Here is a 66,187-nt window from a genome sequence, read left to right on the forward strand (position 1 = left end):
GTGTTACATGCCCACTTTGTGCACAAAATTTGGGTTCTGTACTTTTGGACCAGTGTGCCATGCCCTCATGTTGGCATGTGGCACGCCAAGTCCTCTGCTTTAGGGTGTATGGCGTGTGGTACACCCTCCTGTTTGGTGTAAGAACAGAACTTTTTTACATAAAACTGTTTTAATAAAATAATAATCTAATTGCCCGAAATAGGTTCAAAAATATAAAAATATTCTTTTTAAAATATAAAGATGAAATTTGAATTCAATTAATTTTTTGAGTTGTAAAATGTATTTTTTGCGAAATATTTTTGTAAAAATGTGTATCAGTGCTTAAGATGGCATACCGACTTTAGTCTGTCCGGTATCGTGTTTTGAGAAAATAAGATTTTGAGAATTGAATTTATTATTTTGAAAGGACAAAAATAAATTTAGAATTGAAAACCGGGCGCTAATCTTAAAGGTTTTGGCACAAAGTGGGCCAAACGGACCTAAAACACTAATGGGTTGGACTGGGCCCAAACCAGGCCCAAGGCTCAACATATATATATGCTCATTAAATGAGATTTCAGCTCATTTTCACTGCCAAAGAGAGAGAGAGAAACGCGGATTGAGAGAGAAGGAGAAGAAAAGGGGTGTCACTATTCATTGTCACCTTCCGAGAGCCATAACTTGAGCTACGGTGCTCCGATGACGAGCTGTTTGTGGTCACATAAAGCTCTCGTCGAGCCCGTCATTTCTAACAAACTTTTGTAGGTAAGAACTTGAAACTCACGCTCCAGTTTTCTGCCCTAACATTTCCGCAATTTTGGGTTTGGTTTTTGAGTAGATTTGTGATTTTGTGTTGTTTAGGGGTGATCTAGCATTGGAATATTGCTGGGTCTTGTCCCTAATATCGTTGGGTAAGGTAAGTCTCTTCAAACTCTTATGGATTGATGTTTTGGTTAGCCATAGTATTGATTCTTGGTATGTTATATGTGTATAGCTTGATACTTAGTGAGTTTTGGAAATGGTGTTGGTGCTTGAGGATTATTGATCTTGTTGAAATCAAGCTTTTGGTGTTTGATGCATTTTGGGAATCGACCAAGGTATGGTTTCGATTTCCTTTATATAATATGTAATGTTTATGGAAACTTAGGCTAGTGAACCATATGATAGAATTAAATTGGATATATGGTTATTTGAACTATGTTTGTGGTATATGCATGATGATGGAGATTAAGAAAAATGTATATGTTTAGGTATGATTGTGGTGGATTCTAATATGATGATGGATTGATGTTAATTGTTGGTTGTTATTATTTTTGTAAGTGATGGTGATTGTTGAGGATTATTGGTGTTGATGATATTTGATGATTATTGATGTTTATGATGATTTTGATGGACTGAGACGGTGATTGTTTATGTTTTATTATGAATGTTAATGATGATAATGAGTATGGAATATTGTGGTTGGTGTTGTTAACAATTGGTGGTGATGGTGAGCTTTGATTTTGATTGAGTTGAGGAAGTGAGGAGGTTGATAAAAATCTAAGTTAGTGAGGGTTGCATGGTTTTTAATAGTGAATGATGGGAGATGGTTGAGAAATGTTGGTATGAGGCTTTGTGTTGGTTTTGGGTGTATTTGTTTTGGTTTGGATTTGAAGTTTTGGAAAATAGAGATATTTGTTGAATTTGGTAAAAACTAGTTTTTGGTGAACTTTGATGGATCATAACTTGAGCCTCTGTTTTCGAAATTGATTGAAAATTGTTTTAAATTAAAGTTCATTTAAAGATCTTTAAATTGGTATAAAGTTTGATAAAAATGGATTTTTGGAGAGGATGTTATGAATGTTTAAAGTTTAGTGTTTAAAACTGATTTCTGCAACTTTATAAAATTTTGCAATTCTGAGATGGTATGCGTACGCGAGCACCTTATACGCGAGCGTCCCATTTTGTTTGGCACCTATGCGTATGCGAACTTATGGTATGAGTACGCATGATGGGCAAAATTTTAAGTATGCGTACGCATACTTGTGCATGCGTATGCATACACCCTATTTTGCTGAAAGATGATTTTTCTTCACTTTTCAAAGGTTCTCTAACTTTTCAAACTTCTTTATCCATGGTTTAAGATTGCTAACTAGCAAATAGGCCTTAAGACTAATAGAGATGGGTTAGTAAATTATATTTGTGATTTTCTATATGAGTTTAGAAGACGGAGACTTAGGTTTTGGAATGTTGTAAACAAAATTAGTGTATGATATGTTGTGAAGTATGTCTATTGTATGAGCGGATATTTTATACGTTTTTTGGCATTATTTTCATATAGTTTTTAGTATGTTTTGTTTAAGTTTTATTATATTTTCATAAGTTTTAGTGAAAATTCATAATTTTAGATTTTACTTTGAGTTGTTGTATTTTATGATAATTTCAGGTATTTTTTGGCTGAAATTGAGGAGTTTTGGCAAAGTCTGATTCAGAGACAGAGAAAGGACTGCATATGCTATTAGGATCTGACCTCCATGCACTCAAAGGAGCATTTTTGGAGCTGCATAAGTCCAAATAGCATTCTCTCAACGGCTATGGAAAGCTAACATCCAAGGCTTTTCATAAATATATAATAGCCCATACTTTGCTTTGAAAATGAAGGCCCAAAACTGGCATTCAACGCCAGCCACCAGCCTCATTCCTGGCCTCCAATGCCCAAAGGGGAGTAGCTGGCGTCCCAATGCCCAAAAGGAGGACCTTACTGGGCGTTCAACGCCCACAGCGGCACCATTCCTGGCGTTGAATGCTAGTAAAGGGATACAAGCTGGGTGTTCAACACCCCAGGAGACACAAGTCCTGACGTTGAACGCCACAATAGGAGTAGTTGGCGACCCTAAGCCCACTGAGAACTTTCCTATTGAAGAACTTATAGAACCCAAGGTTCATGAGGAGCCCATTGAAGTTCCCTTGAATGCTTGGTTGAAGATCATGGAATCTGAAGAATACTCTTCCTCTGATGAGGAAGAGGAAACTAGGGAAGAGCAAGTTGCTCGGTACCTAGGACTTCTCATAAAGCTGAATGCCAAGTTGTTTGGCACAGAGACATTGGAGGAAGAACCTCCAGTGCTCACCAAGGAACTCAATGCCTTGGTTCAGCAGAAGTTATCTCAGAAGAAGCCGGATCCCGGACGCTTCTTAATTCCTTGCACCATAGATACCATGACCTTTGATAAGGCTCTGTGTGACATAGGGTCAAGCATAAACCTCATGTCCCTCTCTGTAATGGAGAGGCTGGGAATCTTTGAGGTACAAGCTGGAAAAATTTTACTAGAGATGGCTGACAAGTCCATGAAAAAGGCTTATGGACTGGTAGAGGATGTCTTGGTAAAGGTTGAAGACCTTTACATCCCTGCTGATTTCATAATCCTAGATACTAGGGAGGAAGAGGATGAATTCATCATCCTTGGAAGACCCTTCCTAGCTACAGCCAAGGCTGTGATTGATGTAGACAGAGGAGAACTAGTCCTGCAATTAGACAAGTTTCATAAATCTCATTCTACCTCAGTTGAAGGAAGCACCATTAACAAACATGAAGTGCTTCAACCACTCTTCTCAGTACAGAGCCTAACAGAGCCCTCAGACACCAATTATAAGTTTGGTGTGGGGCAACCATCATTAAGCTCTGAGAGGAATGGCAGTAAGAAGAAAGTGCCCAAGGGCTGGAGGGATAAGAAAATCCCCACTGAAGGCCTCTCACCTAGCATGAGAGTTATCTTCACTGACAACCCAGTCACTTCACATACAGTAAACAGGAACCTGTCTCTAGAACATGTAGAACTTATCCATGAGAGCACAGGCAAGAAGTTCACTGCAAGGGGCAAAATTCTGAGCCTCTATCTATCTCCGAAAGGAGCTAACCGTCAAGCTAGTGACATTAAAGAAGCGCTTGTTGGGAGGCAACTCAATCATAATTAAAGTTATTCCTATTTTTTCATTAATTTTATTTTAGTTATATCAGTTTAATTTCATATTTGTTTAAGTTTGTGATCACGTGCATCAGTTAGAACAGAAACAGAAACAGTCAGAAATAGAAACAGAACACCCTGGAGTAACTACCTTGCTGGCATTGAACGCCAGCCAGGGAGCATGAGGCTGGCATTCAGGGGCAGAGACTGGGCATTCAACGCCCTAAAAGAAGCAGAGACATGGTGTTGAACGCTAGGAAGGAGCACCCTAATGGGCGTTCAACGCCCTATAGGAGCACATAGCTGGCGTTGAACGCCAGCCAGGAGCAGGAGCTGGGCGTTCAACGCCCACAAGGGGGCAGGGAATTCGAATTCCCTAGCCTCCGAAGACCAGTGGGTCCCACAGAATCTCCACCTATCCCCACTTTCTTCTCTCTTCTACTTTCACTCTTCCCCACACACTCTTTCCCATAAATCCTCAACCAATCACATCCATCTCTCTTCCCAAAATCATTATAACCCCCACCAACCCCCACCCACTTCAAATTCAAAATTTTCCACCCAATTCCCACTCATTCATTCGAATCCTACGCTATCCCACCCCTATAAATACCCCTTCTTCTAACCCTCCCCAACTCTCTCACTCTCACTTTCTCACTTTCTAAAACGACACCCGAACCCCACCGCTCTCTATCTCTCACCTCGGTTTACCGTCGCTACGCCGGATCCACCGCATTTGTGCTCACGAGTCGGGTCTCGCCTCCTTTCTCCATCTCGCCTCTCTCATCCGACAACTTTTTCTTCTCTTTCAATCCCAATACTGAAGACTGACGATAAATGAAAGAGAACAATTCCAATCCCAAGCATGCTCAAAGCGAACAATTTAATGTCTAAGAAAAAATAACAACAAATCAACACAAAAATAGTAACTCAATTTATTAGTGAATTAGGCGTGGTGACGGAGGCGAGAGGCACGACGATGGTGAGCCGAGGTGAGAGACAGAGAGCGTTGGGGTTGGGGTGCCATTTTGGAAAGTGAAAAAGTGAGAGTGAGAGAGCTGGTGAGGGGTAGGGTGGATTCAGATAGTCTAGGGAGTTTTTGGTCATTTTCAAATGGTTAAATTACACGGTTGGTCCTCATACTTTCACTAAAATTGTAAATTGGTCCCTATTGCAAACATGTGCAGGTCACATGTTCAAAATAGAAAATATTATGAGAATATTCTATTAAATCAAACACTTTTTGAACTGCGGGGACTAAATTACAAATTTTAATTATCTTTAGGGACCCAATTACAAACTTTTAAAGTGTAAGGACCAATTTGTAATTTCACCAAAAAGTATAGGGACCAACTGTGTAATTTAACCTTTATCTTATTGTCTGTTTCTAGTGCATGATCATCTTTACTTTATGTCTTAAAGCTATGAAATATTCCATGCATATCTCACCTTACTTAAAAGACAAATTTTTACTTGAAAAAGAAAAGTAAGATGCATGAATTTTGAGTTATATAATAAGAATAGTTCAATTATTTGATGTAGTGGCATTGTTTTTACTTTCTGAATGCATGAATGAACAGTGCATGTTTGATGTTGAAGTTAAGAATGTTGGCTCTTGAAAGAATGATGATAAAAGTGAAATATTATTGGTAATCTGAAAAATCCAAAAATTGATTTTTGAAGCAAGAAAAAGCAGCAAAAAGCAATAAAAGAAAAAAAAAAGGGGGTATATACGAAAAAAAAAAGCAAGCAGAAAAAGAAAAAGCCAATAGCTCTTTAAACCAAAAGGCAAGAGCAAAAAGCCAATAGCTCTTTAAACTAAAAGGCAAGAGCAAGGATCCAAGGCTTTGAGCATCAATGGTTAGGAGGGCCTAAAAGAAGAAAAATCTTGGCCTAAACAGTTCAATTGAACTGCTTCCCTAACTATATACTTGTGGTGTGAAGGTGTCAAGTGAAAAAACTTGAGACTGAGCATTTAAAGTCGTGATCCAAAGCAAATAGTGGGCTTAAGAACTCTGGACACCACTGGCTGGGGATTCTATCAAAATTGAATCACAATCCGAAAGGGTTCACCCAGTTAAGTGTCTGTGGCGTTTATGTATTCGGTGGTAATACTGGAAAACAAAGCGGTTAGGGTCATAGCCAAAACTCAAAAGAAGCTGTGTTCAAGAATAAAAAAGAACTGAATTAGGAGAATCAATAGTATCATCTAGAATCTGAGCTCCTAAAGATGCCAATCATTCTAAGCTTCAATGGAAAGAGAGATGCCAAAACTATTTAGAAGCAAAAAGCTACTAAGTCCCGCTCATCTAATTCAAACCGAGTTTCATTGAGAAATCTGAGATTTATTGTATCCTTCTCTTATTTTTTATCCTACTTTGTTTTTGGTTGCTTGGGGACAAGCAACAATTTAAGTTTGGTGTTCTGATGAGCGGATATTTTATACGCTTTTTGGCATCATTTTCATATAGTTTTCAGTATGTTTTGTTTAAGTTTTATTATATTTTCATAGGTTTTAGTGCAAAATTCATATTTTTGGATTCTACTTTCAGTTGTTGTGTTTTATGATGATTTCAGGTATTTTCTGGCTGAAATTGAGGAGTTTTGGCAAAGTCTGATTCAGAGACAGAGAAAGGACTGCAGATGCTGTCAGGATCTGACCTCTATGCACTCGAAAGACCATTTCTGGAGTTACAAAAGTCCAAATAGCGTGCTCTTAACGACTATGGAAAGCTAACATCCAGAACTTTTCTGAAATATATAATAGTTTATACTTTGTTTTGGAAATGAAGGCCCAAAACTGGCGTTTAACGCTAGCCACCAGCCCCATTCCTGGCGTCCAACACCCAAAGGGGAGTAGCTGGCGTCCCAACGCCCACATAGGAGTCCCAAGCTGGCGTTCAACCCAAACACTCTAAGCTCAGCCCAAACACTCACTAAGTGGGCCCAAAAAGTGAATTTTTGCCCAAAAAGTGAATCTTCTTCCTTTCTAACTTTTTTATCTTCACCCATTCGAACATCATTATGTACAGTATGAGTCACTAACCTCCTAAGGTTAAGGTTAGGAGCTGTGCTGATTCTTATGAATTAATCATGTCACTATTCTACTTCAATCTATGCTTGATTCTATTCTAAGATGTATCTTCGTTCTTCATCCTAATGGATTTGGAGTGTAACTTGACCGTCATCCCAATTCTACATGGGTTCTTGCGAGTCCTTGACGGGATAGTATTGAACCACCAGCTTGATTATACATCTCTTAGGCGGCTAATCCACGGCTTCGTTGGGTACTTCTCGAGACATCAGTGCAGCCTAGGTGTGGGGCGATTAGGGCCTTTGTGGTATAGGCTAGAATCAAGGGAGCAACGTTCTCTGATCCGGAAGATCCGACCTTGTCTGTGGCGTTTTGAGTAGGATCACCAAGGGAATAGATTGCTAGAGCTTCACCCCCGTTCAGATTGGATGACCGCTGACCTGACGTTTAATCTGAAGCAGAGGAGATTAATGACCGCTGACTCGGCGTTAATTATATACAGCCTACCATGGAATGAATCAATCAGAAGTTAGAGTAAATGGTGAGAAAAGTTAATCCAGAAGGAAGAAGCATATTCGAAGCCTCAACCATTCTCATATCATTGATCTCACACCTATCTAGTAACGTTTTATTTAGTTATCTGTTTTATTCATTTTCTCGTGACAACTATCTTTTCTATATGCCTAACTAAGATATGCAAGGTATCTATTGCTTGCTCAAACTAACAATCTCCATGGGATCGACCCTCACTCACCTAAGGTATTACTTGGACGACCTGGTATACTTGCCGGTTTATCTGTGCAAAACGTGCAGAGTCAGTTTTGTGCACCATTAGGTTGGCGAAGGCTGTGAGATACAGCGTTGTGATTAGTATTAGCTAGAAATCCCCTAAGTTTAGATAACCCTATTTACGGTTTATGATTTAAGTTATTTATTTTGTTAAGCTTGAATATCTATTTTCGATGTGAAGTTCTAGGATTGCCTTTGGCGTTCCGGAACCTATCTTATATATTGGGCACTGTTACCATTCTGAGAACTTCCGGTTCTCATACCATACATTGTTGTTGCTTTTTAGATGCAGGTCGTAACCCACCTCGGTGAGTTTGCGGATGCTGACAGAGTGGAGGATCTTTCGTTGTCTCTATATTTTGATTATTTGTTGTAGTATCTTCTCTCACATTTTTATTTTAGACTTTATGGCCCTAGAAGCTTGAATTGAGAGATAAGTTGTATAAGCTGTTTTAAATTTCCAAAACTCTTTTGTATTTCAGTTTGATTAGCCGGCTTAAACTCCGCAAGCTGTGACTAGTCCTCTTTTTGGTACATCTTACTTATATATAAACATCTTGTTTAATTTAATTATTATCTTATGTATCCTGGAGCTAGCTACAAGGTTATATATATATATGTGTGTGTGTGTGTGTGTGTGTGTGTGTGTGTGTGTGTGTGTGTGTGTGTGTGTGTGTGTGTGTGTGTGCGTGCGTGCGTGCGTGCGTGCGTGCGTGCGTGCGTGCGTGCGTGCGTGCGTGCGTGCGTGCGTGCGTGCGTGCGTGCGTGCGTGCGTGCGTGCGTGCGTGCGTGCGTGCGTGCGTGTGTGTGTGTGTGTGTGTGTGTATATATATATTATGTCTTGTTCTGTTCGTGCCTAAGCGTTTTAGTTTTTGTGTGTGAACGATTCGCGTATTGGAATTCCACTTTATGCGATTTTGAGTTTTATTTCTTCATCGGGCTTCTAGTATTACTATTTCTTTATATATATATATATATATATATATATTATATGAGCCTTAGAACTGTCGTGACACCTTGTTATCCTTCGCTTTACGGCGCGAGGTAAGGCTTAGGCTAACGGGGTGTTACATTTAGTGGTATCAGAGTGGTTTGTCCTCGTGAGCTTGAGGGATGGACCGATTGTGCTTCATTGCACACTCTGGGTCATTTTTCTTTCGTGCTATATAGAATATCTGTTTGATATGCAAAACATGCTTGTTTGTAAGTGCCTTTAGGGATAATTGAAGCACTGAGTTTGAGATATTGAGACTAATCACCTTGATATCGATTGTTTGGTGTGGAAAGAAAACCTAAATGGCAACTTATGAATGAGGTCGATCATGTTAACGGAGAGGTGGTGAGGATGACTAACCTAGCCTATGTGTTACGAGCTCAGCATGTTCTCGAAAATCTGTTCGTGGAGTTTGCGGCATATCGGTTGACGGGTGCGGTTCAGCACTAGTGGCAAGGGAAGTACTGACTGATGCTTTTGTGATTTTTAATTATGATTTTCAACTTCTATCTAGTATTATCTTGAATCATGTTGAAAAAGTTTTAAAGTTTAGAATGATTTTCAAATTTGGTTTGGAACTTTGGTTTTAAAACTAGGTCGGAACTCTTTGATTAAATGATATTATTTAAAAGAAAAGTGAGTTTTATGATTTTGTTAATTTGTGAATTTGGTTTAAAGCTTAACTTAACAAAAGGGATTTAAATTGAAAGGTTATGATTTAAGAATTTTAATGAATTTAGGAAAATCATGCTTTAAAGTGATTGATTTACGAATAAATAATTTTTGACTCTTTTGAAAAGTTTTAACAACGAACTCGTTTAAATTGAACTTGTTTTAAAGGTTTTGGAAAATTTTATAAAAGCGATATTTGGTTTAAAGGAAAGATTCTGTTTGATGTAGTGGAGTAATTCGAGTTATTAATGACGAATAATCAGAGTGACGCAGCGGAAGGCGAGAGGGAATATCGACACGGTAGTGCTATGGTGGACGAGAGGCTTTGACGACTTGTTTGAGTTGACAAGATTGGTAGTAGAACGCTTCGTAGAGGATGTATCACGCGATTCAAATTTTGGGGACAAAATTCCTAATTAGGAGGGGAGGATGTAAGAATCGGAGTTTTTCACGTAAAACTGTTTTAATAAAATAATAATCTAATTACCCAAAATAGGTTCAAAAATAAAAAAATGTTATTTTCAAAATATAAAGGTGAAATTTGAATTCAATAAATTTTTCTGAGTTGGAAAATGTATCTTTTGCGAAAGATTTTTGTAAAAATGTGTACCAGTGCTTAAGCTGGCAGTACCGGCCCTAGTCTGTTCGGTACCGTGTTTTGAGAAAATAAGATTTTAAAAATTGAATTTATTATTTTGAAAGGACAAAATAAATTTAGAATTGAAAATCGGGCGTTAATCTTAAAAGTTTTGGCCAAAAGTGGGCCAAACAGACCTAAAACGCTAATGGGTTGGACCGGGCCCAAGGCTCAACATATATATGCTCATTAAATGAGCTTTCAAATCATTTTCACCCCAAAGAGGGAGAGAAATGTGGATTGAGAGAGAAGGAGAAAAAATGGGTGTCACTATTCATTGTCACCTTCCGGGAGCCATAATTAGAGCTACGGTGCTCCGATGGCGAGCCGTTTGCGGCCACGCGAAACTCTTGTCGAGCTCGTCATTTCTAACTAAGTTTTGTAGGTAAGAACTTGAAACTAGCGCTCCAGTTTTCTGCCCTAACATTTCTACGATTTTGGATTTGTTTTTTGAGTAGATTTGTGATTTTGTTTGTTTAGGGGTGGTCTAGCATTGGAATATTGCTGGGTCTTGCCCCTAATATCGTTGGGTAAGGTAAGTCTCTTCAAACTCTTATGATTTGATGTTTTGGCTAGCCATAGTGTTGATTCTTGGTATGTTATATATGTATAGCTTGATACTTGGTGAGTTTTGGAAATGGTGTTGGTGCTTGAGGATTGTTGATCTTGTTGAAATCAAACTTTTGGTGTTTGGTGCATTTTGGGAATCGACCAATGTATGGTTTCGGTTTTCTTTATGTAATATGTAATGTTTATGTAAACTTAGGCTAGTGAACCATAGGATAGGATTGAATTGGATATGTGGTTATTTGAACTATGTTTGTGGTATATGCATGATGATGGAGATTGAGAAAAATGTATATGTTTAGGTATGATTGTGGTAGCTTCTAATATGATGATGGATTGATGTTAATTGTTGGTGGTTATTAATTTTTGTGGGTGATGGTGATTGTTGAGGATTGTTGGTGTTGATGATATTTGATGATTATTGATGTTTATGATGATTTTGATGGACTAAGACGGTGATTGTTTATGTTTGATTATGAATGTTAATGACGATAATGAGTATGGAATATTGTGGTTGGTGTTGTTAACAATTGGTGGTGATGGTGAGCTTTGATTTTGATTGAGTTGAGGAAGTGAGGAGGTTGATAAAAATCTAAGTTAGTGAGGGTTGAATGGTTTTTAATAGTGAATGATGGGAGATGGTTGAGAAATGTTGGTATGAGGCTTTGTGTTGGTTTTGGGTGTATTTGTTTTGGTTTGGATTTGAAGTTTTGGAAACTAGAGATATTTGTTGAATTTGGTAAAAACTAGTTTTTGGTGAACTTTGATGGATCATAACTTGAGCCTCTGTTTTCGAAATTGATTAAAAATTGTCTTAAATTAAAGTTCATTTAAAGATCTTTAAATTGGTATAAAGTTTGATAAAAATAGATTTTTAGAGAGGAAGTTATGAACGTTTAAAGTTTGGTGTTTAAAATTGATTTCTGCAACTTTACAGAATTTTGCAATTCTGAGATGGTATGCGTACGCGAGCACCCTATACGCGAGCGTACTATTCTATTTAGTAGCTATGCGTACGCAAACTTATGGTATGCGTACGCATGATGGGCAAAATTTTAAGTATGCGTACGCATACATGTGGATGCATACGCATACACCCTGTTTTGCTGAAAGATGATTTTTCTTTACTTTTCAAGGGTTCTCTAACTTTCCAAACTTCTTTATCCATGGTTTAAGATTGTTAACTAGCAATTAGGCCTTAATACTAATAGAGATGGGTTAATGAATTATATTGGTGATTTTCTGTATGAGTTTAGAAGACGGAGACTTAGGGTATGGAATGTTGTGAACAAAATTAGTGTATGTTGAGTTGTGAAGTATCTCTTGGGAAAAATTTGAGAAAGGAGAATGATTATGATGAAAATGAAAAGTTGATGATGGTTATGATGAGACTGGAACTTGAGAACCTGGAAAAGAATGATGAATCTGTTGGATTATATAAGAGTGTGTAGGGCTTATATTCCTGGCGTGGCTGTTTTTCTATGTTGCAAGAGTGTGTCAGGCACTATAACCTTTGAATGATTTATGGTGAGACAGTGGTTGTTGTTTCCTTCTCTGCTACATGAGTGTGTAGGAGCTATATCCATGGCGTAGTAGACTCCCTGCTGCATGAGTGTGCGGGGCCTATATCCCCGACATGGCAGATTTCTCTGCTGCATGAGTGTGCAGAGCCTATATCTCTGAGCGTGGCAGGAAGGCTACCTTCGGAAGGATGTGTCGGATTGGCATTTATGGATCGACAAGTGATATCACGAGCCAAATAGGATAGACATTTATCATATGCATCTTCTATATGCTTGCTTGCTTTGATTACTTGAGCTATGCCTATTTGAATAACATGCCTTAATGCTAGTTGAATTACTTGCTGTATATGTATATTACTTGTGTTTTATTTATTTGCATTACTTGTGTTTTCTGCTGGGATTGAGGAGGCTTGGTAGGCGGTGGCGATGCTATCGCACGAAGGTTAGGTTGGCAAAGGCTGTGGGATACAGCGGTGTGATTAGTATTAGTTAGAAATTCCCTAAGTTTAGATAACCCTGTTGACGGTTTATATTTAAGTTATTTATTTTGTTTAAGCTTGAACATCTGTTTTCGATGTAAAGTTCTAAGATTGCCTTTGGCGTCCCAAAACTTTAAATCTTATATATTGGGCACTGTTACCATACTGAGAACCTCCAGTTCTCATACAATATATTGTTGTTGCTTTTCAGATGCAGGTCGCAATCCACCTCGGTGAGTTTGCAGATGGTGACAGAGCGGAGGATCTTTTGTTGTCTCTGTATTTTGATTATTTGTTGTAGTATTTTCTCTCACATTTTTATTTTAGACTTTATGGCCTTAGAGGCTTGAATTGAGAGATAAGTTGTATAAACTGTTTTAAATTTCCAAAACTCCTTTGTATTTCAGTTTGATTAGCCGGCCTAAACTCCGCAGGCTGTGACTAGTCCTCTTTTCGGTACATCTTACTTATATATATACATCTTGTTTAATTTAATTATTGCCTTGTGTATCTTGGAGCTAGCTACAAAGTTATATATATATATATATATATATATATATATATATATATATATATATATATATATATATATATTATGTCTTGTTCTGTCCGTGCCTAAGCGTTTTAGTTTTCGTGTGTGAACGCTTCGCGTATTGTAATTTCGCTTTATGCAACTTTGAACTTTATTTCTTTATCGGATTTCTAGTATTACTATTTCTTTCTCTCTCTCTCTCTCTCTCTATATATATATATATATATAATATTATATGAGCCTTAGAACTGTCGTGACACATTGTTATCCTTCGCTTTACGGCGCGAGATAAGGCTTAGGCTATTAGTGTGTTACATTTGGCGTGTTGCACGTCAGTTCTTTGCTTCTTAAAAAATACTTTCCTAGTTGAATTTCCTTACTTTTCTTTTGTTGTCATTCTCCTACAATTAACAAAACACAAAAATACTCAAAGTACTAATAAAATAATCTTAAAAATTATATAATTAACAAATAAAAAATTATCATCTTTCTCTAAAAAATACTAAAAAAAAGTACTTAAAATATTTATGCATCAAATTTCTACTATATTCAATTGATCTTTGAGAGAGACATTCTCAATTTTAAGATCTTCATTTTTTCTCTTACATTTAATATATTTTTAAAATTTTGGAACAAATAATTAAAATAATACAAATTCTCAATTGATAATTTAAAAAAATATACCTCATTGATGTCATCTGATTTACTATAAGACAAACTTGTGCCTCATGATTTGATTCTTCTCTTTCGATAGAAGCATTTATCATAAAGATTTACATTATGGTCGAACTAAATTCACATTTATAATAAAAATTTAAACAATTATATATTAAATATGCATATTTAAAAGCCAACAATTACCAAACTGGAAATAAATCTAATCTAATATAATCTTCTACTCTTCTCCTGCAGAAGATTAAAATTTATTTAAATTAATTTAGATTGGTTGAGTGGTCAATTTATTCGTCTACTTAAATAAATATCGAAAATTTGAATCTCATCTTATATATATAGTAATTTATTTGTCAATAACATACTTTAAATGAAACTCAGATTTACGACAAATTAATTTTTGTCCGTCATACCGAAGAATAACGTGGATAACAAAAAAAAAAAAGTTATTAAAAGCAAAAGAGAAGGGATAAATATGTAAAATCAGACGCGGCTAAACCCTATTGGGGCAACGGTATAAAAGGCGAAGGATAAGCAACTTGAGAAAGAGAGTGCCGGGCGCCCAACCTCCCCGCCATTTAGCATAAAATCCCTAATTACAAAATCCAAACACAAACCCTTCTTCTCTCTCTCTCACACACACACGCACACACATTTACATTCACATTCACATATTCTCTTCTTTCAAGTCTTCCCTCCTCTCCTGCTGCCAACCCAACACTCCAAAACACAAACAGAAGAACTACCTCCCCCACTTTCTGCAACCGCATCCAATAATAATATAATAAATACAAAAACCGAACACAACATAATCCTGTTTCTGTGAGCGGTTCTCTTTGTCTCTGATTTTATTGAATTGAATTTCGATCCAAAATTCAAGCGATGGCGACGGAGCAGCAAGTGGCCTTGATCCTTGGCTCCGACCCGACTCACCTCGAATCCCTAATCCAGACGCTGACGTCAGCCACCACCAACGACCAGCGGGCCCAGGCCGAGTCCCTCTTCAACGCCTGCAGGCAAGCCCAGCCCGACTCCCTCTGCCTGGGCCTTGCCAGCCTCCTGCACTCCTCCCCTAATCCCGAGACCCGCACCGTCTCCGCTGTCCTCCTCCGTCGCCACCTCACCCCCCGAGGCGGTGACGATTCCTCGTCCTTCCTCTGGCCCCGCCTCTCCCCCTCCACCCACTCCACCCTCAAGTCCCTCCTCCTCACCTCCCTCCACCGCGAGCCCGTCACCTCCATCGCCAAGAAACTCTCACATACAGTCGCCGAGCTCGCCTCCGCCCTCCTCCCCGACAACGCCTGGCCTGACCTACTCCCCCTCCTCTTCCAGTGGGTGACATCCGACCAACCCAAGCTCCAGGAGATTTCCCTCCTCATATTCGCCGAGCTTGCAGACTACGTTGGCGAGGCCCTAATTCCTCAATTGACGACCCTCCACGCCGTTTTCCTCCGCTGCCTCGGCCCCTCGTCCACCTCCGATGTCAGAATTGCCGCCCTGGCAGCCAGCATTAATTTCGTGCAGAGGTTGACGAGTTCCTCCGATAGGGACAGGTTCCAGGATTTGCTTCCGCTGATGATGCAGACGCTGACGGAGGCGCTGAATTCCGGTCAGGAGGCTACTGCACAGGAGGCGCTGGAGCTTTTGATTGAGCTTGCTGGTACCGAGCCAAGGTTCCTCCGGCGGCAAATTGTGGAAGTGGTAGGGTCCATGCTGCAGGTTGCTGAGGCTGAGTCCTTGGAGGAGGGGACAAGGCATTTGGCTATTGAATTTGTGGTGACTTTGGCTGAGGCGAGGGAAAGGGCACCGGGGATGATGAGGAAGTTGCCACAGTTTATTAGGAGGCTGTTTGGGGTTCTGATGAATTTGTTGCTTGATGTGGAGGATGATCCTACTTGGCACAGTGCCGAGCTGGAGAATGAGGATGCTGGGGAGACCAGCAATTATGGTTTTGGACAGGAGTGTTTGGATAGGCTGGCTATTTCTTTGGGTGGGAACACGATTGTGCCGGTTGCCTCCGAGCTTCTGCCAGGTTACTTGGCTGCTCCTGAGTGGCAGAAGCACCATGCTGCCCTCATTGCACTTGCGCAAATTGCGGAGGGTTGTTCAAAGGTATGATGCTGGTTCATAGGTGGTTTGCTTAATTTGTTGCATCGATTACCATTAGGATGTTGTTTCTTGGAAACTCTTGAGATGGCTTTTATATTTATAATTGAAATTGTTGATTGACTTGACTTGGAAATTTGGGTAATATTGAGAAGAATTATAGTGTATGTAATGAATATATGTTCAGCTGGAGGCTCAGTAATTGTAGTTTAAGGGTGGGAATCGGTGATGCTATCATATTGCAAAGCATAAGGTTAAAGAATCTTGGGCACATGATATTAAATGTTACACTGATGGATAGGGATGGGGAAAATGAGTAGCACTCAAATGTTCTTTGTGATAAAAAAGGTAGTACTCAAGATTAAAAGGAAGTCCTCATTGTACAATTATAAATGTGCTGATGTTATATTGGGTTGAATGTTCAGCAGTGAGAGACCAACCAGAAAATGGGGTCAGTGCTATGATGATGTTGTGTTAGAGGAGTGAACACGGTAGGCAAAACAGGATTAATAATGAAAAATTTGAAAAAATGTTGGTTCAGACGTTCAGTATCTAGTTTGAAAATTACAAGAACATGGCCTTTGTAATATGTGGAGAATGCCCACATAAAATGAGGATTAGAATTAGACCAATGCTGGAGAAGCAAAATTATGTATTAACTATTGGTTAGATTTTAATTGTTTGGCTATAGACATGGTTTATGATAAGACACAATGTGTTGTCTAATATTTGTAGATGGCTTCACTTAATGGAATGAGCTTGGATTATTGTAATTTTGATTGAATTTTAATGCATTAGTGTCAGTATGGTATCAGTGTGTTTTTCCTGTGCATTGTGTAAATGGCAGCCGTTAAGATGAAAAGAAGAAAGTAATGACTAATTGACTATACTTCTCTATGTGTTCAGGTGATGATAAAGAATTTGGAGCATGTGTTATCAATGGTTTTAAGTTCATTTAGTGATGCTCACCCGCGTGCACGATGGGCAGCTATAAATGCAATTGGTCAATTGTCCACAGATTTGGGGCCAGACTTGCAGACTAAATATCATCACTTAGTGCTGCCAGCGTTAGCTGGTGCCATGGATGATTTTCAAAATCCCCGTGTGCAGGTTTGCCCCTTTTCATAGACCAGATACATTCTCTTGTGGAGTAATGCAAGTTAGGCACTTAGGCTTCTCCATTTTTCACCAAAAGAAATGTGTGAATTTGTTGTATATGACTTTATGTGTTCCATGTTAGGCTAATATGGGATCTATCTATCTTTTGTGTATTTGTATTCCAATTGCACAGTTGTCTTTTGATAATTCATTTGCATGAAAAAAGACATCAATGCTGTCTCCATTTGGTACTTGCATATTGCAGGCTCATGCTGCCTCTGCAGTTCTAAATTTCACTGAGAATTGTACCCCGGAGATCCTAACACCTTACTTAGATGGGATTGTGAGCAAGCTTCTTGTACTCCTGCAGGTATTTTACTGTACATGTTTAGCTGGCAGAAATAGCTTGGAATATTTTAATTTAAAGTCTTAACTTGGAGATTATATGGTGTTTTACCTTGCTAGGCATCTCAATGTGGTCTGAAATAAATTTCACTTTATTGATTGTTTCTGGTTCTCTTTTTAAGCTACAACAGGATCTGCACTTTGCTTTATCTAGTTTTATTTTGTCTCAACTGAATTTCGAATATATTGTATCAGATTGAATGTTGGGTAGCTATCTAGAGAATAACCTTAATACTGTAGAGATAAGTACGTGAATTAGAAAGTGAACACACCAGACGAAAGAGAATTAGGAACGTGTACTTAGAGACAAGTTGGGGTAGTACCTACTATGAAAGATGGTAGTCTTTTTCTTAAGGTGATTACATCATTTATTGAAAATACATGCATAAGGCATGGGAAGGGAAGTTGATCAGATTCGGTAAACAATTAGATTTAGACATGTTTTATGATAGGACATTATGATGTTCTTTGATTCCGGTACTAGAGTCCTACCTAGTGAGGAAGACTTGTTACTTTATGATGACACTGGTTAGTGTAAGCCTTAGGTTTGTCAGTTTATTAATTTTTCCTTTCATAATTACGTGTTTTTAATAAAAATCCTTTTGTAAATTATATGTGCCCCTTGTATATATTATCAGTATATTTGATCCATTGTTGTTAAGGTTTCATAATTCTGAAATGTTTTATGGTACCTGTTTATATGTTTTACATTTAAGATGGTATCTATGGAGCTTTATGGTATATTTTTTTCATCTGTGACTTTTGTTCTAGAATGGGAAGCAAATGGTTCAAGAAGCGGCTTTGACAGCTTTAGCTTCAGTTGCTGATTCGTCACAGGTGATTTATGCTGTCAATCCTGCCCAACATAATTACAACATTTTCAACTTCTGTGCTTAAATAAATTAAAAATACTTGTGTCAACAGGAGCAATTTCAGAAGTATTATGATGCTGTGATTCCTTACTTAAAGGCTATTTTGATGAATGCAAATGATAAATCTAATCGAATGCTTCGTGCCAAAGCAATGGAGTGCATTAGTTTAGTAGGAATGGCTGTTGGAAAGGAGAAGTTCAGGGATGATGCCAAACAGGTGATTTTTAATTTTGTTCATTGCATTCTTGTGTTCCTTGTTCTTTTCTCTGTACTGCTACTGGTTGTAAAGTCAAGATTCTATTTTATACGATTATAGATCACCTTTTCTCTGATGATATATGGTTTTTATGCTTTTTCTTTTACTAGGTCATGGATGTATTGATGTCGCTGCAACAATCCCAGTTGGAGGCTGATGATCCGACTTCAAGTTACATGTTACAAGTATGGGCCTTATACAGTTTTGGCATCTACTCTACAATATGCTTATATCAATTAGAACCTAAAATTTTCATTTGCCTTTTGTGCTTTCAGGCATGGGCACGGCTTTGCAAATGCCTTGGGCAGGATTTTCTACCATATATGGGTTTTGTCATGCCTCCTTTGCTACAGTCTGCACAACTTAAGCCAGATGTGACCATTACATCAGCAGATTCTGATACTGAATTCGATAATGATGATGACAGGTTTTCCTTCAGATTTAGTTTTAACTTAAATGTTATAAATGATTGATATTGGCTCCATGGTTTTACATGATATTATATGTTTCTGGAATTAATTCATCCTTCATTTTGCTTTTTTGCAAAGTCCTTTCCACAACCCACGTTTGATAATATTGTTTGAGAGGGAAAGTGAAAGCGGGAGAGTGAAACAAAGAGAGTAGTTTGAAGGGTTCATTTTGAATCGCTAATTGCTGAAGCACTGAATCTGTGCTTATATACCGTCACAATGCCAGAATTCGAAAAAATAATGATTATCCAAAAGCAAATTTACTCACACTGATCAAGTTTTAGTTGTTTGTGGCACTTACAAAAGATTGTTCAATTTTAGTGGATATTAGGTGTGTGAATGTTGGAATTTCCAATGAGATATAGACAGACCTTGTTCCATTGCTGACATGGAGGAGATGAGGTCCGTGATACGATGATGCATGCATTAGTTTTGAATATTCCGGAGTGACACGAGACGTAGCTTCAGAATTCAGATACCAGGCAGAATCTGTAACAACTGATTCAGAGGTGGCTATGGTAGTAGAATAGTGAGGAGCAACAATTGAAGGTATAGGAGTCCTAGAAGGAGCATGTGTGGTGTAGGAGGGAGATTGATTCGGGGGAAATGAAGATGATGTAGTTGCATGATTGAGATATATGCAGAGCTATGATTTGGTAGAAAATTAGTAGTGTAATTAGGAGAGTGAGAAACAATAGACATAAAATGGCATATGTTGGAGGTGGAGGGTAGGAGGGTTGGAAATCCTGATCGAACCTGTGCTAGCAATTAAAGTTGGAATGACCTGGCTTATTGTGGAGCAGACAGGTTGAAGCATCCATTGCGTCCCTGCCACCACCAAAACAACCACCATGACAGCCACCATATTCTCCTCTGGAATTCGTGACAGCTTGAGACGCACTATGTGCCTGAAGCGCTGGTACAAAGGACCTCTGCCCATGGCTTCAGCTTCAGCTTCGTGAGTCATGAAGTGTGCCTCTACCTAAGTCACATAGTAAGGTTCAGATCTAGTGTCTATGGAGGTGATGAAGTTGAGAGCTGTTGTTGAGAGCATCCTTAGGCAACAAAGTTCAGATTCAGATCTAGTGTCTATGGAGGTGTGCCTCTTCCCAAAGTACATACTCCTTGAGATGCGGTTGTTCAGAGCACCCTTTGGTGACACAAATTTTAGAGGATGAAGAGCGCACTAATCGATGAGGCTGAAGTCCTAATTGCTTTTGATTGCCGATAGAACTTGTCGACGGTAGGGAAGATAGTTCCATTCGTTGAGTCGGAGATATTTAGAAGAGGACGTGGTAGAGGAGGTGGAGGAGGAATTATTGGTGACGATATATTTACCAATGGAGGAGCATCCATGCTTTGAAATGTGAAGCTCTTGATACCATAATAATAGTGTTTCAGAAAGAGAGAGAAGAGAGAAAGTGAGATGGAAAGAGACTGAATCAGAGAGAGTAGTGTGAAGTGTTATTTCGAATCACTAACTGCTAAAGCACCAAGTCTGTGCTTATATACATAGAGGGCAATCTTGTTCAGCAAGCTTGTGCAAAGGGTAGAAGAGTCTTTACATGCCTAAGTTAATTAGGGGAATTATGCCTAGCTAACACTTGCTCACTGCCTAACAAATCAACTTAACTGTTTCTAACTCTTCTACTCAGCTCACTGTATTTTATTTGAGTTTCCATATTGCGTGGTTCTTTTAAAATGGTTTAGACTTTAGATCTTTTGAGATAATTTGAGTGTGGCCCATTGCTTCTACTATTAGTTTGTATCTGCATGGCATTATCATTGACAAGAGTTTCACATTTTAGATTCTGCTTATATTTTCATATTTTTCGTTTTGGACTGTTTACTTTGATACTTTCGATGGTTGAATTGTTTTCAACCTTAGTTTGTGGAACACATGGAGGGAAACAGAGCAGCTTAAATTCAGATTGAGTGAAAAGTAAATTTTGATAGGACACTGTCAAGTGTCAAGTATGTGTGATTCATGGGGAGATTTGTTCATTTTAAATAGGACCTAGTAGACTCAAGAGAATCGCTGGCATGCAACCCCCCCACCACGAAAAAATTTAACCATGTATTTTCAGGTCCATTTATCATTGTGGTCAATATCATGAAATATTGGGGAATAAGCACTTGTTCTTAGATAATTTGAGCCAGTTCTAAGAAGAAAGATAAATTGATTATACTGATTGATTTGTTCACCTTCTTGAATATTTGTAGCATCGAAACAATCACTCTTGGGGATAAAAGGATAGGAATTAAGACAAGTGTCCTGGAGGAGAAGGCTACAGCCTGTAACATGCTTTGTTGCTATGCAGATGAGTTGAAGGAAGGATTCTTTCCTTGGATTGAACAGGTTTACTTTCTCTTACATTTTATTGGAACTTTCCATACCCATAATTGCTATTATCATAATTATTGTTTTGGTCAGGGGCTAACTTTGCTTAATTATCTACTAGGTTGCTTTTACATTGGTTCCTCTTCTTAAATTTTACTTCCATGAAGAAGTTAGGAAGGCGGCAGTTTCAGGTAATTTTTTTAGTATCTAAGATCCGAGTGTTACTGCTAGCTTGTTGTCCTTTTTTTTCTTCCTTTTTTATTTTATCATGCCAGTTTCAGCTTCCTGTCTAACCTGAGGGAGAATCTGTAACAGAGTGGTTTTTGTCTTTTTTGGTAGCCCTTATTGAATTCATGTTTTTAATCCCACTTATCCGTTATCATTTTTCCCCGATAGCTATGCCGGAACTGTTATCATCAGCAAAATCAGCTGTAGAAAAAGGGCAAGCACAAGGTCGTGATGAGACCTACATAAAACAGCTGTCTGATTATATAATACCAAATTTGGTGGAGGCTCTACACAAGGTTAATGTCCTCCCGTTGTTCAGGTTATTGATGTGGAATCAGTGGTTTCTTGTGCTTGTATTGATGCATTTTTTCATCTATCTTTCAGGAGCCAGAGGTAGAAATTTGTGCAAGCATGTTGGATGCATTGAATGAATGCATACAGGTCTGTGACATTCATCTATGGTGTCAAATAACTTATATTATTTATGCAGGTTTTCAATTTTCTGTAAGCTGTTTGATCCTCAAGATAGCTTGGACTTTTGTCTGACAGGTCTCTGGACCACATCTAGATGAAAAGCAAGTACGAAGCATTGTTGATGAGATAAAACAAGTCATTACAGCCAGTTCATCAAGAAAACACGAAAGAGCAGAGAGGGCCAAGGAAGAGGACTTTGATGCTGAGGAAAGAGAACTACTCAAAGAAGAAAATGAGCAAGAAGAAGAACTTTTTGATCAAGTATATATTCAAATTATTATTATTATTATTATTATTATTATTATTATTATTATTATTGGCTCATCAGAATAAATATATTTTTCATGTTTGCTTACCTTCCTCTTAAATTGAGTATCATTTTGTTCTAGGTTGGCGATTGCTTGGGCACTTTGATAAAGACATTTAGAGGGTCTTTCTTGCCTTTCTTCGATGAGCTTTCATCGTACCTGACGCCCATGTTTGTAAGTTACTCTCCACTTGCCTCACTTTGTATTTTATGTTGCTGCTGGAATGAGTCCTCGAGTTTAGTTGTTGCCTGAAAGTTCTATGTTGTCATCATTGGTCTTCCATAGTTTCATTGAAGTCTTTCCTTATGGCAGACTACATTCTGAAGCAAAATTTATCATATTGGAAAAATCTTTTTCTGCTTATACTATTAGTACTCTTATTAGCTGTCTCACCTAAATAATGTGGTGCTTAGAAGCATCTTAACAAGTCGTTGGTTCAAATATTTAAAATTATAAGAGTGTAAAGAAATCTGTAAGATTTTGAATTTCTTGTATGCTTAGGTGGAAAATTTATCCCCTTTTTGGTTGGGCTGGGGAGTCATTTTTTTATTTTGGGTTTTTGTTATGAATTACCAGTGAATTTTCTGTAAAATTGTTACCAGCTGCAAGGATAAGTTGCTATATACAACTACTCTAATATTCCTCATGTTTGTGAATACAATATTTACTTTGACTTTCGAACTTAAATTCTATTTTTTATTGCTAATAATAATCAGGGTAAAGATAAAACTTCAGAGGAAAGGAGGATTGCCATTTGTATATTTGACGATGTTGCTGAGCATTGTCGTGAGGCAGCTCTCAAGTAAGAACCCCTTTATTTTTATTATTTTTATGTTTATTGTCTTAATTTTCATGCACAACGCTTATTCTATTCCATTTGTTTTGATTTCTTTCTTTTAACTTTTAATAGCTTGTCTATAGATATGGTTCATGATATATGAATTAATCATATTGTGTGATTTAAGTAGCTAACCCTACCTAGCAGAAAAATACAAAACTGTATTTGAATAATGGTTGTGTTCTATTCTATGTTTTTGAAAGCTCTTTATGTTATGGATACAGGTACTATGATTCCTACCTTCCATTCTTACTTGAGGCTTGCAATGATGAATATCCAGATGTTCGGCAGGTTCTTTTTTTTAACTAGAATTTGTATCTAGGTTTTATTTATTTGAGATAATTGGCTTTCTGATTCCACAAAATCAATTATTTTTCCAGGCAGCTGTTTATGGGGTTGGTGTTTGTGCGGAGTATGGCGGATCTGTTTTCAAACCCCTTGTTGGAGGTTAATTGCTGACCGCCCCCCTCCCTCCCTCTCCAAAATGTAAATATGCGTTTTAGTATATTGTTTTGATCAATTTTTGTGCTCCATTGCAGAGGCGCTCTCAAGGTTAGATGCTGTTATAAGGCATCCGGATGCACTGCATTCTGATAACATAATGGCATATGACAATGCTGTTTCAGCTGTTGGAAAAATATGTCAGTTCCACCGCGATAGCATAAATGCAGCCCAGGTGATTTAAATTTGGTGCTTCAGGCTCCTATTCTTTTGAAGTTCTTGTTATTTGTTGTGCACACATGTTGATTTATAGTATAACGAGGGGTGTCATGTTTCAGCTTTTGCTGAAACTTTGTGACTTTGTTGGGTAAATGATCGCACAATCCCATTGGGTAAATGATCAGCATAATTTTACCAACAATTGATTTTTTTTGGTAGACAATCCCTTTGTTTAGTTATGTTGGACACTAAAAATTTTGCAATTTATAATTCACTGTTTTCAATCTCTTACCATTTGCTCTGGATACTTGGTCCTGAAAGTGTTAGTATAAAATCGTTTCTAAGTTTACTCATTCGTAAATTGCTAGCAGAAAAGTTTAGAGCAGCAATCAGTTGTGCCGTTGGTTTCTAACATCCATTTGATTATTGCTTGGTAGCAGGTTGTTCCTGCCTGGCTAAGTTGCTTGCCTATTAAAGGTGATTTAATCGAGGCCAAGGTTGTGCATGACCAACTTTGTTCAATGGTTGAAAGGTAGAGTTCTAATGCAGAATGCGTTGACTTAGACTGTTTACCTAATATGCTGCCAACTATGTTCTTGGTGGATAAACTATTGCATTCAATTTCAGGTCTGATAGAGAACTCATAGGGCCAAACAATCAATATCTTCCCAAAATAGTTGCGGTTTTTGCCGAGGTACAACCATTCTGCCGACGATACTTGAATGTTACTAGTACTGCTTAGTTCTAGTTCAACTTCCTTTTCATTTCTAATGCATGCATTTTCGTAATGTAGATTCTATGCGCTGGTAACGATCTGGCTACTGAACAAACTTCCAGTAGGATAATCAATTTGTTGAGGCAACTTCAACAAACTTTGCCGCCTCATACCCTCGCTTCGACCTGGTCATCCTTGCAGCCTCAGCAGCAGCTTGCTCTGCAGTCGATCCTATCGATATCAACCTAGTAATATTTGTTTTGTTACCTTTAAAGATGCGCGTGTCTATAGTCATTGGGTATTGCAGTTGTGCCATTTGCGGGTAGCTGCTATGTCAGGTGAGGTCTAATCTGTTCCTTTTAAGCATTAAAGTGTCTTTCTTAGACCAGCAGCTGTGTCTGGTTGGTATGTCTTAGTTGCTGCATCCATATTTGACAATGCAACTCGCCGAGTTGGTTGGATGAGAAGCAAAGTTTTGGGGTTTATTTGTGTACATTTAAGTGTCAGAACTTGGAAGGGATTTTGTGTTTAAGGGATGAACAGCTTGGAACTCGGTCGACTTTGGATGATGGGACGAGGTTCTGTTGCTGAGCCATGCTTGACTCAGGAAAATTTCATAGCATTCTTTCTTTTTTTCGTTTTTCAGTTGTACCAGTTTTGATGAGTCATAAAACATTGTCACAGTTTTGATTAATTTGTATATCTGCTGGTTTCTTTCCTTGCTCTTCTCTTTGCGTTTTCACTTTCTGCTAGTAAAATTTTCACAGTAAGGACTTAAGAAGTGCATCTAATTATATAACCACTTGAAATGAAATATTGATTTTAGATGGTTTCTGTTTGAAATTCAGTTTATGTTCTTGATTGTAATCTTACATGGAAAGATAACAATCGAATTCGAGCATTCTCCCTATGTAATAATGATTTGAGAATTTTAATTGTATAGATTTGTTAGAGAAAAGAATGAAGAATATATGTGCCGTGGAGATTTTTCCTTACTTAATACTAATGAATTTGATTAAAAGATTTTGCATTGTATTTATGTAATAAGAATGTTTGCTTATTAGTTGATACACGATTTATTATTATTATTTTTATCATCTAAATTAAACCCTCAGGGTGTATTGGGTTTGTGACTGTGTCCTGTGATAAGACCAAGGATATGATAACCAATCCGATTAATTAATTGGTTAAAAGACTGGTTCAAATATTTAATGGTTAAATTGGGGTTCAATCTTCAATGTAGTTGAATTGATTTAAATAAATATGTCATAATTAATTAATTTATCAATATGATTTTCTAGAAACAAAAAATTACTAATTCAATATCAGTAAAATCTAAAACTCGACATTTCTATGTATCAAATTAAGAATGTCATAAACCATAATATAGCAGCAACAATGGCAAAATACTAATTCTTATTGCATAAGCAAAAAAAAGTTTGTAGAAATATTTGGAGGGAGGGATGGTGATAGCAAAAATTCAGTGTGAAGGAACGAAAATTAACCAAAACAATAGAAGAAAAAATTACAAAATCAATTTAAAAAAAAAAACAAAATTTGATACGGGATAATATGTACAATGGCTAAATTTGTAATATGTTAGAATAGCTACTGTGGGCTTCAATTGTATAATCGGCATGCCTTGTAACCTTTATTCACGGTAAGTTTTGATTGAATGGCTAAATATGTTGGCTACTTGTCTCTGAATATGTTGCATCCGCGTTCGAATATTGGCGATGTAATGTCTAAAATTGAGGGCCGATAATCTGTTAACGCCTTCTTCTTCATTCTATTATATGATAACGGTTGAATGAACAAAATGTTTTAAAAGTTTATTTTTTTAAATCCTAAAAATTGAATTTTAGTCTAATTTTTTATGCACCTTTTATATAATTATCCAAATATTTTTATAAAAATTCGAATAAAATAAATAAGTTATTTGTTAAATATAAAAGTCGTTTTTCACTTCTAAAAATATCATATTTTGGTTATTTTTATAATATTTTTAAATTCTTCAAAAATTTATTTATTGTTCGTATTTTTTGAAATTATTTTTGTTATCAATATAAATTATCGGGTGCTATTTGGATGGTTTAAACTAAAGTTGGCTAAAAACGTCTTTAATTTAAAAATATGAGCTTTATAATAGAAAATAAAATGGCATTAGAATTATATTATTCTTGAAGGGATTTATTATTACTTTCGAAACTCGAAAAAGAAATCACTTTCTATTAACTTAGAAAGGCAGCTCTAGTCTATTATCATTTTATTAGAAACCAATAAATCAGAAGTATTTTTGGTGACCATAAATCAGAAGTATAATAATGTAACAGAAATTTAGAAAGGACCTGTTTTATTTTGTTACAGTTACTACACATATAAGTCTTTTTGACTTATAAGTTTTATAAGTTGGACTAAACCCAACAAAAACTACGCTGACCCACAAAAGTGTGTTAACACGCGCATCACGTTTCCAAAGCGCTCTTTCATCATTATGAACGATTTTTCTTCTTCTTCCTCAATGAAAACTACAACTGTCATTTTTTCTTCGCGTTTCTCCTCATCTTTCTCTTCTTCTTTCTTCTTCTCCTTTTTCCGTGTTTCTCCTCCTTTTTCTTCGCATGTTTCATCTTCATCGTCGTGTTTCTCTTCCTTCTTCTTTTGATTTTGCAACATTATGTATTTTTTTCTTCTTATTTGATTTTTTCCTCCTAAAAAGAATTATAAGAATATGAAATAAGAAGATGGAAAAGAAGAAGCAACAGAAGATAAGGAGGAAGAAGAGGAAGAGTTATGAATTATGTATAACTTATCAGAATAACAATACACCCAAATATCTTTGTTTTACACCTAAATATTTTCGTGTTACACCCAAATATCTTCGTTTTACACCCAAATTTGCTGCAAATACAGAAATGAGTTATGCTACGTGTATACTAAAATCAACCACCAAAGTCAGCCACCAGTATAAAATACATACTGGAATACAAATATACATTTAAAATAAATTAAACCACACATGTATTTATACACAAATACATTGGTGGATGATTTTAGTAGCTGATTTTAGTGTACAAATAGCATTTTGGTACAGAAAAATATTTCCTCTAAAGCTGCATTTTTTTTCTTTTTCTTCTTCTTTTTCTTATTTCTTTCTTTCTTTTAGTTAAATGAATGTAAGTTCACCCTCTTTCAAGTAATTTTGCAGCATTATGTGTTTTTTCTTTTTCTTTATTTGATTTTTTTGTTTTTATTCTATTTAAGAGAGTAAAACAAGAAAAAACTTGAGAAGGTAAAATAAAAAGGAAAAGATGAATAAGAAAAAGAAGAAAAAGAAGATGGCGATGATGATGAAAAAAAAAAAGAATCAACAGAAGATGAGGAGGAGGAAGAGAAAGAATTCTAAATTATGCAGAACTTATCAAAATAAAAATACACCTAAAATTTCTTAAAATACACCCAAATATCTTTGTGTTACACCCAAATATCTTTGTTTTACACCCAAATTTGCTGCAAATACAGAAATAAATTATGCTACGTGTACACTAAAATCAACCGCCAAAGTCAGCCACCAGTATAAAATACATACTGGAATACAAATATACATTGAAAATAAATTAAACCACACATGTATTTATACACAAATACATTGGTGGATGATTTTAGTGTACCAATAACATTTTTGTATAGAAAAATATTTCCTTTAATGCTGCATTTTTTTCTTCTTCTTTTTCTTATTTCTTTCTTTCTTATAGTTAAATGAATGTAAGTTCATCCTCTTCTAAGTAATTTTGGAGCATTATGTGTTTCTTCTTCTTCTTTGTTTGATTTTTTTGTTTTTATTCATGTTAAGAGAGTAAAACAAGAAAAAACTTGAGAAGGTAAAACAAAAAGGAAAAAATGAATAAAAAAAAGAAGATGGTGATGATGATGAAAAAAAAAGAGGCAGCAGAAGAAGATAAGGAGGAGAAAGAGGAAGAGTTTTGAATTATGCAGAACTTATCAGAATAAAAATACACCAAAATATCTTCGTTTTACACCCAAATATCTTCGTGTTACACCCAAATATCGTCATTTTACACCCAAATTTGCTGCAAATATAGAAATGAGTTATGTTACGTGTACACTAAAATTAGCCATCAAAGTCAACCACCAGTATAAAATATATACTGGAATACAAATATACATTGAAAATAAATTAAACCACACATGTATTTATACACAAATATATTGGTTGCTGATTTTAGTGTACAAATAGCATTTTTGTACAGAAAAATGTTTCCTTTAATACTGCATTTTTTTCTTCTAAATTAAACCACACCTCAACCACTTAAATTGGATTCAAAATAATAAAAAGAGGAGAAGACTTGTATGAGAAAAATACTTGTATGTGGAGAACAAACTGCTCATAAACACCACAGAGGAATTGTAAAATACACAAAAAATACACCATATTAAAACAAGCATAAACTATAGAATGCAAATACAACTATAAAACCATCATAAAAAAATGACAAAAATCAGATTCATGAATCATCATTAAACAGAAACTAAAACAATCCAACTAAAACAATAAGACAATTCACCCTTAGTGAGATGAAAAGTCATAAACTGTAAATACACCAAAACTTTCCTGAAATACACCCAAATATTCATGATTTATACTCGAACGTCTGATATAAAATGTAGAAAATTCATCAGAACTAGTACATTAGATTCAATTCAAACAAAAAATAATGAACAGCAAATTTCACAGACAAGGTTCATGCATTATTTAGCTACACAATTATAAACTGCTAACTGGATCAAATTCAGATTCAATTATTAACTGGAACTAAACCACACCTTAGGAACTTCATTGGATTCAAATTCGAAATCTACTTCGCTCTAGTTCAGCTGACAATCTGAAGTTGAATCATCCATTATCTTCAAAACGATTTCAGAGCTTTATTTCAGAAACAATGGAAAATGAGAAAAATGAAGAAAGAGAACAGAGAGAGAAACTTATGTAAATGGCGAAGGAGAAGGGAGAGAAAACGCACGAAAGAGATCGAAGAGAGAAGGCAAGAAAATGCAGAAGAAATTCAAAAAAGGAAACGAAATCCTTTCGAAAAAGGAAGCTATATATTCGCGCGTTGATTGATTGAAAAATCTGTTAAAAAAGCGCGTGAAACATACGTGCTATAAGAAGCGCGTTTTAGGGATAAAAAATATTGAGGACTTGTAAAATTTGTATAGTAAAAAAGCTTGTACGTGGAGATTATTTCTATGGATATATTTTCTTTACGATACAATTTATCCAAACTGAAAAGTTGCAATTTTATTTTAAGTTTCTTATGGGACTAATAAATTATGAGAACAGTTTAAAAAATATATATTATGGCCATTATATCATTTTTGTTAACCTTGAATCCTCAAGAGATATTTCCATGTTAACATTACCATGCGTAATTTGTTTAATTTAATAAACTTGTGTCTGTTTCTCCATATCTTCATTATTGTCTGACGTGAGATCCACTATGAAATTTTCATAAAGGCATCCAATAAATATAAAAAGTTATTGCAAATTTCATCATGTAATAATAAAAGAATTGATTGAAGAAACTAATTGTCTTTCTCTATCAATTAAAAAACAAGACAAGGACAATCCCATATGAGGGATTATAATAAACATGAGATTGGTTGAAGAATCTATAAACAAGGAGGAAACAAAGGGTTTCGTTAATGGTGACGAGAGGATAGTGTTACCACCAACAACAAACGCATCACGCATGATATATCGGATAAAAAAATATTATTTACACACTAAAATAAACTATTAGAATTAGTCAACATGTATTTATATATGTGTAATAAGAGTAATATTATATTATTAGTAAATATTATTATTTTTAATTAGCACTCAGCTAATAATAATTTATACTCTATACAAAAAATATATAATTTACACGTATATTTACTTGAGTTTTACATATATGAATTAATATAATTTGTACCTATGAATCAATATAATTTACATTTATGTTTTTTTAAAATTTGTACACATAAATTAGTAAAATAATAATTTAGTATTTGTATTTATCAAATGATGGTCAAAAATATTAAAATTGTTGGCCCCAAAAAATTCTCTACATATAATTTAACTTTTTTTAATATATATTTTATATTTTAATATGTATTTTATCATAATGACTAATTTTAATAATTGATTTTAACGTACATCTAGTATAGTTATATCAAATATATGTGTCATTAAGGGAATCTTGGGTAACCTTAGTTAAGTAGAATGCTAAACTAAATTGGCTAAGGTTCGAAATAAAGTAGTAAAATTTTTAAAATGTATATTTTGCTAAATAAATTTCTTACAAGTAAAAAGAACCGAAATATATATTATAAAGATATGAGTTCGAATTTTTTTCTCTATATAAAAGTGAGTACCGACTAAATTATTATCTATTTTGACCACAAAAAACTCAAACCATTCTTTGTGAGATAGTACGTCCTCTCCATCATCTCCACTGTTAATTGTCCATAATAAAAATTGCTAATTAATACGCAAAGACGAAAGTTGTTAATGGCCTAAAAAAAAAGGCTGAATCTAAGACCACTTTTTAAATTTTTTGAACTTAATCATTAAAATAGGTTAAATCTTAGATGTTATAATATCTATTAAAATAATTATGTAAGAGATCTTTTATTTTTGTCTTCTAAAAATAGAATAAAAGACAAAACAAAGAAGAATAATTTGTACTATCATATTTTAAGTGAAGAATAATTTTCTAGACTAGACTTTTAATATTAAAGTATTATTTCAATTTAACAAAAAAAAAATTTGAATTTTATGACACAAAATAAAAATATAATAAAAAATTTGACATATTTTAATAACTTTTTTTTTAAGTAAATCTCTCTTTGTCTTTTCTCTTAATAGTTTTATTAATGTGTTAGAATGAGAAAATGAGAGAGAATGAAAGAATGAGAGAATTATAGTGGCTCTATGGTATGAACTAGAAGAGAGAATGAGAGAGAGAGAGCAAGTGAGGGGAAACATGGGGTGGGGGAACAATGAGAGGGGTAGCAATAGACAAACGACCAATCACGGAAAGGACCCTAGAATCTGGAACAAGGAAGAGTATCATCGATTGGAGCTAGATTCTTTCTCTGTATTTGTAGACAATCTTCCGGTGGATATATCAAAAAGAAAAATTTCAATCTGTTCAATTGAACAGGCAGGATTATAGACATTTACCTGTCAAGGAAGAACAAGAATGGACAGATATATCTCTTTGCATTTGTGCGGTATACCACAAAGGGAGGAGCGTTGAAGGCTATTGCATAAATGAATAATATGGTGCTGCGGGGGAAAAGAATGTTCGTAGCAGAAGCAAAGTACAGAAGAAGATCCGACGTGAAAGAGACTAAAGGAAAAGAAGTAGAAAGCGTTACAAGACAAAGGGAAGAAGGTAGCCTACAGCAGTAGCATAGGGAGCCAAGAAAGGAAGAAGAGAAGGTGGAAAAGACTCCGAGAGAGCCGGTTGTTAAGGACACAAATAAGAATGGGTGGACCAAGAAAATAGAAATTTCAGTGGCAAAAGATAATGTTGTATGGCTACAAAGGAGTATTGTGGGTGGAACAAAGACGATGATCAATTTTCAGACACTCCGACAAAAGATTCATAATGAATGGCCATGCGTAACGCATGTACGGGAATTGGGCGCCTACAAAGTAATGCTAACGTTTGACACGGTGTCTAGTGCGGAGGAAGCATACACTTTCAGAATGAACAAGCTTTTAAAACTGTTACATATGATATGGAGATGGGATGAGAGTGAGAGGAGTGAGACAAGAAGAATATGGTTAGAATGCTATGGAGTACCGCTGCATGCTTGGTCAACAGAGACTTTTACCAAACTGGGAGATCAATGGGGGGAGGTGGTAAAGTGTGACAACTTAAAATCATGTAACTCGTTTAGTGTTGGACGAGTTATGATTGACACTTGTATGTTCGGTATGATTAATGAGTGGATTCATATCACTATTGGAACGAGCGGATTCGATGTCCTTGTAAAAGAGGCGGGTGGAGAGGTGTATGGAGAAGAATGCTTTCCGGACCTGAAGGTCGACGAAGAAGCTGGTCGCGTAGTGGTAAGGGAAGATAAGCAGCAGGATAATGGAAGAGACGAAGTTAGTAGCGGAGCAGAGCCAATGGCAGTCAGTAGGGATCCGGCAGAGTCGGGATTCTACCGTATTAATTAAATGAATGGAATTTCCAAAATTCAAATAGCAATTATGTGAGTAGTAATGATGCCCTAATTAAGGGAAAGGAAAATTTCAAGGCGTCAGTTGCAAATCAAACAGACGATGACTTGGATTGCACGTTATCATATAATTACGAGGAGATTGGAAGATATTATTCCTTTTTTGGTCAGGAAAAAAGGCATTCAAAATTCAAGGGGAGAGTTATTAACGGGCTAAAAACAAAAAGGCCCAACAAATTAAAACATGATGGTGGCAAAAATAAGAAGACCAAGGCCCAAAGGAAGGAGGTTGGCCTTGTGTTATCAGATCCGGGTAGGGCTGACCCGGTTCCAGAGACAGCGACCCGGTTTGGTGTAAGTGCGAAGAACCCAGCGCATCCACTAGCAGTTGCATGACGCCAGCAGAGAGAAGATGAAGAGAACCTGGGCAAGCGTGCGGGCATCCAAATTGAGCACGGCGTAGTGCAAGGAACCGTTGGAGAAGCAACGCGCGAGGGACGACCTGCAGTGGTGGACGAGGAGGACGGACTAAGAGGCAGCCATGAGGAGTGCGAACAGGCTGTGACCCGGTTGAACGAGTGCCCTCGGAAACCACCGTCTCCCTTAACCCTTCCAGGACGTCAGCGGAGAGAAGAGGATGCGATACTATGCGGGCTTGCAGTAGTAGCACATCGTGACTGTGGCGAAGTGCCAGGAGACACTGTAGAAGAAGGGAGCCATGGTCAGTATGCCGGTGTCGAGGCGGAGGACGAAGCAAGGTGCGGACATGAGGAGCACGAATAGGATGCAGGAGACGCTACAACTGACCACCAATTAGAAATTACCAATAGGAAGAGCAGTAATTCGGAGCAAGTTGAGATGGAAGGAAGAGGGCTGGTTAGAGAAGTACATATGTTATATGAAGGTACAATTGAAATGACAAAAATGGGTGCACAAGAAGAAGGAAATGCAACCGGTGATACAGAAGAGGCAGGAAGTTCATGGTAGGGGAAGTCGTGGGTCTGGGAGAAGATTTTGGGATTGGGAAAGCAAGAGAACCTGAGGACCAAGTAGTGGAAGAGTTTGGCTCAGAGGTGGATATACACGAAGACACAGCGATGTGCAGAGGTAATAAGCAAATGCGGAGTTGGGAGGAGGAAATGGCAGAGAATAAAAAAGCCTGGAAACTGGCGGTCGAAACAGGAGCAATACCATGCAGTGATGAGGAAGACATCATAGCAATCTTTCAGGAGAAAAACGAGGCCATAGCTCTGAAGTGAAGACAGTCAAAACAAAAGGAGAAAACCAGAAGAAGTCGTCCAAAATGCCGTAAGCAGGTGTGTAATAAAGTTTATAAATGATTTTAAACTCTTGGAATGTTAGGGGGTTGAGAGGTGTTGCAAAACTGAACATGATAAAAAAACTTCAAAAATAAGTTTAGATTAGATATGTTGGGGTTGATAGAAACAAAAAAAGAAGTGGTGAACAAATATGATGTAGATAGAATTTGGGGTAATGATAGAGCTTGTTGGGAGTGTGTTACTTCTGTTGGAGCTTTCGGAGGTCTACTATTAATTTGGGATGAATTAGCATTAAATTGATGAATTACTATAAAGGAGATAGGTGGTTATGTGTAGAAGGAGTGATGACCAAAGATAATTTTCACTGTGCAATTTGTCTGGTGTATGGCCCGCATGTGAGAGACGAAAAACTCTTACTGTGGGAGGAATTAAGCTATATTACAGGATTGTGTCAAACTCCATTTTGCTACATAGGAAATTTCAACGAGATTGTGCGTGTAGAGGAAAGAAAAGGGGCGACCAACTTGTCAGCTTCTGCTGAAGATTTCAAAGCATGGCTAAATGATATGGAGTTGGTGGACTTGGCAATCAATGATCGCAAGTATACATGGTTTCGAGGCCAGTCATGCAGTCGTATTGATAGAAGCCTGGTTAGCTTGAAATGGCTAGATGCGTACCCAAATACTCGCCCAAGAGGAGGCCCGCGGGGCTTATTAGATCATTGTCCTCTGATAGTGGAAGATAGAAGAATAGCTCAAGGACCAAGACCGTTCCGAGTTTAAACGCATGGTTCACGCATGAAGGCTTTCTAAAGATGATGAAGGAAGAATGGAGGGGATTGGGAGATGTGCAGTTCTTGGATAAACTGAAAGCGCTGACAAAACCACTGGGTAGATGGCACAAGCAGCACTTTGGAAATATACGTGACAAGATCCAAAGGTTTGAGGACGAGATCAAGAAAGTGGATGATATAGTTAGCAACGGAGTATATGATGTTACAGTAGAAGCAAGAAGAAAGGCATTGGTAAGATGCCGTGAGGTATGGTATGAAAGGCAAGATATACACTGGAAGCAAATGTCTAGGTCTAAGCATGCCAAGGAGATGGATAGGAATACCAGATACTTTCATAATATTGCATCAGCAAGAAGAAGGAATAACCGGATCGAGTCTTTAATGATTAATGGAAGGTTGGTAAGGAATCATGCACGGATTAAGGTTGCTATTAGAGATTTCTACAGGAAGCTATACCACAAGGACGAGTCGCCAAATATCGGTTTTCGAGATGGTTTAGTTAATCGCTTGGAGATGGAGGAAGCTCAAGCACTAGAGGTGTTACCGACGGAGGAGGAAATAAAGGAGGCAGTATGGGACTGTGAATCATCTAAGGCTCTGGGTAGTGATGGATACAATATGAATTTTATAAAAAGATGTTGGGAGGAGATTGGAGTGGAATTCACTAAAGCTATGATGAGCTTCTTTGAGACGGAGAGATTTCCAGCAGACTCCAATATTACTTGGGTAGCGTTGGCTCCGAAGTATGTGGGCGCGAAGGAGATAAAGGACCTAAGACCGATCAGTATGGTAGGCTGCATCTACAAGGTCATATCAAAAGTATTGACAAGAAGAATGAGGAGTGTAATGCTAGGGTTAGTTGGAGAATCACATAGTGCATTTGTCAAGGACAGGCGAATACATGATGGAGCATTAATTGCATGTGAAACTATACAGTGGCTGAAACTGAAGAAGAAGGCATCAGCTATAATCAAATTAGACTTCCAGAAAGCCTATGATAGAGTCAAATGGAATTTTGTTGATATTGTATTGGAAAAAATGGGGTTCGGAAGAAGACGGAGGGCATGGATTACAGAGTGCATTAGATCAGCTTCTATATCTCTAATGGTTAATGGAGCTCCATCAAAACCGCTCAAGATGAAAAGAGGGCTTCGACAAGGTGACCCGTTATCACCTTTTCTATTCGTTCTCGTTGTAGATGTGCTGAACAGGATGATCGGGGAGGCGGTAAGAAATAGGAGAATATCTCCTCTCTTAGTTGGCAGGGACAATATAGAGTTATCCCACCTTCAGTTTGTTGATGACACTATACTGTTCTGCCCACCAAAGGAGGAGACAGTGAGAAATTACAAGAGACTCCTGAGGTGTTTTGAAGTTATGTCGGTTTTGAGCATCAACTTTGACAAGTCTAGGTTGATACTGGTAAATTGTAGTCATGTTCGTGGAGAGATATTTGTCACTTGCAAATCAAGGATCAACATGTTAAACAGAGGATGATTGACGGGTTGGCTATAGAAGTAGGCGATGGTAGACTAATCATATTTTGGGAAGATACATGGCTACAGTTGGGGAAGCTGAAAGACTCCTTTCCAAGACTCTACTTAATTTCAGATAATAAGGGATCTGTGATTGGGGACTGTGGATTTTGGGATGGGATATAGTGGGTTTAGAACTTCCATTGGAGGAGGGAACTCCGTCAATGGGAGACTGACAGTTTGAACTAAATGCTTGAGACATTGCAAGCTGTGAGACTGATAGCAGACACACAAGATAGAGTGGTGTGAAAATTTGATAAGGAAGGCGTTTATACTACTAACTCATTTGTGCAGGTTTTGCAAGTACAGACATTGACAAATGATATTCTCAGCTATAAGTTCACAAACGGAATCTAGAAAGGAATTGTCTCGCCTAGGGTAGAGTTGTTTGCTTGGTTTGTGCTTCTAGGCCGAGTTAATACAAAGGATTGCTTGAGCAGATTAGGCATTATCAAACAAAGTGATAATATTTGTGTTATGTGTAGTAAGGAAATTGAAAATGTACAACATTTGTTTGTTATGTGTGAATATGCTTGGCAGGTGTGGGGCGCATAGATAAGTCATGTGGGTAGTGTTTGGAGCATCCCAGGCTCCGTAAAAGAACATTTTGAGAGCTGGAGGACGATGACTTTGAGAAAAGATGTGCGAAAAATATGGTTAGTGGGATTCTTCTCAGTTATATGGAACATCTGGTTGTATAGAAATGAGGTCATTTTTCAGAACAAGGCAGTGAAAGTGGTAGATTGTGTTGTTAGGACATTTTCTTGCTCAAGAGAGTGGTGCAAAAAGTAACCGATATTGTTGATGGCTATGTCGGAAATAATGTAGAAGTTGCAAAATTTTATTTTATGTTTCTTGTATGCTCCATTGATTGTGTTGAACTTATTTTCCTTCAAAAAAAAAGTTTTATTATTGTGTTACATATTTATCTTTTTTTATGAAAACACAAAAAAATATACTAAAAAACAGTAATAGATTCAGAAAATTTTGTTAATGTAGACAAAATACATATAGGCTTGATCTAGTTCACCTAAATCATAAGTTTCGGAATTTTTGTTTCTGTAGTATAAATTTATTATTATTATTATTATTATTATTATTATTATTATTATTATTAGGTTTAATTATTCTGTTGGTCTCTATAGTTTTGCAAAATTTTTAATTAGGTCCCTATACTTTTTTTCCTTTTAATTGAGTCCCTATACCATATTAAATTTTTTAATTAAGTTCTTATTAACGGTAAAAGTTAAAAAAACGTTTATAAAATATAAATTTACTAATTTACCCTCACCCCTTCTCTTTTTTCTTTCACCCTCACCTCCATCATCTTCTCGCCCTCTTTTTCTGTCTCCACCCTTCTTCTACCAACAAGCTCCCTTCTTTCATGGAAAAAATGGTCATACAACACAATTTGCTATCACTTCACACTTTACACTTCCATTCTGAGACTCCCAATTTGTACTATGACACATTTCATCCCACAATCCACTTCTAGATACCATCATCATCATTATCACTCCCTAAACCAATGATCTCCCGCTACAGCATAGTCCAATCTCACCACCCTAATTTCACAATCTCATACCTGATTGACTCATGTGGTCTCTCTCCAGACACTGCTACTCTTACTTTCCAAAAGCTTCACCTTCAAAGACCAGACTCAGTTCTCACCCTTCTCAGGGAGCATGGTTTCATAGATACCCAGATTTCAAATCTCATCAGAAAACGCCCATTGCTCCTCTTAGCAAACCTAGATATCCTCTTGCCAAAGTTTCAATTTTTTCTCTCCATTGGGATTTCCAATACCAACCTCGCAAGAACCCTAACCGCTGACCCAACCCTTTTGACCCGGAGCTTGGAGAAACAGATCATACCCTCTTACAATTTCCTCAAGAGTGTGTTGATTTCTGATGAAAAGGTTGCAGCTTCATTGAAGCACACATCTTGGGTCTTCCTCGAAGATCACAAGAAGAACCTCGTACCAAACCTCAATCTCCTAAAAGAGATGGATGTTCCTGAATCATGTGTTACGCTGTTACTGACTCATTTTCCGGAGGCATTGATGCAGAAAAAGGAAAACTTTGCAAAGCTTTCTAAGGAGATTAAAGAAATGGGGTTTAATCCAAAAAAGACAACTTTTGTGTTGGCCATTCATGTGTTCTCAGGTGAGGGTAACAAATCCATATATAACCGCTGTTACGAGGTTTATAAGAGGTGGGGTTGGTCAGATGATGACATCCTTATGGCATTCAAGAAGCACCCACATTGTATGATACTTTCAGAGGATAAGATAATGAAGACAATGGATTACTTGGTGAATAAGATGGGTTGGCTTTCAGGGATGATTGTTAGGTGCCCAGTGGTGTTGTTTTTTAGCTTGGAGAAGAGAATTAAACTTAGGTGCTCTGTTGCTAAGGTTTTGTTGATGAAGGGATTGATTAAGAGGAAGTTGAGCTTGTCCACTTTGCCAGTTTCTTGGAGAAGTATGTGATCAAGTATGAGCTGCAGGTGAATCGAGTTTGGGAAGTAGAAGGAAAGGTGGTCAGGGGTGGAATGAGGGGGTGCGGTGGAGGTGGGAGGAATGAAGGTGAGAGAGAGAAGCAGGAGCAGAGGAGGGAGACGAAAAGGTGGAAAAAGAGTAAATGGTTAATTTTGTCTTTCTCAAAATAAAAAAGAGACACAATTTATGAATTTAGAAAAAAATTGAGGAAATATTCAATTTAGGAATGGAATATTCTGTTAAATCAAACGGTTTTGTTACGGTAAGGATCTAATTGAAAAAAAAAATTGGTGTAGGAATTCAATTAAAAGGAAAAAAAGTATAAGGATTTAATTGAAAATTTCGCGAAACTATAGGGACTAACATAGTAATTAAACTTTATTATTATTATTATTATTAAATAAAATGAAATAAAAAACTAAAAGTGTATGATCATGAGTGATGATGAGTGAAACAAACCACTATTACTCTACTAGTACTGGTTGATAGTTTTTTGGGATAGATGAAGAAGATGACATCATTCCCAAGGAAATTTGGTGTTGCTCTTGTATTTGATGATGATGATTGTAATGATGATACTAAAAGTTGTTTTTATTGGTGGACTGATTTTTATTTTACCTATAATTATCCAAATTGAATAAAAACTTTTAAAATTATAAAGGATCAAGAAAGTGAAATCGACTACTTAATTTTATAGTTTGTTTTGGAGAAGTTAATGTATTACAAATTTTATACTATATGCGGTAAAATAATAGTTTTTATAATCGAATCGGTCAAGAATTTATTAATTCAACTGATAAATTATTGGTTAAATTGGTTGATTTGATTTTATATAAATATAAAAATATAAAATAATTAAAAATTAAAAATTAAATTTAAAATACATATTTTTATTAATATTTAAGAATAATTAAGTTTTAAATTCTAAAAATAATTAATATAAAAATAAATATAAAATTTGTTAGTATTATTACAATAATATCTTAATTTAATACCATAAGAGTAACAATTATATGAGTATATTATCCAATTAATTCACAAAATTTATCATCTAATCATAATATCAGTAAATTTTAACACTAATATTAAAATAGATCATTTTAATCACAATACTAACCTCAAAATAAATCAAGCATATTAATAAATTTTTAAGTAAAATTTATATTTATATTAATAATTTACATAATTAAAATATAATTAATTCAAAAAATAGAGAATACAAATTTTTTAAAAATATTTATTATATAATTAATTTTTGTCATATATAATATAAAAAATATAATAGCTGAGTGACAATTAAAAAGTACCTCAATCATGATTGTTCGGTTCCATTTTTATGGATAAAATTGAGCATAATACTAGTTAAATAAATAAACGAACGAGACAAATATTAAATAAAATGTACTCAAACAAGCAAAATATATCGTACTCAAACATGTATTTATTACTCCTAAATTATTTATATGTTATAATACAATTATATGATTTAATGAATTATTTATTTTTTATTTAATTTTAGAAATAATATAATAATAATTTTATAATTGTACTATAATATTATAAAATATTAATATTTTTTAAATTATTTAACCAATATATTAAAATAATAAAATAATAATTTAAAATAGAGTAAAGTATTGTTTTTGTTTCCAGCGTTTGGGGTAAGTCCTAAAGTTGTTCTTAATGTTTAAATCGTCCTATTTAAATCCCTAACGTTTTAAAGTTAGTTCAATGTTGTCCTGCAGTTAGGAATCCGTTAACAGAATTGACAGCGGGACAAAATTGAGACGATTTTGAAATGTTAGGGATATAAATAGGACAAAAACATTGGAGACAAAAACGATACACAGAAATAAATTTTAATTTTATCCTTTAATAATATCAATTTTTTACTGTATATAGTTATTTAATTATTTTTTAATCACATCTAAGTAAATTACACTTAATCATATTACTTTCATTTTAAATAAATTTATTTTTTTATAATTTTATTCTTAAAGATTTTTACTTATCACGAAAGATTTTTATAATTTATTTTTACTCATCATTTTTATAATTCTAAATAAAAATTTTATAACTTATTTTTATTACTCATCATTTTTTTACTCATAATTTATAAAAATCTTTTATGATGAGTAAAAATTTTTAAAAGTAAAATTATAAAAAAATAAATTTATTTAAAATAAAAGTAATGTGATTAAGTCTAATTTACTTAAATGTGATTAAAAAATAATTGAATAACTATGTACCATAAAAAATTGATATTATTAAAGGATAAAATTAAAATTTATTTCTATGTATCGTTTTTGTCCCCAACGTTTTCGTCCTAATTAAGTCCCTAACGTTTCAAAATAGTCTCAATTTTGTCATGCTGTCAATTCTATTAACGGATCGCTAACAGCAGGACTGTCAATTCTGTTAACGGATCCCTAACAGCAGGACAGCATTGAACCAATTTTAAAACGTTAGAAACTTAAATAGGACGATTTAAACGTTAGGGACAACTTTAGGATTTACCCCAAATGTTGGAGGATAAAAACGATACTTTACTCTTTAAAATAATAACAAATAATTTAAAATTTTATTCCAACAATAATGTTCTTTTAAAATATTTTTTCATTACTGAAAAGATAAATTTATAAAACTAAGTTAATTGATTAATAAAAATAATTCATAATTCCATACAAATTTAAAAGTGCAATATAAAATTATAAACACAAAATATAAACCAAACAATAAGAAAAAATACACAATAATATAGTATTAAATTAAGAATGTAGATAGTAAAATAATTCAAGAATATAGATGCTGCACAGCACAACTACAGTGACCAATGACAAGTGACCGTGAGGTACCAATTGATTGGAGTAAATCTCAAAAATCACATCCCACAACATTGTTTAAAGTGCAATATGCTAATTCAATTATTATACCATTTATACGCTCAATATACACAAACATAAATCATTTAATTATTTAAACAGCAAGAACAATATCACAATTCACACAATCTTTTGTCAAAATCAAATTCTTATTACTAAATAAGATAAAATCAAATTTTACTAAACAAAATACCAAATCAAAGCAATGAAGTAGGCATATTAGTGAATCTGTGAATGTACCAACTACCAAGCGTCCAACTGTCCAAGACTCCAGTCTGCAGGAGGAGGCAGTAACCAGCAGCAGTGTGGCACCCAACAGGCAGCAAGGACGAAGAGGGTGCGGCGCGCAGCAAGCAACAGGGATGAAGAGACTCGAGAAGCTGAAGACTGAAGAGGTAAGGTGTGGTAACTGAAGCGGCTAGAAACTAGAGAGGCGGGAGAGTCAGAGACAATGATGGAGTGGGCGAGTGACGAGAGATGATGACGGAGTGGTGAGACTCGAGAGAGTCAGACATTCAGAGACGACGACATAGTGGCGACTGGTGGGAGACGATGATGGAGTGGCAACTGGCCAGAGACGAAGAGGAATGTAGAACAAATGGTTCATCGTGGATAATGGAGAAGCCGAGCAGTGACGCAAGGAGAAAAATCTGCACGATCATTACAAGAAAAATATTGAGTATTGTCGGATTTTTTGTCAAAAAAAACGAACGAAATTCAACGGTAATTAAGTTACTGTTAGAAGGAATCAGACGGTATAAACTTCGTCGGTAAAATATTTAACGTCAGATTCTGCGATGGATTACCTGCTCGAAAAACTATTTGGTTATTGGCGAATTTTTCCGACGATAATGTTGGCACCACAATATGTTATTTTCCGCACTATTACCGTCAGATTATTTCCTTGGTAAATCCGACGGTAATGTCAATTTTAATTTTTTTTATTTAAATATACTCTTTACACAATTAATGATCAATTTATAAATAATAGAAACCTATTATTTAAAATAAATGATCAAATATTCAAATAAATTAAAAGTGAAGTAAATCAAATAAATACAATGAAACAATAAAATGAAGCATTAATCACTAAAGATCTAGGTAGTCCTCGTCGTCGTTCATTCCTGTGGCCCTGATGAGACGGCACAGAAAGCGGTGATGTCTGTGTGCCATTAGCAGGACCGCTGCCACCAGCAGGGATGATGCCAGTGGCGTGCATCTGAGCCTCCATCCGATGAAGCCGCTCCAACTGCTCCCTCCACTCCAGCCTGAGGCCATCCGTGTCCGTCACGCATGTGAGGATCTTCTGATACCTCTTCCGATAATTGTTCAGCTCCTGAGCCTACTGGTGAAGGCTGTAGATGAGCTTCTGCACCTGCAGCCTCAAATCAATGGCTTCCTCAGGGTCGACGGCTCGATTGGTGGCAGAGGCGGACGATGTCCTCAACGTGCAGGTGCAAAGGCTGCTAGCAAAGAACGACCTTAGCCCGTATATGTGGTTCTTGTACAGCGCTGAGGCGGTCTCGTGCCAAACTGCATCAGGATCAACGACTAAAGCAGCAGAGCTATCGACGTCCTCCCTACTTTTCTATGATTGCTGAGTTGCAGCCTCTAGTCTCTGCGTGTAGGACTCCTGTGTAACACATGTTATTATGATTAGTACGACAATTATACAGTTAATCTCTAATTTTATATCAGAAGACGAGATGTATGTTTACTCACATAATGATCCTGAGACCGCTGATCAGCAAATCTCGCTTTGTTTTCCTTCAACGTGTGGGTGTACTTGAACGTCTCCGCCAATGTCGCCTCGCGATCCAACGATTTTGACTACACATGTTGCATTGAAACAATATGATTAAGATGCCTAGTAATGATATGTAAAAGAATATAACTAAGTTAATTACAAAATTAAAGAAACTACATACCAGCCTGGCCTTAGTCTTCATGATGGTCGCTGAGCCACCGGTATACTTGAAGACCTGGCCGATGCCCTGTTAGCTCTGTTTGTGAGACGCTGATGCCTGAACCCCTCATCGGTCTCCCAGTGAACGTAACTAACAGAGCCTTCTTTATTTCTGGGCAGAGCCAGGTCGCGAGGTGGTCCCGCCCCTCATGAACATCCTCCAGCATCTTCTACAGCCGCCAACCCATTCGATGGTCGTATATCTTCTTTATGATGGCATCGTGATCAACGTCCCATATAAAATGTAGTTGTACAAAGAAACTTTAAAATTAGTTATTCAAAATAGAAGATATAAACTACTTAAGAAGGTTTGAAACTAAAAAAAATTATTAATTACCGCCCACTTCTAAAGCTATCGCTCTCTGGTCTCAGAGGAGATCTTCTTGTAGCTGGGCCAGGGATGGTCGTACATTAGCTTGATGACGTTGGTCATCTCCTGAGTACATGCGTTGATGTTTAGCACAAACCTATCAACAATCCACAAACAAACCAATATGGCAATATAAATTAAAACTTCAGAAGCAAATAACCATAATATATAGAGATTTTTATAAAAATTTTGACAGACTTTCATCTATAACTAGAATGCGCCGCAAACTCTATCCATTAATGAACAACAGGCAATAATCAAGAATCAACAATCATAAATCCACTAAATTCACTAAATTAGAGATCAGACACTTTCAGCAATTCAATAATCAGGAAATATAGAAGACTTAAAGTGATACTTATCCCATTCTGCCATTAGGCCAAATAGTCAACCATACGATGGGAGGTGGTGGAAGAGCATCAGCTGCCTCACTTCCATGAGAGGATTCCAGGACCGCGATGTTCGTCGCTGGAGGCGGCGTCGCTGTGGCATTGGGCTGCTGAGCGGTTGGAGGCGGCGTTGTCGCCATAGATAGAGGGACGTAGTTGGAGTTAAGGATCATGATGAACGGCTGGTCCGATAAACATGCAACCTATGATGTCACTGAAGTAGTCGGAGTAAAGGGAGAGATCCAGAATCCCCAGGGGTACCAGAGGAAACCCTCCCTCTACTACGACCACGACCACGACCAGTAGCCTGATCCGCAACACCTCTACCTAAAGTGACGTCTGCAAATAGCATTCCAATTAACAGAAATTCAAAACAACAAATCAACAATAAATTATAATAATATCAATGTAATTCTTATAACTAATACCACAACATTAATTTCAACATTTGATATCCAAACACTTTTCAAAGTTCAAATTCAACTCAATTAGTACACTTAAGATGATTTCAAAATATTTGCGAGTTAAAAATAAGAAAACAAGCAACAAGAAGCTCAATAATCACTTAGGCCAACCAAGAATTGATGTAATATGATGGATTATGCAAAAGAAGAGTTTTAGAATGTGTGATGTTGCGATTGAAATTCAATTTTTAACTAACCCATTCATGACAATTGTACATAACATATACACCCAAAACTCAATTAATGAGAAATAGCATCTCGAACAATCCATCATATCAAACTAAACTTGGTAAATTAGAAACACTCACATTCATATCAATGCATAATAACACTAATCATGTAAAAGCAAACATTGATTTTTAAAGATCGAACCAAATTTTCATTTAGAACTTTTTGAGGCATATTATCGAACAGTTGGTGTGACAAAATATCAAACAAGCAAAAATCAATACCAAGCATCAATATACAATCCTAATTCCAAATCAACAAGCACACCAGCAACAGTTAACGCAAAACAAGCAGCAATCAAGCAAAATCCAGCAATTCAAATAGCCACATCAGAGCAAAATCAGTCGTAACACAGCGAATCAATATAATCAGACAATCCAACTACTTTCAGCAATCTCAGAACCAAGTAATTTACACCTAACCTATCTTAACAACCTAAAATTCACTAAAACAAAAAAAAATTAAATCTAACTAAACTAACTAAAACCAAACTAATGAATCAATACTAACTAAACAGAATTTGAAAAATAGAGTTTAATAAAAAACCTGTGATGCAGGGCAACAGATGAAATAGAGGAGAGGGAAGAGAGGGGTTGCAACGGCGGTGAAGGATGGAAAACTCGTCGAGAGACTGGGACAGGGGCAAAGTTGGGTAGCGGCGGCGCTAAAGGCTAGACTTGTGGCAAAGCTGGGCAGCGGCGGCACGATGACGGTGGCTCTGTGGTGCGGTGGTTCCGAGAAGGGAGAAGAGAAAAGGGTGAAATGGCAAGGAGAGAAGAGGGAGAGTGGTGTTGTGCTACGAGGAGAAAGGAGAAGAGGGGAGAAGAAGAAGAAGGGTGGGGTCGGCGGTGGGTTGACGGTAACGGAGAGGGAGCTATGATGGTGGTGGTATCGGCAGTGGTAGATGATGGTGATGGAGAGAGTGGAAGAAGTAAGAAAGATAGTGAAATTCAAATGAGGGGAAGAGGGTTTGTGCTTTTAATTTATGTCCCAGTTATTGTCGGATTTACCGTCGAAAAAATTTGACGATAAACCATTGTGGGTCACCAAAACGTATTGTTTCACTAAGTTGGTTTACCATCGGATTTTTCTGACGGTAAATCCGATGCTAAAGGTCACGCCAACTTATTTTTGTCATTTCCCTCCAAATATTGCTGGCAAAATTACCGTCAGAAACTTAAATCCGCCGGTAATTATATAACCTTATGAATTCGACGTTGTTATCGATGGTAAATCTGACGGTAATAAATCTGCCGTTACTCTATGACACTAAATCTGACGGTTCTTAGCATTTTTTTTGTAGTGGACAGTGAGTTAGCGATGTCGGCAACATCGCGACAGTGACACGAGGCAAGTGGGAAGCGATAGTGGGTTGGGGAGCAGAAAAAGAAGATTGAAAAGGGGGAAAATGAGAAGAGTTAGGAATTCAAAGAGTAGTGGAGTCAAAATTAATATTGCAGTGGGACAACTAACCTTTCATATTAAAAATCACTCAGTAATTTTGAAAATTTTACTGGGGACATTTGCCCCCACTAGCCATTGAATGTATCTGTCCTGGTTAAAAAAGTAACATATTCAATGAACCGAGACGATGGAAAAGATAAATGTAATAAAAATACTATAGAAAATTTAGAATTAGTGGTCTTACTCTTTGCCTTCAATTTTTGGTCGAATGCCCCTTTTGTATAAGTACATTATTCCAAAATTTGAAACTGTTCTGGCTAACAATTTCTAAACATAAAAGATAGTGATGTGCTTGCATTCTTCTCCTAAAACCAGAGTATTACATCAGAAGTAGTGAAGGTGCAAAAATGCAAAGGAATAATATTGCAGTGGCAGAAAATCATGAGTAGTAGTGTGTTGTTCTTGCTAACTTTATTGTTCCTTTTTTTTTCTTTTTGTTCATAACATCTTATCCTTGATTGTATTAACCAATTCAGCACCATTAAATTTTTTTGTTTGGTCTCAAATTTTAATCTTTTCCTTTATCATATTTTGATGTAAATGATTTGGTGTCAAAGATGAAATACTCACTTTCTTTTTTACTTTTTTCATCTATCCAATCTAGTGCAGCAACTGGAAGTACTAGCAATATTTAATTATGTTGGGACCTCGTTTGCCTTATTTTCTATTGAAAAACCTGATCTATATTTATTAAGCCAAAAATTTTTCTACGTGTAAATTACTAAAATGGGCTATTTTTATTATCAAAATACTAAGTTTAGTATACAGAAATAATACACTTATTATACATACTTTTAAATTTTTAAACTCAACTAATAAATATATATTTATTATCTTCATTACTTTCTAAACTCAACAATACATTAGGAGGACAAGTTAGCAATATTTTTTGAGCACCACGATGATTTTTCTATATATTATTATGTGTAGACAGATAGGTTAGATGATCATTGACTTGATGTATGTTAGTGCCAAGCATGGCATTAGTCTCTTAGTTTATGGGAGCTTGTGAAGGCTCATTTTGGAGCTTCCAAGTGGCAGTCATTCATGTCTCAACGAAAACCTTTCAACTATTTAATTTGACTTAGCTAAAAGTGTGTTCTGAGGACAAAGACATGGCTACCCTCAATTCTATCCAAGCCTACTTTTTTGTTTTTATTGTTTTTCCATCGTTGGTTGTGTCATGGTGATGGTGGTGGTGATTCCATGTTCCTTGGCGTGGTCTTGGGATCATATGCCAATTTGGACATTGACCAAAATGGATTATTTTATGATCTCTATATATATTTATTTGTAGATTTGTAGATATAGGGTCACCAATTCCAACAGTTTCTCTTTGATAGTTTGATTATTACCAAAAAATAAAAAAAATATATAGATTCTTTCTCAAATTCTCTACTAGTGACACTATTTTAGAGACATTGTATTGTATTGTGTGTATTATATCATTAGGTCATGTTATTATCAATTGGAGACGTTAAATAGGCGTTTGTTTTAATGTTAAAAAATATATTTTAAAGAATGTATCTAAATATCATACATGGAAATACTATATTTATTAGGGTATTGTAAAAAATTTGTTTATTCACTACGTACTAAAATAGTTGTTGAAAATTGATTTTAATACTTTCAAAAATAAATTACAAATTTTTTATTATTATACATATTTTCAGAATTAGATTCTTAATTTCTAAGATATCCTCAATATCAATAAAAATAAGAGCTCCTCAGTAAGAAATATAATAATTAAAAATAATGATAATAATTAGATGAATGCCAACCCCCTCTAAAATAACATGTAAGTTACCCTTCATTATGTGTCACATTGTAATTGGTCCTTATCTTAACCATAGTTGAGACAAGAAGCGCCAACGTGATCGCCATCTACTGCCCTCCCACACAACCTCTCTTCCCAGTATAGCCAGCGCCTCTTTTTGCCATGGATCACTTCTTACTCACATAATTAATGGTTAATTTGGTTATTAAATTTTTTTATTAAAAAAACATATATTTTTTTAATTACACGATGAAACATATATTTATATGTAAAATATAATATAATAAAATAAATCTATTCAAAGTATTTAAAAGTATAATTAAAATCATGAACATACAAATATAATAATAAAATTTATACTCCAAACAAATAAACATATTTTTTTATCATATATATATTATTTAAAAAATAAATATATTATTAAAACTAATAACAGAAATTTAAAATGATAAAATTTAACTTTTTTACCGTATTTTTTATAGTATTTTTTTTAATTTTTAATTTATTAGTACTTTATTATTTAATTAATAATTAAATAAATTATTTTTATAAAAATTTATTTTTTGTATTATATTAAAGAAGAGACCAATATAATAGTTTAAAAAATAAATTGTATAAATATTTAAGGAATAAATATGAAATACATACCTAAGTAATGTTTAGTTTGGTTATTAAATTTTTTTATTAAAATAAATCTTTATTTAATTACACGATAGAACATATATTCATATGTAAAATATAATATAATAACTCTATTTAGAGTACTTAAAAGTATAATTAAAATCAGAAAAAAATATATTTTTTATCATACATAAATTATTTTTAAAAAAAATAAATTGTTAAAATTAATAACACAAGTTTAAAATGATAAAATCTAACTTTCTTACAAATATTTTTTATAGTATTTTTATTCTTTTAATTTTTAATTTATTCGTACTTTATTATTTAATTAATGATTAAATAAATTATCTTCATGAAAAATTATTTTTTGTATTATCTTAAAGAAGAGACCAATATAACAGTTTAAAAAATAATATAAAAATGATTTTTAAATAAAAAAAAGATAATATTAAAATTTTTAAAATAAAAGTAAATTATATAGATAGATATTTAAGAGATAAATATAAAATACATGCCTAAAATAAATAAAACAGACAAAAATAATTCTCTATTTTTCAAGAGTACTCCTATTTTGTTTGTTTTATTTATTTTAGGTATGTATTTCATATATATCTCTTAAATATTTATACAATTTATTTTTTAAACTGCTATATTGGTCTCTTCTCTAATATAATATAAAAAATAATTTTTCGTAAAAATAATTTGTTTAATTATTAATTAAATAATAAAGTACTAATAAATTAAAAATTTAAAAAATAAAAATATTATAAAAAATACGGTAAGAAAGTTGAATTTTATCATTTTAAATTTCTGTTATTAATTTTAATAATATATTTATTTTTTAAATAATATATGTATGATAAAAAAATATGTTTATTTGTTTGGAGTACAAATTTTATTATTATATTTGTATGTTCATGATTTTAATTATACTTTTAAATACTTTGAATAGATTTATTTTATTATATTATATTTTACATATAAATATATGTTCCATCACATAATTAAACAAAGATATGTTTTTTTAATAAAAAAATTTAATAACCAAAATTAACCATTAATTATGTGGATAAGCAGTGATCCATAGCAAAAAGAGACTTTGGCTATACTGGTAAGGACGACGAAGTTATTGGCGACAGAATTCAACGAGATGACTAAGGGATGATGCACTAAAGAAAGAGAGGTTGTGTGGAGGGCAGTAGATGGCGATGACGTTGGCGCTTCTTGTCACGAACGCGACGGTGCTTGGAAGGAGTACTGGAATGTGCTTCAATTAACGGGAGTGAAGCTTTGATAAATCTCAAATAATAAATTATAAAATAACCCAACTATGGTTAAGATAAAGACCAATTACAACGTAACACAAAATGAATGGTAACTTACATGTTATTTTAGAGGGGGTTGGGTAGCATTCACCTAATAATTATATATGTTAATCCTTATTCGCTGGACAAAAGAATATCAAATACCCACTTTTTGTATGGGAATAAAAGTTTTAATTTTGACAATAAATTAAATTTTAAAATTTTAAAATAATATATTTTCATAAATAATTTCTAAAATAAATGGGATGTGATTTTATCGTAGAATCGTTAAAACGTAATTCGCGAGTTGGTTCGGATTATTGCTAGTAAAAAAGAGCAAGTCTAGTTAGTAAATCTAGTTTGGCTCATATAATTTGTGAGTTAAATGAGTTTGAATTGAGAGGATACGAGTTAGCGCCTTTGACTGTTTTTTTTTTTTCTCTCTTTTTAGGTCAATAAAGTCTCGGTATACAAAATTTTTTTTATTATCTAATTTTTTTATTTGTACGAATATGGAGTAAATAAGATTGTTAAAATTATGAATTAATTTTTTTACAGAAAGAAAAAAGTTGAGACAAACGAATTTTGATTTGCTATTCGATTTCGTGACGAGTGATCTAACTTTAGGTTAAATGGTTGTACATTAGGGAGGGTTGAAAGGGTGTGATTCTATATGTGGGGTTTAATACTGTACAAAGGAAGTGGGAGATTTTGGGATGTAATTTGAGACATTGTAAGATTTCTTATTCACTGCATTTTGAGCTGTGTAACCGTTTCTACTTTTGGGATTTGATGCACGCGCTATTCTTTGTGATTTAGTATCAATTCTAGACCATTTCAAAACCATAGTTACTCACTTGTAAAGTTTAATAAATAATGGACTGTTTACCATATAAGATTTATTGGTTAATTAGTAATATTCTTTTAAAAAAAATTACATCAATTGATTCTCTTTTTGATGTATACAGCCAAAGCTCGACTCTTTCAGTAATGCTATGCCCAGAAAAGACAACTATAAGAGCGTCATTAATTCTTGAAATTTTGAAGGTTAACTTGTCTGCATCACAAAAAACTTATACTAATATTCTTTCAACAAATTAACAAATTACCAAATTTAAATACAACATGCATGTAATAACTTATTCAAAAAGCTTAGCAACTTTTTCATACATATATATAGAAACCCCAAATGGTTGCCAACAACAACACAAACATTAAGGAATAATCCTAAACCCTATACTCCCCAGATGGAAATTCATTTCCAGCAACCAAATCTTGAGCATAATAACAAAAGTAACAAGAAGAATCCAGGAATTGGGATCAGCAAAGGAAACAAATTCAAAGGAAGAAGCAAAACCAACAACAACAACACTGGAAACAAATTTGTTGGAGTGAGGCAGAGGCCTTCAGGGAGATGGGTGGCAGAGATCAAGGACACAACACAAAAGATAAGAATGTGGCTCGGAACATTCGAGACGGCTGAAGAGGCGGCCAGAGCCTACGACGAAGCCGCCTGCCTCCTCCGCGGATCAAACACTCGGACTAACTTTATCACTCATGTCTCCACGGATTCTCCCCTGGCTTCACGCATCAGGAACCTTCTCAACGACAAAAAAGGCATCAAAAAACAAGAAAACAGTGTTGTTGCTTGCGCCCCAAGAATCCTTGGCAGTTCTAGCTCAAGTTCAACAAACAATGATAAAATTGAGAAGTCTGTTCCACAAGTAGTGCGTGATGATGCTTATAAACCGGACTTGAGCAGCTGCGAGATGAATCCACAACAAAGTAATAGTTTCTGGTGGGATTTCGGACCCATCTTCGACCGCCTTCCGTTTGCTAATCATTTACTTGACGGCACAACTGACATGGAGCTTCTGGAATTTGAAAGAATGAAGGTTGAAAGACAAATTTCAGCTTCACTTTATGCCATTAATGGAGTTCACGAGTACATGGAAACTCTTCAGGAATCTAATAACGAACCTATTTGGGATCTTCCACCTTTGTGCTCCTTATTCTGCTAATAATCATGGACCTCCTAATCATCCTGCATATTATCATTACAGTCCCTTCTTTTTTTTTTCCTTGATTATAAACTTGAAGGAAGAGTGGAGGGTCTCTTAATTGTGTCGATTGGAATTCCAAGAACAGAAGGTTTCGTTTTGGAAAATATTTTTTTTTGTTTCGATTTCTTGGTTTTGAATTTAATTACAAAAATGCACTTGTTTTTGATTTTGTTTATGGGTTTCAAAAATGTTATGTATGCATATTAGCCATCAAATTAATTATATTGTATTTTTTGTATAAATATATATTTTGTTTAACTTATTTTTAATATATATTTTATATTTTGACATATATTTTATACAGATAGTTGATTTTTTTTGTTTATATAACTTAGTAGTATTGGTTTTATATAAAAATAATAATAAAACATTACAAATATTTTTATTTTATTCTTTAAGAAAATCATAAAAACAAGGAAGTGAAGTAACATAAGGTGATATTTTTGTAATTAATTTAAAAAATCTCTATAATAAAAAAATTAAATAGGAATTAATATGAAAAGTCTTATTGTATGTATACAATAATATTCATTTTTATTACCGTGAATATGATTTAATTATATATGGTTATGGAATTTCATTATAATTATAAATTTATTTGATTATGATTATATATTTAGTTTAATTATGTTATTTATAAAATTTGATTATTTAAATGTAAATCTAATTTTTATGTTTTGAGAATAAAAAATATTATGTATTTACTAAAATTAGCTACTAAAATTAATTATTATATATTTATATATAAATATATGTGTTGTTTAATTTATTTTTAATATATATTTTGTATTTTAGTATGTATTTTGTATTAGTAACTGATTTTAATGTTTAAAAATAAAATTTTTAAAATCAAATATCCAAATTTTGATATGTATATTTCTAGTTTTCTGATACCTTTGTAAACGTTAGCAAGAAGATCCATGAGCTGAATGTCAAATTAGGGTATCGATATATAACAGCACTTTCTTTTTCAATAATGATGATGCAGAAAGTCTAACAAGCATTTATGTCAATGTGATTTTTCTGCCGAAAGATCATTATATATGTAAACTATAAAGCTTATTGAAGTCTCTTTCACTTTCTCTCTCTCTCTCTCTCCGTTTCTTGGGTGGAATATGTCAGTGTGACTATCTAGACTTTTAGGCAAATTATTAAGCAAATTGATGGAATCTTGGACTTTAGGGCCTAGATAAAATTAAACAGATAATTACATTCCCTTGAAACCTTCCAGAGCCAAATACTAGTCTTTCTTTATTAATAGTGGGTAATATAAAAGATACTCTAAATTTTATAAGATTTTGGTCCAAAGCTTTTCCATATATGCATTGGCCATGATTAGAACAAAAAATTATATATAGCTACTTGAAGTTATTATCATGTACCAAAAAGCTTAGCAAGTGAACAATAATTCACATGACAGAATCACAGATGACTGATTCCGAAGCTTTGATTTTCCTTTAAGGAGGAGTGATATGTAATTAATTAAGATGAAATGATATTTGTGCCAAATGATCGTAAATCAGAGAACAAGCTACTTATTCTTCAATCTACAATCTCCATGTTCCTCCATTTACGCTCACTGCACCATGTTAAATTGCATGTGAGATTGGAGAAGAACACATGATCAGAGAAAGAGAGAAGAAATTAGGTAATAAAACTTACATTAATGAAGAGTCTCAAAGAATACAAGTTTTATGACTATCTATTTATAGCTACACTAACCGTCACGCTAACTAACTCTGTATACTTCACTAACTAACTCTGTACAACTTACCAACTATACAACTAACTGACATTAAATAACAGTAGTGGCAATAATGCTATCAAGTAACACCCTCCTGTAAGCTTGCATTGTTGGGGGAGAAAAGGTTCAACAATCCAAGCTTAGAATATGCAGCATGAAAGGGACCCGGAGCAAGGGACTTTGTAAGAATATCTGCTGCTTGATTGTGGGTTGAAATGGGGAGAAGGTGGATCAGTTTTTCTTGTAGCTTGTCACAAACTATGTGGCAATCAGCTTCTATATGCTTTGTTCGCTCGTGAAATACAGGATTGATGGCAATATAGATTGCTAAATTGATGTCACAGTATATATTGATTGGTTTTTGAATTGGAGCACCAAGATCATGAAGAACATAGGTTAACCACTGAGCTTCTCGGGTTGCCAACGCCAAAGCTCGATATTCAGCTTCAGAAGAGAAGGTTGCAACTGTGAGTTGTTTCTTACTTTTCCATGTTACCAAAGAGGGTCCTAGGTAGAAGCAATATACAGAAGTAGACCTGCGAGAATCAGGGCACCCGGTCCAATCAGAATCCGAGAAACCGGTGAGGTGCAAGTCCGACTTTGCCGAGAAGAAGAGACCTGTAGATGGGGATCCCTTCACATAGCGCAGTACTTGATGAGCTGCCTTTAAATGTGCATTGGTAGCACAATCCAGAAACTGACTAAGCTTGCCAATTGTATAGCTAATGTCAGGTTTGGTATTAGACAAGTATAGAAGTTTGCCAATGATTCTTCTATACTGAGTAGAAATCATGAAGCAATTCCCCAACACCTTTGCTGAGTTTTGCTCCATAGTAAATGGGAGTGGTGGCTGGTTTACAACCTTCAAATCCAGTTTCTTTGAGCAGATCAAGGACATACTTTCTTTGATACAAAGCAATTCCATTTTCTGATCTTGCCACTTCCAATCCAAGGAAATATTTCAAATTTCCTATGTCTTTAATTTTAAATCTGTCATGAAGGATTCTCTTGACTGATTCAATTTCATTTAAATCATCATCCGCTAGTACCAGGTCATCCACATATACAAGAATTACTGTAAATTCCAAAGAAGTTTGTTTGGTAAATAAACTATAATTTGATTTGCATTGAGTATAATTCATCTCAAGCAAGACATATTTTAGTTTGTAGTTTCACTGCCTGCTTGCTTGTTTCAGTCCATACAAGGACTTCTCAAGTTTGCAAACCTGCCCTGATGAAGCTTCTAAGCCTGGGGGAACCTACTTATATACTTCTTCTTCGAGTTCTCCATGCAGGAAGGCCGTGTTTACATTAATTTGTTTGAGATACCAGCCCTTGACTGCTGTAATGGCCAACACAATTCTCAATGTCCCCAGCTTTACTACAGGACTAAAAGTGTCTCTGTAGTCAATACCAACTACTTGGGTAAAACTCTTGGCAACAAGCCTGGCCTTGTGCCTTTCAACCATTCCATCAGGGTGATATTTGGTGCGAAACACCCATTTACAACCAATTGCCTTTTTACCAAATGACAAGGAGGTTAGCTTCCATGTCTTGTTTTCCTCTAAAGCAAGTAGCTCAGCTTGAATAGCCTCTTGCCAACAGACTTGAGTTATAGAATCCTCATAGCTTTTAGGTTCTAAATTTTGAATAGCAAGAGAGAATGCAAGATGCATAGGAGAAAGTCTAGAATAGGACAGAACATTTGAAATTGGATACCTTTGAGCAATGAGCAGGGAATTGGATGGAGAAGTGCGGATGGTCTTACATTTATAGTTTGCCAAATATGAAGGAGCTCTAGTATGCCAAGTGGACCTCCTTATCCCAGCAGTTTCAGGCACGAGTTGACAAGGGACATGTGAAGAACCTATGTCTACATGATCATGTGATGCAGATGCAAATGTTGATGCAGAACCTGTGTCTATATGATCATGAATTTCTGCATAAGGCAAGACATCCTCACTATCACTCAAATTATGAGGTGCTTCATCAAGTTGAGTTTTTAAATTTAGTTGATTCACATTATCTCGAGGGTTGGAATTATTCTGATTTAGAATTTGAATTTCGTTTCCATCCAAAAAGCTATAATCAAAGTGATGAGATAAGTTCGCTGGAAATTTAGAAGTGACTTTGTTACTAGAAACTGATTTGTGAGATACTGATTTGTGACAATAAGGAAAATAGTTTTCATAAAACTGCACATCTCGAGATAGAAAAATTTCTCGAGTTTGCAAATCGAATAGCAAATAGCCCTTTATACCCTCCTTGAATTCAAGATGCAGACATTTTCTGGCTCTTGGATCAAGTTTACCTTAATGTCTATTAAGAGTCCTAGCATAGGCTAAGCAACCAAAGACTTTGAAATTTAAAATATCTGGTAGACACTTGTAGATAACTTGGTAAGGAGATTGATTTTTCAAAAAAAGAGTGCATAATCTGTTTATTAGATAAACTGCATGCCCAACACTATAATACAAAACTGATTTTGGTAAATGAGCATGAATCATGAGAGCACGAGCCACAGCAAGAATGTGCTGATGCTTGCGCTCAACAATCCCATTCTGTTGTGGCGTTTCCACATAAGTTCTTTGGTGTGTGATACCAGTAGAGCTGTAAAATGTAGGCATTAAGAATTCAGGGCCATTATCTGTGCGAATTGTCTTGACGCTTGCAGAAAATTGAGTTTTAGCAAAAACAACAAAGTCCTTAACCAATTGAGAAGATTCAGCTTTAGTTTTCATGAATAAAATCCAAGTAAAACGAGAACAGTCATCTACTATAGTAAGGAAGTAACATTTTCCAGTAAAAGAGGGAATGGACACAGGTCCCCAAATGTCAATATGAAGAATGTCAAACACAGCAGCTACTACATTTGAACTAACAGAAAATGGTGATATCTTTTGTTTACCTACATGACATGAATGACAAGGTGTGTCACTCTGTCTACAATCAATGAATTTAAAATACTTGTGCAATGCAACTAGCCTATCATGTGATGGATGCCCTAGTCTAGCATGCCACAAGGAGCCTGAAATGTGATGGTTGCCAGAAATTGCTGTGATATGAGGGAGAGTCCTGATTTCCTTGTGCAGAATGTAGAGACCATCAACATTACTAGCTGCACCAATCATCCTCAAAGTGTGCAGATCCTGGATCTCATAATCTTTGTCAGTAAAATGCATTTTACAATGCAATGATGCAGTGAGCTTTGAAACCGAAATAAGTTTGAAATTGAAGGTAGGGATGAACAATGCGTTTGTAAGGTAAAGATCATTAGAAAACACAATAGTTCCCATGATGTAACTTGTTGTGAGAGCACCATTGGGTAATCTAACAACAATGGGATCTATCTTGAAATAATTTTGAAAATCTGCCAAGGAATATGACACATGGTCTGTAGCACCAGTATCTATACCCCAAGGCTTGTGTTTCTGAGTCGAAATGTTTAGAGCCATGATATGAGATTCAAAATACAAAATGTGAACCATTCTACCTTTATGAGGTGAAGGATTATTTTTGGCTGAAATCTGGCTAATGCTATGAGAATGAGATTGATCTTGTCTGCTGAACAACTAGAAGCGCTTCTCTTTGCTCTGGAGTGAATTCATTAATGGTCGGTTCACTCCTTGCTAGTTGATGAACACTGAGATTGTCATTATCATCCTTAGAAGCATCAGCTGCTGTCAAGCAATTAAGAACAGGATTTTTCTTATCAAATCGAGGCTTGAAGTTTGGTGGATAACCATGCTTCTTGTAGCAATCATCCACTATGTGTCCACTCTTTCCACAATGAGTGCATTGTAGCCTATTTCGCCCTTTGGTAGATTGGCCTTTGTTTCCTTTGCTCTTCCCTTTCACTTCATTCTGAGAAGGACAGGCTGAGGAGCTCACCAAAATCTTTGTGTCCAAAGCACTATCAAAAATGAAAGTTGCCTCTCCTGCTGAGTAATCATGGACAGAATTTTGTTAACGCTAGGCAATTCATCCATAAGCATCACCTGAGACTTAATGGTTGAATACTGTTCTCCACGACCTCAAAGAAACTTTGTGACTCTATCTTCTTCTCTTTGCTGCCTTACTATGCCTAAACCGCATTCACACTTAACGCAGTCACATCCAGGGATCGATCTGAAATCATCAACCTCTTCCTAAAGGTTCTTAAGCCTAGCAAAATAGGCAGTAACGGACATGTCTCCCTGTTTGAGCGCATAAATCTCCTCATTTAACTTGGCTACTCTAAACCTGTCCCCTTGGTAATATCGATGTCTAAGATCGTTCCACAAATCATAAGCTACATTATTCCATAAAACACTTTGATATATGTCAGGGCTAAGGGAGAGATTAATCCAGGCAACTACATACGTGTTGCATCGTTGCCATGCCTTAAAATTTGGATCCGTTCTCTCAGGCTTCAAAATCGTACCATCAACAAATTCGAATTTGTTTTTAGAATAAAGTGCATTCATCATAGCTTTGCTCCATGCAGTATAATTTGAACCAGTGAGTGTGACATTGGTGATATGTATACTTGGATTTTCAGATGGCAAAATGTAGTAAGGACTTGAAAGATCTTGATTTGGATTTGTCTTGTTGAGATGACTCTGGATCTATGCAACTTGATTGAAGAATGCCGCAAACTGCTGAGCATCTATCGCACCAACACCTCCAGATCCAGATCTGCTTCTTGATTTCTCAGCCATAAGTGCGAGTTTCACCGATTGGCTCGTAATATTTCTCTCTCAATCTCGTTGATCGGAACACTTTGTTACGTCACCGTGAAGAAAGGTGAATTAATGAAGCTCTTATCAAACATTGTTGTGCGAGTTCGAGAGAGAAGAAGAAAAGAAAATACACGAAGAAATGAAGAATGAGAGGAGATCAATCGAAGAGGAGAGTTTCAGATCTGATAGAGGAAGGCAATTCCAGATCTAATTGAAGAAATGAAGAATGAGAGGAGATCAATCAAAGAGGAAAGTTTCAGATCTGATCGAGGAAGGCAGAGAAGAACAGAGAAATTGCATTATCTGTAAAGCTGGACTCTTCAGATTTTCTCAAATCATGCCAAATGATCGTGAATCAAAGAACAAGCTATCTATTCTTCAATCTACAATCTCCATATTCCTCCATCCACGCTTACCGCACCATGTTAAATTGCATGTGAGATTGGAGAAGAACACATGATCAGAGAAGGAGAGAAGAAATTAGGTAATGAAACTTGCATTAATGAAGAGTCTCAAAGAATATAAACTTTATGACTATCTATTTATAGCTACACTAACTGTCACACTAACTAACTCTGTATACCTCACTAACTAACTCTGTACAGCTTACCAACTAACAACTATACAACTAACTGACATTAAATAACAGTAGTGGCAATAATGCTATCAAGTAACACTAGCAATTCAATTTCGATTTATAAAAATACTGACAAAAATAATTTTTATTTTTATTAATGATAAAAATACCCCTTATGTATTTAAAAATGCTATAAAATGTCCAACCATAAAAAAAAGCATTTTTCATTAATGAAATCGATTGAGGTGGCAAACGAATATGTATAGATGGAATCCTATCATATTCATATCCCGTTTCATCCAATTCCCTTCTTTATGCTCACTGTGCAACCTCGCTCTTGCTTTCTTTCCACCACCCTCATCCAATTTCTCCCTCTCGTCATGAAGGTTTTCAAGTGAATTAAGGAGGAAGAGTTGAATCAAAAAACTACTTTTTAGATTTGAATAAATAAGTTATGAAGAATTTTAGTTTTAGGAGATTATTTTCAATTTTGTCTTGTCATAGTAGAACATAATTGAAATGGTAGAGAAAAAGGAAGAAAAAGAGTAGTGAGACCATGATATATCCTGCTTCGGCCACTTAGTGCAATGTGACCTACATCCAGTTTTCACCAAAATAATGGTAGAATTTTTAGTATAATCAAGATTGATTACAAACGCCAATTCCAAGAGACTCACACTCTTGTAAACTACCAAAGCTATCCCAAGCTTAGTAAATTACTTAGATGCTACCCAACCTAGTTAAGGAAAACCAAGTGTACTCTAATCTAGAATACTTTCGAAATCAAAACACTCAAACAAAGGTTAAATGATTTTTTTTTGTACTACTCTCTTTACCTTTTATATCTCTCAAAGTAAGCTTGAATTTAGACAAAAGAGAAATAAGAACACACTCAAAAATAAGAAAAACAAGGATTGTTTGTCTATTCTTTAATATGCATGAAAATGATTGCCTTTTCATTGGTTTCTTCAATGTAAGAATCATTCCTAATTTGATCAAGCTAGCTGTTTGCACATTAATATAGTTGTAGCCGTTAGCATTGAAGAAAAAATCATTCCTTCTTTAGTTCCATCCAATGTGTAGCAGATTTCTCTCCATATATGAATTGATTCTTGCTTATAAAGAATCAATCATGTGTTATTTTTGCTTGAATCATGAAATACTTGATTGTGATCTTTGATTGTCAATCCATTAATACCTACAATGCTCATAAAGAAAATAAGTATATTAGGATATGTTTGTTATCACAAGGAACATTGACTCAACACATCACATCCACCAAAATTTTCAATTTTTTAGATTCCTAAAATTCTCAATTTGATATCATTAACCCCAAAATTCTACCGCATGAGCCTTCTCTAGCCTCTTCATCACTGCTTCTCCTTCTCCACATCAATCCATTAACAATGCATTATGGAAGCCTCGAACGAGAGCGAATTCAAAGCAAGACATGAAATAGAGAGGGGGGACATGAAGTAAAGCCAGGAAAGAAAGAGAGAGCTCGATAAGAGGCAGCAAAATAGAAATGAAATGTAGAGAGAGAGAGAGAGAGAGAGAGAGAGAGAGAGAGAGAGAGAGAGAGAGAGAGAGAGAGAGAGAGAGAGAAGAAGGGGTGAACAAGGGCTAATTACCGGTTTAGAAAATTCACAAGTTTGAAAGCTCAATTTTGTTGTAGCTCTAAACCGGAATTCAATGCTTTTTAAAGTTTAGTTTAGAATGTCACAATTCAAATAAAAAACCAGGAATTTAATCCCAGGTCGTTCTCCCTTGGAATCACAATTGAGTGCATATCGTTGGCTATGGAAAAAATTGGGGTTTTGAGTGAAATAAACGAGAAATATAAATAGCAAGAAATTAAAGAAGCAATACAATATCTAAATCGCAAAAGAAATTAAACTAAGAGCAAATAAGGTAATTAACTAGGGAAGAAAAACAAATTCAAATTCTAAAAAGATCTTGGAAAGGGTTGAGAGTCAATGATTACTATCCTTGTCATTGACCACAAACATGGCAATTATGAAGAGTTAATCCCACTTCGTCAACCTTTACACATTGAGAAAAATCAAGTAGGCAGAATTAATCCTAATCCATAAGTCCTAACCAACTTACTAATTGAATTAGTAAAAGATTAATGTCAATGGGAACAAGATTAACTAACAATCCTAAATCACCAATCAATATTGGACATCAATGACTTAAGGTCACCTAAGTTTTCAATCCCAAGTCAAGGATAAAAATCTACTCAAAAACTAATTCAAGTATTTTATCAAATACCTAGAGTGCATAAACATAAAGCATCATAAATTACAAGAATTAGTAAAATCTACAACTATCTAATGCAAGAAAACAATAATAACAAGTCAAGTAAGCATCAATTAAGCATAGAAACATCAATTGCATTAAAAGAAAATAAGAATTCAACAATTGTTCATAAACTAAAACTAGCAAAAATAAGAAACTAACAAGAGAAACCTAGTAAACTAAGATGATAGAACAAGATAATATAGAGAAAACTAAATTAAAACCTAAAACTAGAGAGAAATTAAACTAGAACTCTAGAATTCTAAAGAGAAGTTGGAGTTTCTCTCTCTAGAATTTTAACTAAGCCATACTAAAAAACCTAAACTAAGACTACTTGGTTGACCCCCTTGAATTCTTGCTTTAAAATGCTTTATAAATAAGTTAGTTTGGGCCCAAAATGGGCCAAAAATCGCCAGTCACGTGCCATTTTAAGTGAGGCACGAGACTGGAGTGATGCGTACGCATGACCCATGCATACGTACGAATTGTGAGTGATGCATACGCACGCTGACAGATTTTCACAACTTCATTTCTTCATGAATTCTCCACTTTTACATGCTTTTCTTCTATCCTTCCAAGTCATTCTTGTCTCCTAAACCTTAAATCACTCAAACAAACATATCAAGGCATTGAATAGAATAAAAGTGAATTAAATTTGACAATTTGAAGCATAAAAAGCATGTTTCTAACAACTAAATACAATTAGGAGAAATTCACAAAAGTATGCATTTTTCATGAATAAATGCAAGTTGATAAATTATACTCTTTTCAACCCAAAAATCATCGTAAAATATGGATTTATCAAGGGAAAAACGGTGACGATAGAGAAGGACGATGTCGTTGCCATCGACAAAATTGGCGAAGAGAGACAAGAGAGAAGAACAAAATGAAAAAAGAAAGAGACGCAAGGAGTAGAGAAGAAGGGGAAGTTGTTCTTGTCACAATCATTTCTATAGTTATTGTCGCCACTGCTGAAATGGGCTAGAGCCACCGTATGGTCCTACTTCGCTTTCTGATCTTCTCTATTTTGCGCTGTTCTACAACTTCTGCCACTGCTATCTTTTCTTGGATTCTTCACCTAATTAAGTCGCACTTTCACTATGCTCTGCTGTCATTATTGTTAGTGATGGCTGGTGGAAGAAATGGTAAATTCTTGCAAAAGAAGCCTTTGCTAGAGTAGTTAGGAAAGAAATGGTTAATGGAGCAAAAATGGTTCTGCCATTTTTGGAAGAGAAATAGAGATAGGTTTTATATTAGGAAAATTACAGTTTTAGATTTGGGGTATTGAAAACCAAATGGGATTTAGTATGCAAGGCTACGTTTACAAGATAGACTGAGATTGAGAAATAGATACTAAGAGACAGAGACTAAATTAAGTCTTGATATTGTGTTTGATGTAAAGTATACATGACTGAGTTATGTCTCAGTATCTTATTTGGTTTAAGATAAATATAGAGATCGAAACAAGTAGGATTACTTAAATACTCTTGTTAATTAAAAACAATAAAATAGAATAAAATAACAATTCCAATTTCAATTTAGACCTTCCCTTCACAATTCAGACCTTCCAAATTCAAAAGGGTGTTATTAATAACAAGATTAAGTGTAGTTTAAAAATAATTATGGTGTCACCCTTAAACATAAATCAGTATGAATCTGAGCTAAAACAAAACACAGAAACCACAATAATTTTTCGTCAAACCAAATAATTCAACCAAGAATATTGAAATCTTCAACAAATTACAGCTTTTAACTATATCATAAGCCTTCCATGACTTGCGTCACACAACAATGCAGCATTTACCTAACCACCCATCAGCTCAATTACACAACTGAACACTCAAGGAAGCTTAATTGAAACTTTCAAATAAAAGACTCAAGTTATTTATCAACTTTTTCCCTTTTTATTTACCATAATACTAATTAATTATATTCAAATTAAAGTTGTCACAAAAAAAAAATTAAAGTTGAACAAAAAATAAGGTAAAGAAGAAGAGGGTGGAAAAGTCATTCTTTGCCAGGTTTAGATTCAAAATGGACGTCAAAATCACTTCAAAGATTTTGTTTTGAGACAATGTCATCAAAGTGAACTTATTCGAGAACGACCCATGTGACGACGATATCTGCTCGAAGAGAAAGTTACCGTCAAACGTGATCCTAACGAGGTTGAGGAGTGAAGAGAGTGAAGCTAGGAGAGTGTCAGAGAGCTTGATGTCAGAGAAGTTGAGGGTGATGAGAGTTTTGATGGAGGAGACGAAATTAGAGATGGTGTCAGAGACGCTAGTGTGGCTTGTGTAGAGGTAACATAGCTTGTGGCAAGGTTGTTGATTTGGGAGAGTGTGAGGAAGTTGAGTTAAGGGAGGTCTCTAATGGAGGGAGGGATGGATGGAGACAGAGAAGAAGGAGAAGAGAGGACAAGCCCCAATTTGAAAGAATAGGTGTAATGGAAATTTAAAAAGTTGAATGAGCGTATTTTTGGAAAGAAATGTTATTAAAATTTTAGTTTCCATCCTAAAAAATTTCAATCTCCTGTGTCCCCAATTTTCAGAAGTACTAAAGGGACTGAAATTTGTATCCCGGGATTAAAATTTTAGTTCCAGTTCTTGACTACTAAACACATTATTGAATCACACAATCTCAATTCTAGTACATCAAAACAAATACTATCTAAAGGATGTCATATTGGCATTCCATTTGTCACCTCAGCCAATTCTATTCTCGGAGAAGACTTTTCTTTATGATTGGATAATTTTGGAGCATTTTTGAATATTTAGAGTATTTTTGTAGCTAACAAACACTACAAAAAAACATTGAGTACCGTTAGCTTTACTGATAGATTTAGCATTGAAAGTTAGCGGCGAGTTTACTGGCAGAGTTGACAATAAATTTGCCTGTAATAATTGAAGAAAAAAAAAAGAAAAATTGGTGGGATAATTAGGATCAGACGTTTCTGACGGAAAACCTAATTAATACAACGCTGCATTTTGTTCACTCGCTAATTCGTTATCGGCAGTAAATTCGATGGTAATCTTGTCCTAAATTTTAACCGAAACCCTCTCTCCCTCATTTTGAATTACAGTCTCTCTCTCTCTCTCTCTCTCTCTCTCTCTCTCTCTCTCTCTCTCTCTCTCTCTCTCGTCTCGTTAAGGACGTTTCTGGAACCCCCTCTCATCCGTCTCTCCTTTAGGAAAGCTTTAGTGTAACTCCGCCCTCTCGTCTCTCACCCTCTCTTTAACCCTCTCGTATCTCCCTTAACGACATTTTCGGCCACCCTCTATTCTGGCAGCCCCCTCTCGTCGTCCGTCTCTCCTTCAGGCGAGCTTCGACACAACTCTAGCAGCCATTGCAACTTCTTCCCCGAGCTTTGTTTCCTTTCTTTTTCTGCAATCCAAGTTCCTAATCAAATCTCTTTATCAATTTGGTTTTGGTTAGATTTAGTTTCATTAATTTGATTTTAGTTAGTTATCTTAGTTGGAGTTATTTTTTGTTTTAGTGGATTTAGGTGGTTAAGATAGGATTAGAATAAATTACTAGATTCTGAGACTGCTGGAGGAGTTTGAAATTTGTTAAGTTATGATGAATATACTACCGGAACTATTTGGTTAAATGCTTGATTGTGTTGAACGTTCATATTGATTATTGCTTCTTACTTGGTGATGCTTGTTAATATTTATTATTGCTTGTTATTTGGTGATACTTATTCATATTGATTATTGCTTTGATTATCAAGTTTCTGCACTTATGCCTTGTGGACATACTAAAACCTAAATTGTTTGAATGTTGGTATTTCGCATAGTTTAGGTAATTGATTTGGCATGCGTTAAAATTGTGAAGTTGGATTGATGATTGTCCTATTAACATCTTTTTGAAAAATTTTCAAGTTATATTGAACCATGCTTTTTATGTACTTGATTTCAATTAATATGTTTCTCTTACTAAGTTGCATAGCACCCATGTATTTCTCTAAGTTGTAGATTGTGACATATTTTTGCTATTATAATATTTTTTTGAAATATGTGTTTGCTAGTTTGCTCTTTGTAGACATGACTACAGGCAGAGGTGTCACGAATTGGCCTCGTGGTAGTGGTAGAGGGAGGGTGTCTACTGGTACTCTTGGGACTTCTCAGTCATCGTTCTCTACTCTAACTACCCCTGGGACATCTCAGGCAATGGGTTCACAGGATCAGCCGTTCATCATGGTCAGGAACCCCAACTACATGGCTCCTTCTACTGTGTGACTGCCACCACTAGAAAGTCGTCCGGCTGCTTCACCAAAGTGGACTCTTCTACCACCTCCATCTGCTGAGCAACCCACTATTTTGACAATGGTGCCACATCCAGCGACAGACACATCGG

General features: G+C 35.4%; 3 protein-coding genes across 3 annotated transcripts; all 3 read left to right on the forward strand.

The window, feature by feature from the left end:
• The first annotated feature begins 14,365 nt into the window (after positions 1 to 14,365).
• Positions 14,366 to 25,311, forward strand: LOC112754853 (uncharacterized). The gene is made up of 20 exons (XM_025802648.3): positions 14,366 to 15,934; positions 16,835 to 17,038; positions 17,292 to 17,396; positions 18,203 to 18,268; positions 18,356 to 18,520; positions 18,670 to 18,744; positions 18,835 to 18,986; positions 21,253 to 21,388; positions 21,492 to 21,561; positions 21,767 to 21,894; positions 21,983 to 22,039; positions 22,148 to 22,333; positions 22,462 to 22,554; positions 23,097 to 23,182; positions 23,443 to 23,509; positions 23,599 to 23,665; positions 23,758 to 23,894; positions 24,319 to 24,410; positions 24,506 to 24,572; positions 24,672 to 25,311. Exons 1-20 carry the CDS (start codon positions 14,705 to 14,707, stop codon positions 24,840 to 24,842), a joined length of 3,354 nt encoding a protein of 1,117 aa, XP_025658433.1. The 5' UTR covers positions 14,366 to 14,704; the 3' UTR covers positions 24,843 to 25,311.
• A 12,645-nt stretch (positions 25,312 to 37,956) lies between these two features.
• Positions 37,957 to 38,951, forward strand: LOC112759008 (uncharacterized). Its single transcript, XM_025807812.2, has one exon. The coding sequence runs from the start codon at positions 37,989 to 37,991 to the stop codon at positions 38,949 to 38,951; it is 963 nt and encodes a 320-aa protein (XP_025663597.1). The 5' UTR covers positions 37,957 to 37,988.
• A 12,540-nt stretch (positions 38,952 to 51,491) lies between these two features.
• On the forward strand, positions 51,492 to 52,732 carry LOC112754854 (ethylene-responsive transcription factor ERN1). Its single transcript, XM_025802649.3, has one exon. It carries the CDS (start codon positions 51,673 to 51,675, stop codon positions 52,444 to 52,446), a length of 774 nt encoding a protein of 257 aa, XP_025658434.1. The 5' UTR covers positions 51,492 to 51,672; the 3' UTR covers positions 52,447 to 52,732.
• The last annotated feature ends 13,455 nt before the right edge of the window (positions 52,733 to 66,187 follow it).

Source organism: Arachis hypogaea, chromosome 16 (genome assembly GCF_003086295.3).
Source record: "Arachis hypogaea cultivar Tifrunner chromosome 16, arahy.Tifrunner.gnm2.J5K5, whole genome shotgun sequence".
Classification (NCBI taxonomy): Eukaryota; Viridiplantae; Streptophyta; class Magnoliopsida; order Fabales; family Fabaceae; genus Arachis; species Arachis hypogaea.

Bases quoted from the DNA above. Each gene is read 5' to 3' on its own strand.
- LOC112754853 (XM_025802648.3), top strand. From the start codon at position 14,705: ATGGCGACGGAGCAGCAAGTGGCCTTGATCCTTGGCTCCGACCCGACT. The intron at 17,397-18,202 runs GTATTTTACTGT...CTTTTGTTCTAG, and splicing joins AGCTTCTTGTACTCCTGCAG to AATGGGAAGCAAATGGTTCA. The intron at 24,573-24,671 runs GTACAACCATTC...TTCGTAATGTAG, and splicing joins TAGTTGCGGTTTTTGCCGAG to ATTCTATGCGCTGGTAACGA.
- LOC112759008 (XM_025807812.2), top strand. From the start codon at position 37,989: ATGATCTCCCGCTACAGCATAGTCCAATCTCACCACCCTAATTTCACA.
- LOC112754854 (XM_025802649.3), top strand. From the start codon at position 51,673: ATGGAAATTCATTTCCAGCAACCAAATCTTGAGCATAATAACAAAAGT.